Raw genomic sequence first — 69543 nt, forward strand, 5'->3', positions numbered from 1 at the left:
ACAGGTCTTGGCTTTTGCCTCCCTCGTGCAAGATTCGTGGCTCAGAGTGGAAATCCAGGTCTGATTACACGGAGTACGATGCAAGAACCAGCTGAAGGTAAGTTAACAGTGTGAGAAGGTAAAAGGACTGGCAGCAGAACACCACAGTCTTACCAATGCTGCTCTTCAATTCTTGTGAATATGCTGATGAGCATGGCCTGCTGGTGCTGATAGCAGGAGTTCAGAGCCTTATGCCATGGCATGGATTAAAGCTGAGAATTGCTTCACTGCAGTATTGTGAGAAGAGGAGAGAGCAGAGCAGAGGAGGAGATACTGAGCTTAAAGAGTTAAAAGACTTTTAGTAATGCAGTGCAGGCTGCAATATGCACAATACTTATTTTTTCAAAGCTGGGTTATGAGCATCCAGGGCTAACATGCTCCCCAGTAACCTGAGATAGTTCTTTGCAGCTTGATCTGTCTTACAATTTCCATTGCAGAAGCAGACACGAAAGAAGTATCTGCTAAGTGCCTTTGTTCTTCCTGCAGGCTACGGTGGGTACAGGCTGGCAAATGGCAGTACTTCATGTTCAGGGAGAGTGGAGCTGCTTCATGGAGGCACGTGGGGAGCCCTGTGTGACTATCTGTGGGATCTGCAAACTGCCAATGCCCTCTGCCAGCAGCTGGACTGTGGACTTGCCCTACTGATACCAGGTGGACAGTCCTTTGGGAAAGGAAATGGGTCTGTCTGGAATGGGACATCCAGCTGCAAGAACAGATCGTGCCTGAGAGACCACCCTGTGAGGCTGCTGGGTCACCATGAGTGCCCTCCTGGAAAACATGCTCATGTGGTATGCTCAGGTGGGCAACAGAAGGGTCTGAGAGCACTGAAAAACTAATTTGAGGAAAAATATGGGCCCAAAATCCAGAGGGTGTCTGTGGAGCCAAGCTCTGCCTTTTGTCTGCAGCTACAGGCATTTCCAGGGGGCAAGGCTGCACTTCAGCTGTACCACAAGGCTGCTTTCTGTGAATGCTCCCAGTGTCAGGCAACAGCAAGAACAGGGCTGCTCCACAAGGTATGATGAGCTGGGGGCAGAGACTGAGGACAGTGCAGGCACTGACTTTGCCCACCACAACAAAGCATCTGTATAGAGGTCCTAAACAAGGTCAGTCTGAGACAAAGCAAAGTAGTGGCTCAGATGTAGGGGCCAACTGGAGACAAGAGTCAGGAGCAGCAGAAGACAAGGCTGGAGACAGTTACACTGGTCACAGAGCTGAGGCAAAGACTGAAGACCTGGTCTAGGCTTAAGTGAAGCCTTGGAGCACAGGCTTAAATGAAGCTTGAGTGTGCCCAGCAGAAGTCCCTAGGTGAGACTGGCCAGAAAATTAAGGTCTGTTGGTTATTCCAGAGCCCTGAAACCTAGTGCACTGAGGTTAAAAATTGCAAAGGGACCAGATCCTGATTTCACAGAATCACAGAGTGGTAGGGATTGGAAGGGACCTCAGAAGACGATTGAGTCCAACCCCCCAGATAGAGTGGGATCACGGAGAGTAAATCACACAGGAACATATCCAGCAGGTTATGAACACCTCTAGAGATGGAGACTCGATTCATTCTCCTCAGCAGAATAAGGTGGATGGAAGCACGGTTATGAGTACAGAAGTTCCAGCAGCCCAGTGGAGAAATTTTTACTACTGAATGCTTCCTAACCACTCTCAGGTGATGCCCAGGAGTAGTTATGAACGTGACATCTCAGTACTTTCTCTTGTATTCAGGGTGCTCAGGGGGCAGGCTGGTGAATGGCACCACCTGCTCTGGCAGAGTGGAGATTCGCCATGGAAACACATGGGGAAGACTCTGCCACTCCCACTGGAATGTGCAAGCTGCCAGCGTCCTCTGTCACCAGCTGAATTGTGGCTACGCAAAGTCCATCCAGACAGGAGAGCGTTTTGTGGATGGGGATGGGCCTGTATGGAGAGATGCTTTTCACTGTGAAGGGACAGAGTCCTGCCTGTGGGACTGCGCTCAAGTGACTTTGGGCAATCCAAGCTGTTCAGCCAGAGAAGCAGCCACTGTTATTTGTTCAGGTAAGTCAGGACTGGCCTTTTATGTCTAGTGCGACTTCAGACCAAGGTAGCCTTGGCCATCTCTCTGCCAAGCAAGTCCAGTATGTCAGCTTGTCTTGAATGCCCTTTCCTTTCCCCACCTCTCCAACCTTGGTTTGAGCACAGCAACTTCATTTAGTAGAGAGGTTCACGTTGTTTAGATGTACCTGACTCCTCACAGGAGCTGGGGAAGCCTTTATGGCTTCCTGTTACAGACCTCTGTGTTCAGGGAAGCAAACAAAGCCTTAACAGAGGCTGTCCTGTTAACCACTGGTTATTTTTACCAATGCAGAAATTTCTCTTCCTTCTCTCTTGCATGTTATTTCTACTGCAGTAAGAGTAACAGATGTTATTCACTACATTTTCCTACTCTCTTGAGCCCAGGTCCCTCAGAGTCACTCAGATTCTCCGGTGGTGAGAGCCGCTGTGATGGGCGAGTGGAGATCTTCCTCCACGGCACGTGGAGCAGAGTCCTGGATGATGACTGGGACATGCAGGATGCTCATGTGGCATGCAGACAGCTCCAGTGTGGAACTGCTGAAAAAACCTATTACCTCCCAAGGTCTGAGCGAGGCATGGGTCTGGTTGGCTTGAGAAGTGTCCAGTGTGGTGGAAATGAGACTCAGCTGCTGCACTGTAAGACCTCTCCTTCTTGGACAGCACCAGCGGGAGTTGCTGAAGACATTGGTGTGGTTTGCTCTGGTGAGTTACTGTGTGACAGATACAGAATGCTTCCTGTGGTTGCCTCTTGTTTGCCTTACTCTGTGTTCTCAGCAGATGTGAAATAGGCAAGGCGCTGGGACTGTGATAGCCCTCTGCTTGTGTACTTTATGTAGGAAGATAGCAAATTTTGAACAACTTTTGAGAAGGCTATGTTTTGTCTTTGAGTTGGAAAGAATGTAAACACCTTGTAACTGAAGAGAAAGACTAGGCAGAAGCTGACTGGATATGGTGAGAAGCTTGTTTGTCAGTATTAACCTATTGTATGCTTTGCTTGGACCCATGTCAGTGAAAGGAGAGCCAATTGGGATGTGACAGATCTGTATTAGAAAAGTATATAAGTTGACTGTGTAATAGAGTAGTAGGCTTTGGCTTATGCTTAAGCTCTTGCTTTGCTTTTGCTTGTGCTTAGTGTTTTGCTTAGTTACATAGGCAATAAATGCTTTTGCCTTTCACAATAAGAGTCTTCTCATCTTGGCATCACCTGGAAACACCATAACATGCAGCCTGCGAGAAGAACACTACTGCTACAATTATAAATGGTGACCCACCCCGACTGCTACAATTATAACTTTAAGGGACAGATGATAGTTAATGAAAAAGTGGGATTCCCATAATGCTTTCATCTGAACTTCTTCAAACGAGTATCTCGCAGAATAAATTTTTAAAATAAATAGAATACATTAGTCACAAGAACACCAATTTGACCATGACTGCCACACATCCTGACTGCCCTTTGGGAACAAAATTTGGTTTCTTTTGTGACATTTCTATATTTATAGATACCTGCAGCCTTCCTAAAGTAAATCAGAACTATTTCAACTCTTATTTTGTAATGTCTGCAACAGGAGCAGTGCCTGTCTCTAACTAAATGAGTTTATATAGGAAACAGGTGCTCCAGCTTCCTAAGACAAGGTGATCTATGTAGACACTGAGCATGACTGGAAACCGCTTCAGGAGTGCAACACCTCACAGGAATTAGTCAAACCTGACGCAGGAGTTTTATGAGGGTTTAGCACAACAGGAGTTCTGCCCAAGAAACCGTAACTGGACTATAACAAGAACTTGAGGCCTCCAAAGTGTTTTAAACATAGTGTCAGGATGCCGTCTGTGCATTACCTTTCTACTGCATGTTGACAGCTGGGTTTTCTCCCTGCAGGGAGCAGGCAGGTCAGGCTGGTGAACGGAACAAACCGCTGTGCTGGGAGAGTAGAGCTTTACCACCATGGTGTCTGGGGCACCGTCTGTGATGATAACTGGGATCTGTCAGATGCTAACGTGGTTTGCAAACAGCTGGGATGTGGACATGCCATCAAGGCATTTGTGTCTGCTCATTATGGTGAAGGCACAGGACAGATCTGGCTGGATGATGTGAACTGCACTGGGGCTGAATCTGATCTCTGGGCATGTCGCTCTAGGGCATGGGGCCAGCACAACTGCCAACACAAAGAGGATGCTGGAGTTCTGTGCTCAGGTATGTTTGGAAACATACTTTTCTGAGCCTGAGTTGAAAGGGGAGAGTTACATGAAGGGGAAGCAGAGAACAGAGGAGACTTGCTTGGACAGCCTCTTGCTGTCTTGACTACATGCATAGATGGTCAGCACCTTGTCCTATCAAGATGCAAAGGGTGAAATCTCTCATCTACAACTAATAGTGTTTTAGTTACCAGCAGCTTCAGAGGTGCCCTGTGCTCCTGCAGAGGAGCCACTCCAGCTGGCTCTGAAATGTCTGCAAACAAGTCATTGCACAGCAGAACTTCAACAAAGCAGACAACCACATGGCACCCACACTTCAACATACCAAAGAAACATGCCTGAAGTTCTGGGGGGTAGCCATCACTGTTGTTGGCTGAGATAGGTCCTGGTGACTGTGCTGGCTAACCAGGGAGGATCACTGGATGTCTTTTGCTTTGAAGTGTTTGCCATTTTGAGAGTCGTTTCCTCTGACACTTTCATACCGAGTGATGAACAGCTTGTTAGCAGGTTCTGGATTCACTCACCACAGCCAAGATCCTAGCAGAATGCAGCCCCTCTAATTCCGCTGTCATGTCTTTACTTCCAGAGTTCCTGGCTCTGAGGCTGGCGAATGGCAGTGAGTGTGCTGGGCGCCTAGAGGTGTTCTACAACGGGACGTGGGGCAGCGTCTGCTCCAACCGCATGTCTCAGCTGGCTGCAGGGACTGCCTGCAAGCAGCTGGGCTGCGGCCACGGCGGTGAGATCACCAGTGACTTCAAATATGGCAGAGGTTCTGGGCCCACGTGGCTGGACCACATTGAGTGTACCAAGGAGCACAGCTCTCTCTGGCAGTGCCAGTCAGACCCCTGGAACCCTCAGTCATGCGATAACCGAGCAGAGGAGACCCACATTTCTTGCTACGGTAATTAGAAATCACAGCTTCACAGAGTAGCAGGGGTTGGGAGGGGCCTCTGGAGATCATCCAGTCCAACCCTCCTGCTAGAGTAGGATCACCTAGAGCAGAGCACTACAGGACTGCCCACACCTGTATATAGACCTAGATATAAACCCATGCATGCACATATGGACATGGTAGCAATTACCTCATCAAATGTTTGTTATCTGTTATATATTGTTTCTAGTTCCATACAAACGTCTCATTTACCTTTGTCTACATCCCTGGTGTAAATGATGGCACTAAAACGACATGAGTATTACTGACTGCAATTACCCAGTGGAAATGCCCAGGCAGTCCCTGATGGGATAGTGCCACTGCACACTTTCAAAGCAAAAATATATGATACACAGGCAGTCTGTGAGATCTGAGTTAGGGTCAGGCTTCCCAAGAAGCCTGCAGGCACAGATATGGACACACATCAGGGCCCATGCACACCTACATGCAAGCATGCACATAGCCATGGACAAGGGCTCTAAAGGTCAATTTCTAAGGCCTTCTCTTATGACACTATTTCATACCTGTGGACTTCCATTGTAATGCAGACAAATTCTTGATGGCATTCAGATCTCCTGAAAGGGACTGCAGCTGCCTCACATAAGAACAAAGCAAGCACAGCCATCAGGAGGGTTATTTAATTCACAGCAGCAGGCAAGTAAGGGTCCACCAAGTACCAAATAGGCCATACATATATCATAGGAAAAAAATGACTTGATGACTGATTTTCGAGCCTTTTATACTCCTGAGCTTTCTTCAGCAAATAATCAAATTATTTACTTCAGTATTTAAATTCTACAGGAAGAAAAGAGGGAATATCTCCAGCCACATTTGCTGAGTGCCCAAACTCTTCAAGCTGTTCAGGTACCTCTAGCTCTTGGTTTCTGCTCACTGGTCCCTTCGGACCTTCCGGCTGCTTCAGCAGTACAGAAGGCTTCTGTGTTTCGCAGACAGGGAGAAGTTACGAGTCACAGGAGGAGAGGATGGATGTTCAGGCAGAGTGGAGATTTGGCACCAAGGCTCCTGGGGAACAGTCTGTGATGATTCCTGGGATATGGCAGATGCTAATGTTGTATGCAAGCAGCTGGGTTGTGGATTTGCTGTGTCTGCTCTGAGTGAAGCTGCCTTTGGGGAAGGGACTGGTCCCATCTGGTTGGAGAAGGTGCACTGCAAAGGAACAGAGCTGTCTCTCTGGGACTGCTCTGCCCAGCCCTTGTTCAGCAAAAACTGTGATCACAAGGAAGATGCTGCTGTGAATTGTTCTGGTTAGTAACTGGTCCTTAGATTTAGCACAGAGGTCTTGGAAGGATGCCAGTAAGTCTGACTTGCAGAAACCTCATAAATGCTATGAAGATGTTCTCCCTATTTTTCACATTCACCTCTTCCTTAATCTGGACTCACCTTCCCTTTGCAGGCATGACAGAAACAACAGCATCACCCACTAGAGCAGGTAAAACCGTTTTGTCTTCCTCCTTTCTTTCTCCCATCAAATGAGGATTTAATGTCCCTCCTTCTGCATAGCAGGTAAATCAGCAGCATATTCTAGCTCATCAGAAAGCATCTCCTACAGCCTTTTGTAAAGCAGATCGAGTTGCACTGTCCCCAGCTGCTTTGTTCTAGCTGCTTGAACAGGACCCACAACTGGGCAGCAGGTGGCCTGCCTCACCTTGCTAACATGGGCAAAGCAGAAGGCTCCAGAGGAGCAGCCCTTTGGGTCACCCAAAGGTTGCTTCTTCATTTCCATTCAGATCCTCCCCAACACCGAGCAGCAGACAGCACAAGAATTTCAACACCTGTCATCATCTGCATTATCCTGGGAGGCCTTCTCTGCCTGGTCCTTGCCATTCTTGCTGGACAGATCCAAAGAGCCAGGGCACAGCAGAGAGGTGTGTCCCTCAGAACTGGTATGAAATAGCTGTTGGACATGGCTGGCAACTGTTCAGTTGGCTGGGAATGCTGGGGTTGGGGGTGACTGAGTGAATGGCATCTGCTGTCACACTCATATTGTCTGACAGAAAAAGAGCCCAGCAGTGCTAATCCTCAGTCACCACCTTACAGTTACTTTCTGGGTACCAAACAGGCCCCCCAGGGTCACTTGTCCTTTTCATGACCCCAGCCTGAGTATGAGTAGACATTGTGAGTGACCACTCCCTTTGACTTCCAGGCTCCAGACTATCCTATGACCCCTTCTCTGAGGCTGTCTATGAAGAGATCGACTACAACCTAAGGAGGGAAAAGCAAGGTATGCCTGGCCTCTCACCTCTGTCTTGCTCTTATCAAGGGCAAATTCCTCCTGGTAGCCCAGATCCTGATCTGATACTTGGCAGCTCCCAAACCTACTGGAAAACTGAAAATTCCTGGGTTTGGGGAGAGAAGGTTCCTGCCCACTGGACTCTGCCAATTCCTCTCCTAGGAACAATTGACTTTGTGCTGCCCTCACTACAGCTATACAGCATAGATGAGTATAATTCAAACAAAAAAACAAACAAACAAACCAACCACAAACACAAGACTCTTGCTGCAATTATTTAAAGCAGGAACAAATGAAGGAATCATTTTTCTCTTTCTCCCAAAAGCTAGGTATCTCTGTAGGCTTCCTCCTGTTGATTCTTTTTCTCCTTTTGTGGCTTGCCCCCCACCATGAGCCATCAGAGGTGTTATGGGGCCCCTGAAGGATTTTTGGCTATTCCACTGTAATCCCTCTACCATGCAGGAGTATCATTGATTGTCCAAGATTCTGTTAGATTTGGAAGGTGTTACTGTAGCCTTCTGGTTTTGTCATGGTGATTCTTAGCAGCTAAGGAGAGGTTAATCTGATATTACACTCTTTCTCATCTGCCTAGATTCTTATTCAGAGTACTCAAATGCAAAGGCACAGTTTTATAGTGGGGACAGTGATGAAGAAAATGGCCCTGGAGCAACTCAAGGTAATGGAAGATGGGGATTCTAAAAAGAAAGAGACCCCAAATCAGGGGGTTTCACTTCCAAACATTATTGGTGATTAAAACTTTTTCCTTGATGCACTTCATGTCTACTAGTGATGTTTTGATGTGGACCAAAGATTCCTGTTTAACTCTTGTGGTGGAAGAGTGTCATACAATCTCACATGCAAGTGCTAGTCTTCTAGATGAGCAGCTGAAGATAAATGTTTGCTGGTAGTTCTGCACTCTTCCCAGGGTTCAGTCACACAAATCCAACAATCTGACAACTGCTCCTTCCAGAAACTGCAGCTGTAACAGCTTGCAAGTTGTTACTCCAGTTCTAGATAAATGGGGAGGGTTAAGACAAAGGAAAACCACGCTCCAAAAAAGAACATTGGTATCCAGTGGGGGTGGATTAGGAAATGCTCATCTGAGTGCTGTGAAGAAAATGGAGCTTGCCAGATGTGGTGGGTTTATTTGCAAAAGCTGAGGGACAGCAAGTGCTCAGAAAAGACCTGTATCTTCCTGAAGATGACCCAAAAGCTCACTTAGCCATTGTCTGGTTTCTGAGAGGCACAACCAATTTTGGACTTCAGCTGCCCATATCCCAGACTCTCTGCTGTGATATATCTGCAACTATATTTTCTCTTGTTTCTCTTACATTAAGGGTTAACAGTTGATAAGCTTGAAGGAAGGGACACCATCCAGAGGCATCATTGTTGTCTAAAATACCTCAGAGTCCTCAGGAGGATTCTTGGTGTATTATTCTTCATTATTATCACAACAATGTTGGTATTACTGGCCCTTAGCAGCAGCTGAATCATCAGCTACTGCTTTCTCTAGTGGAAAACGTTTCCCTCTTATAGTTAACATCTGTATCATTCCAGAGGTCTCTCCACTACCTAGAAATGCCCTGGAAGATGGTTATGATGATGTGACAGAAGCTCCTGGACTTAAAGATGCTTCCCTTTCTGGGCAGAGAGAACAGAAAATCATTGAGATCCCTGAAGAAAGCAACATAAACAAGGATTCACAGAGAGGTGAGACCAGAAGAGCAGTGCTGTACATTTTCACAATCTTTTAGATAAGCAAAAAGAAAAATTAGAATTATTTTCTGTGATTTACTTTTTGATAAATCCACTCTATCTGATATCTATCTGCTGGTCTTCTTCTGTCTCCTTACAAGTAGTTTATTTTCCTCCTATCTTCTGGGTTGGACAAGGAGAGATCTACTAAATTTGCAATAAAAAGGAGTTGGGTCATTGTAGGGATTTTGCTGTATTCTAAGAGTTTAAATTAGATCAGTAATCTATGTTCTGAGAAGGGCAAATCTGATTTTGGATGTATGTGCATGTAGCAAGAGGCAGGATGGGACAAGCATTTTCCAGGTCTTTTCACAGCTCTGCCTACATAAGGTTCATTTCTGGGGAAGACAACTGCCACTTCACACCACCGGTGGCACACCATGTGAAGGTCATGCACACAGGATGAGCACTTAACCCAGTGTTTTCCCTTTGTGTTCTCAGACTGGAGTTCAAACGTGTCAGGAAACAGGACCTCTGAGGCTGACAGATGTTCATCACCTGCTCTTGAAGACACAGGCTATGATGACATTGAAGAGTTAGGACAGCAATGACCTGCTGAGTTGTACTGACCACCTCTGCAAACACATCTCTCCTTCTGAAATGCTAATGGGGTACCAGTAGGACCAGAACAGCCTGTACTCAGTGTTAATTTACCCACATTAGAGTGCTTTGCAGAGAAGCCAGCACATACTTAGCAGATAAACAAGAATGGCTGTTAAGAATATAATTTCAGTATCCCTTACAATTTCTTGTTGACAAAACTGCCTGGAAGCATTTTGCTTTTTATCTCTAAATATTTTCATTGAGAGATCAGGATAGATTGGATCAACGCGCTTAGGTCACTTGCAAGATGTTTAATAAGGCCATGTGTGGGTCCTGCATTTTGATTACAACAACCCCATGGAACACTAAAGGCTTGGGGACAAGCAGCTGGAAAGCAGCCTGGCAGAAAAGCACCTGCAGGTGCTAGCTGACAGGAGATGAAGATGAGCCAGCAGTGTGCCAGGTTCTGTATCAGAATTTGTATGGCCAGCAGGAGTAAGGAAGGGATCGTGCCCTTGTACTCAGCACTGGTGAGACCACATCTCAAGTGCTGTGTCCAGTTTTGGACAATGTCATTTTAGAAAGCCGTGTGAAATGGCACATTTCCTTTCTGAGGGGAGATGTATGATCAGTCAACATAGTTTCATAGATGAAAAATATTAAAGACAAACAATTCTACTATAACGAGCACCTATTGTTCTAGCACACAGAAGTTTGAAAACAACCATAGTTCTATGCTGGAATCATAATTCCAACATTTAAAATCTGTTGTTTGAAGTTAGATGCACTCATGTTTTAACTTCTGAAGAGGAACAGGCCTTTGCTTATAGACTTATAAAACACAGTGGGAAATGCCTATCCAAGAGCTGAATTTGGCCCAGCATATTCAATACGATTTGTTGATATGAGGGAGGAAATAAAGGTCAAAGAGCTGCACCTGGAGATGCAGCTACTGCATAGAGCAAATACTCAATGGTGGCAGGAGGTTGTAAGGAAGCACACTACATGTCCAGATCAGGCAGCATGAGGGATGAAATTAACTTCCTCAAGGGCATATCTCAATGGTTTCTGAACACAAGGAGTCATCTAGGAAAGAGATGATGGAATTAGTGTGGGCTGTGTGCTTTTGGGAGAGCAGACTTGGTGCTGTTGCTCATGGTAGATAAAAGCCACACTTAAAGCAGTGAGTTTATGGAGTGTATCAAACAGGAGAGGGGAGGCAACGTGCTTCAGGGGGATATTGGAATATACCTGACAAAACTTTTAAATATCATGAGAAGGTAACAGATTTACAGATGATTTGACTGATGTCAGCCACATAATAAAAAGGATAATATATATTAAAAAGAATAGTGAATGTTTCTTTGCTTTAGACTGTAGAATAAGAAAATTCTTTAAAATATTGTGTGTTTAGAAAGAATTGTTCATAACTGGATGATTTTTCCAGCTGGTATGAACTTTAATTTGTTACCCAAACTGATTAGTTTCCAAGGGAGATTTTTCTTGATTTTTATTATTATTTTGCATCCCCTCCGCTGGCTCCACCAGGGGAGCCGTGCTGCCGGGAGAACATATTGGACTACTGGACTGCTTTGCCGAGTCGGCTGTCGGGTTTCCTTCTCCGGAGCCTCCTCTCCCCTTGCCTCGCATTACAAAAGACTCGAGCTCGCGCCCCGCTCCCCTGCAAACCCCGACGGCTGCCCCCCACCCCTCCTCTTCCTGCTAAGCCAAAGACAGCAAAGGGCACTCCACAGCTGTGCATGCGCCCCAGCCACGCCGGGGCGGGCCGCGGCGCAGGGATGGGCGGAGAGTCCGAGTCAGGCGGGACCAAGCGGGCCGAGCCCCACGGCGTGCCTGCTTCCACCGCCCCTCGCCTACCCTGGGGGAGGAGCTCCGGCGGCGGTGGAAGAAGGCGAAAGTAGGGGGCAGGATGGGGCGGACGGTGGTGGAGCTCTTTTACGATGTAGTGTCCCCTTACTCCTGGCTGGGATTTGAGGTGAGGGCTGAGACGTGCGGGGAGGACGTTCGTGGGCGCCCCGCCGTTCTCCCGCGGCGTGGCCTCTGCGACGGCCCCAACCTGGCCCGGCCCGGGCGCTCGCTCCCTCTCGCCGCTGCCTACCCTTGAGGAGGCGGCTAAAGGGCAACTCGTCCGGGCGGGCCGCGCTGCCTTCCCGGGCTGCTTCTCTGCCCCTCATGTTTAGATTTGTTTTTTATCCCACTTAGTGATTCTTAACTCCTCACGTGTTGAAAAGCTGCGGCACTATGAAGCCGCTAAGGAAGCGTGGCTCTGCCCGTCGGCAGCTTGGTCTGTGCGTGTTTGGGAGTTAACTGCTGAACGTTTTGCTTTAGAAATAGCTTTGATAGTTTTAACAGGTGCAGGTATCCACTCATGAGCTTCATCTACCCCTTGCTTACCCCTGCCTATAGTCATAAAAGAATGCAGACTGTTCAGTTTTTCTGAGATCAGAGTTCTCTGGTAGCATCCAGAAAGGCCTTTCAAAGACTATCACTAATACAATAGAAAAGGACTTAACCTGCAGTGTCTGCGTGATGCCTTAGCTGCACCCATCTCCAGTGGACATCTCCGGCTGTTAATCCATCACTACTACTTTCCATTGCAGGTGCTCTGCCGGTACCAGCATGTCTGGAACATTGACCTGCGCCTTCGCCCAGCTTTCCTTGGTGGCATAATGCAAGCAACAGGTAGGCAGCATGGAGTTCTGTAGTGAAGCACCTTCTTCACTAGTGGGACGCTAGTGGGCAAGCTCATAGCATAGAGACCACGAAGTCAGCTTTAAACTAAGTTTTGGCACCAGTAGCATAAGCTCCATGATGGTGGAGCTCAGTAGTGACTGAGAAATCAGCCACAAGGAATTTAATCCTTTTGCAACTACATGACCACAGTTTGTGGCATGTAGAGTCTATGCCAAAGGTCATCAGTGCTATAACACAGGATAACTAATTTGATGTGTAATGTTTTCCAGAAGTTACCTGTTGAATTCAAAGCAGAATTGATTTGTGGAGCACTTGCAACTCGTAATATGCGTGAAGGATTCAAGTATGCCATAAAATGGTACTTATGGCCTTGCTAGAACAAATTAATCACCAAGACTTACAGATAATGACATTAGAAAGGCTCTACCTTTGCCTACCTATGCATTAGCAATTGTTTAGCTTAAAAGTCATCTGTCTGAATCAACACAAATCCCTGCTAGGGTATTTCTGCCTTGGTTTAAAACTGCTTCTGCTAACTGAAAGGCCATGACCCAAAGTCAATCATATTTACATCACAGGTTCACAGATTGCATTGGGTTGGCAGGGACCCTCAAAGGTCATCCTAGTAGTATCTTTGGAAAAGCTGTGTATGTTTCACTGAGCCAGTATGAAATCACACTTTTCTGGAGGCACAAGTATGCATGAGGTCTAATTTTTTCAGGTTTTTTGTTCATTGTTATTACAACACAGTCCAAAACCTCAACAAAACTTTCTCCTGAAAGGTAACAAACCCCCAGCAATGTTGCCAAAGCGTGGAGAATACATGCTGAAGGATATCAAAAGGATGGCAAAGTACTACGAAGTGCCTCTACGGACATCAAAAAATGACTTGCAACGTATCATTAGTATAAGTAAGTAAGAGACAGCTTTCAATTCCAGCACTTGTGGTTCAGGTTCTCCCTAGCAGTAAGACGAATTCTCCATCGACAGCCTCATCCGTTACCTGTGAGCAGTACTGAGTCTGTGCATTGTGAACCATTAAAGGAATCTCTGAAGAAAGATGGTGGTGAATGATACTAGTGTGGGAGATAGAATCATAGAATTGCTCAGGTTGGAGAAGACCTTTCCACTGGTGATGGAATACAATGTTAGATCTTGTATGGCATGCTTCAGCCAGTTCCAGAAATCCTTCATTGCATTATCATAGCTGAAGCAGTGCAGAAGAATTGTTTTCCCCTGCTACAGGTGAGAGATTCTGCAGGTCCACAGTACTCCACATAAGGGTGAAGCTAGGTTTTTTTGCACTCCTTTTTTGGGGGGGCTAAGGAAGCAAAAAAAAGGGTGGAAGGCTGGGGAGTCAGGGAAACAAAAGCAGTATCTGTTGAAGTCCTTGGAGTTGAGACTAGAAACCATGACAGAACTTTCCAATTAGGATTAATGACTATAGAATCCTAGAATCATTCAGGTTGGAAAAGACCCTTGAGATCATCAGGTCCAACCATTAACCCTATTCTACCAAGTTCAACGCTGAGCCAAATCCCCAAGCACCACATCTAAATAACCTTTAAACACCTCCAGGGATGGTGACTCCACCTCATCCCTGGACAGCCTGTTCCAATGTCTGACCACACTTGGAGTGATTTTTTTTTTTTTTTTCTCCTAATATTCAGCCTCAACCTCCTCCAGTGCAGCCTGAGGGTGTCCTCTCTTGTTTTGTCACTAATGACTTGTGAGATACTGTGGATCACTGTAAGCTTTGCAGTTTGGGGACTGTTGCAGAGGAGATGGAGCTGTTCTCAGGCAGTGTTGGTGCAGACTGTGCCTGCCTCAACCCTGGGCCTTGTTGCAGTGTTTCTCTGTCTCCCCACTGATCACAGGCAGTCTTGGGGCCATGCGATTTATCACAGCCGTGGGCATGACACAGCCACAATACTTGGAGCCACTCTCTAGGGAGTTCTGGATAAGTTTTTGGTCACAGGTCAGTATTTCATAAAGCCAACTTTCTGATCCTTTCTGTGTCACCCTTCCTGTCCCACTTTGTTCAGCTGTGGAATTAGAGCAAGAGAAAGGCAGTGTCTTCAAGTGAGAAGTCAGAGCAGGAAGCTTCAGGGAACAGCAGTTCAGGAGCCTTGCTAAGAAAAGGCCTAGTTTATAAGTCAGCTTAACTTGCTGCCTTTTAGGCCTGTGTGGTGCATCCTAGGGGCTGAAGGCATTGGGAGCTCATAGCAGAAAGCACTTCCTGTAAACTCCTAGATAGATGACTTAAAATTGTGGAGGAAATTTATCTAGCATCTACCATTGTTTTTATTTCTATTTCCTTAACACTCTCAAGTCTAAAGCTGACCTTTTGTTCTTAAGTACTGAATTACTTATTTTATTCTTTTATCAGCACGAAGATATCAGTCAGATAGAGACTATGCAGGCTGTAAGTATCTCTCTTTCGCCGTGTTTCTGTTTCTGATAGTTTCAAATTGATGGCTTGTATCAGTAACAGGCATGAAGACAGTTCAGTCACATCATCACCTGGCGTTTTGAAAACTTTTAGCTAGACACTCAGAACAAGAATGTTCTTTTTTGTTGATTCACCCAGGATAGGCAATGAATTACCTGTTAATACTGGTTTATTCACAGTAGTTAAGTATGAACTTTGTTTCCAGAATGAACTGAGAATTCCCTGCTGTTTCCCCAGAGTCTAGTCCTTGCACTTCAGCTTCATCTTAGTGCACTTTTTTTAACCAGAATTTCAGCAGAGGTTTGCATTTCACTTTTTTGAGAGGCAAGATCTGAGGCATATAATTAAAAGGTGGTGCATTAACCGTGGTAGCCAGCTAAGCACGATGCAGGTGCTTCCTCTCTTCCCCTCCCAACCCAGTGGGACAGGGGAATGGAAAAAGAAGAATAAAAGCAAGAAAACATTTGGGTTGAAATAAAATTGCTTAATAAGCAAAAAAAAAAAAAAAAAAAAGAGGGGAAGAAGAGAGGGAAGAAAACAAAGTGACGCAAAGGCAATCGCTCACCATCTCCCATGGGTAGACTGATGCCCATCCAGTTCCCAAGCAGAGGGTAACTAACCTTCCTACCCCTGCCTCCTCACTTCTTACTGCTTAGTGCATGACATTACATGCAAAGAGTATCTCTGGTTAGTTTGTCTGCCCACCCTCTTGTGCACCCCCAGTCTATTCACTGGAGGCAGGGAGTGAGAAACAGAGAAGGCTTTGACAATGTGTCACCACCCTTCACCAGTAATTAAAACACCAGGGTGTTATCAGCTTGGGTTTGGTCCCAGAATGTAGGAGCTGCTGTGAAAAAAATACCCAGACCTAAATATATACAGAAAGTTCTCAGATGGTCTGAATCCATCATTATTTAAAGCAAAGACATGCAGAACTTCAGAGAAACAAACCTCATACTTTAAAGGTCTCTGTGTATACTACTCACTGGTGGCCTGTGAGCATCACACCACGTTCAGCAAGGCAGAGGTTGGTACATCCTTGTTGTTTGCTTAGGTCCATCATTGAAGGTCTTTTCCAACCCAAACGATTCTGTGATTCACCCCTGCAGCCAGTACTAAACCTTCCTCTCTTCTGGAAATAGGCAATCCAAAGGTGGATGTGGGATCCCAAGACTTTGTTCTGAGTCTTTACAGGGGAATTCATTTCACACATAAGTTAGAAGAAATGGAATGTTGTTTACTTGATAAAGCTCCTTAGTGGGTTTTGCATTTCTTTTCTCCCCATCAGCACTACCTTTACACAAATTGCTACAGAGTCTTTTAACACTGCACCACTCCACTCAAACATGCTGTGTGCAGAGAATGGTGAGGAGCAGATACTGCAGGCTAAACACTGTGGCTACCAAGTGTACACAGTGTTCTGTTCTACTTCAGTGCTACATTTAACCTCCTGTTCAAGTAGAGTCAGCAGGAGCTTCCAGTCTCCTTGATGTGGAAGTAAGAGAAGGTGCAAGAAAATGATATTCAGAGAAGAAAGAAAAGTCCTGAGCACTACACATGTAGGGTTGCTGGTCTGTGTGTAATACTGTAAGCACTGCTTCACTTTTTACTCTGAAAGGAAAAGGCTGCTCAGGTAGATGGAAGGTAGCAGCTTGTGTGAAATCCTTCATGAGCACAGCACACTGCTGGCTCATACCCAGCCAGCTGTTGACCAGTACCCCCCAGTCTTTCTCTTCTGGGCAGCTTTCCAGCTATGCTTCCCCAGGCCTGGAGTGTTTATGGGGTTGTTGTGCCCCAAGTGCAGGACCCTATTCTGGGCCTTGGCCCATTGATCCAGCCTGGCCAGGTCCTTCTGTCAAGACTTCTTACCCTCAAGCAGATCAACACTCCTTACCAGCTTAGTGGCACCTGCAGAGGGGTTCCCTCACTCCCCTCATCCACATTATTGATAAAGATATTAAGTTATCTGATAAGTCATTGGAATAGAGGTTAAACTTAGTATGTATCTTTTTCTTTTTTCCTCCTGTTTAGGAAATTTTTTTTTTTGTTAAAGTGTATAGTTGAAGCTTGGAAGTTTAAAATCCCCCTTTTAATTTGTGTTTGAGAAGTGATAAATTATGAAAAAGACAGTCATGCAAGAAGTGCTTCAAGGGTATTTTGTAAAATTTATGGGTAGTAACACTGACAATTCATTTAATCAGGCCACAGTAGGAATGTGTATAATTCACTTCATTCTATCATCTTTTTGCAGATTGCCAGGCAGGCTGGGCTGTCACCAGAGCTTGCCCAGAAGGCACTTGAAATGATTTCATCCCCTGCAGTGAAGAACCAACTGAAAGAGACAACAGAGGAAGCAATAAAATACGGGGTGAGATGCTTCCAGTGCTATCTGGCATCACATCTATGCATCACTCCCCTGTTAAGAACACTGGGAAGCAAGGAACAATGAGAATGATGATTAGAAGGCATTGTGCAGACAATGTCTCTTGGGTGGTCTTTGCTTTTTTAACATGTGAAAGCTAACTCACCCCTTGTTAGTTTATCCCTTTGTCATCTGGGAGACCAAGGCTGACCCATGCACCTCGTTCCAGCCAGACAGCAAGGAGTTAAGTGATGCCATTTATCACTACTTCACATAAAACTGTGGACTAATCAGGTTGGGTTCCTTTTGCTGCTTCAAAAGGGGTGCACAAACTCTGGAGAGTCTCCTACTTTCTGATGGCTCCATTAGGCTCCTGTTTAAGAATGAAGGTGAAAAGAAGGGAAGGAAAGAAGTCGAAGTTACGACTTTTTAGTGGATATCTGCAAACATTTCTCTCTTAACACTCTCCATTTCCTCTCCATGGTGTCAATAGGCATTTGGGATGCCTGCTGTTGTGACACATGTTAATGGGGAACCTCAACTCTTTTTTGGCTCTGACCGTCTAGAACTGCTGGGCAGCATCATAGGTGAGTGGACCTAAACCCAGCACTTTGGGTTTCACACTGTCACTCTCTTCTAATGGAATATGTAACACGGCCCAATAAAACACTCTCCAGGTCTTTCAAATATTAGTGTTGGGATGAAGCTGCTGACTGGAATGTGTCTCACTGCAGTCAGAGTGATCACAGTAGTCACTTCCTAGACAAGAAGTAACTTGAGCTCTCCCTCCTCTCTTGGTGTTTGAAGGCTTTGTGCTCCACCTGCTATTCTCAGGTTACTGCTGAAACTCGTTAGTCTCCAAAATGTGACAGGATGATCACCTTGGTGTATTTCACTGTAACTTTTTTTCCCTGCTGGTTTGTCTTGCAGGTGAAAAATGGATGGGACCAGTTCCATCAGTTCCAAGCCCTAAGATGTGAAAAGTCCTGGGGAAACACATAAGAATGAAGTATAAGTACATGGCCAATCTGGAGTGATTATCTGAATATAGTCAATGTGATGGGCAGGTGGCTTTCTCCTCCTTAAACAGCTAACATTACAGCTCAGTCTCACCTCCAGTCAGGAAGTTCAGTGGTTGCCTGTATTCCTAGTCTGGTGAGGTCTTTTACCAATACAAATGTGCTGCTTTTCTTTCACCAGATCAATGATTAACATTAAAATCAAACACTAAAAATTTAATGTCTTGCATTCTTTCTTTCCCAATTCGTTCTTTTTTCTAACCCTAAAAGCATGAGGATTAAATTGTTACAGGACTGTAATATCTGGATTTCTGTCTTCCTGCTTGTTCCCCTAGAAACACAGACACATACAGCCTGAGGTGATGGCCACTTTCTCCTTTGAAGTCCAAGGTACTACATAAACACTGGAAGCACAGGACACTTCCTTTTACTCTGCAGCAAGGTGACTGGAAGAGACAAGAGAGAGCAGCCAGCAAGAGAGATGAAGTGCTTGAAAACATTAAGAAACCCAAAAAAGGCAGGAAAGATAAGACACCTTTAACATACTAAATATATTTATTCCTTCAGAAAAGCTGAAAAATGTGGCCAGTCTTGATCTACAAGCAGTAATGTAACCTGAAGTCCCAGGCATATTACATGCCAGCATGCAACAGGGAGAACAGTAAAGAATGAGCCAATACAGGCCAAAAATAATTCCTAAGGAGTCTAGGAAATGCATTTTGGAGGAAATTAAGGCCAACATGCTTCTCCCTTGGCACAGCAAATAAAAAACTAATGTAAGTAAGCAGGGACATAGATTTCCACAAAGTACCTCCTCAGCAAGTTTCTCTGGCCTCACTCTCTGCACTGTGCTTCCTGACCTGTGTCATCCAAAGGTACTAGAGAAAGAGGTGGAGATGTGTTCTTCTGTTCCTGCCTTCTGCAGGCCAAGCTGTTTTCTTCTTGTTCAGATGATGGGAGAAGAGAAAGGGAGGTAGAGGCTGGTTCAGTGGCTGCCAGTTGGGCAATGGGAAGGGCATAGAGCCAAAATGTTCCAATAGGAGCTATCTGTCCATTACCCCTTCCAAGGGTCCCTGTTCCAGGAACTGCCAGTGGAGCATTAACTTGGTGCCACTTGGTCTTCTAACAGTCCTTGAGGTCTTTTAAGTAAGTTCATGCTCCTCTTGGCCAGGACTTTTCATTTCACCCCAAAAGTCTTGCCAGTAATCTTCAGTGAGGTAACCAATGACTGAGCAGCATCTGATCCACTTCTGATCAGGTTATGTCCCCAATCAGATGTGTCTGAGGAGGGAAAACAAAACAGCCATGTACTCTTTTTAGGGTTTGAACATACACAGCACAGTGTTTTTTAAATTCAACCCAGAAAGCCATCTGGCTCTGATCCTCAGGAATTTTGCTACTTGGGCTTGGCTCACTCCTTTTGAGTCTGTCCCTTGGGAAGAAGGATTATTTGGAAGGCTACATGGACAGTAGAGCAGAAAAATAAGGACAAATGTCCAAATGTCTGCATGTGGAAGAGAAGGCAGTTAGTGCAAGGAAACTATGTGGCTGATCTCTGCCTAAAGGTGTGCTGGAAATCGGCAGGTGAGGACAGCCAGTGCTGGCTCATCTCTGCTGTAAAGAATTAATACATTATTTGTGTATTCCCTTGGCATTTATTTCCAGGTTGGCTCTGGCAGAACAAGAGTTTGATCATTCAAGTCTGGAATCTGAACTGATTGTTTCAGAGTAGCAGCAACACACTGGACATTTTTGCGATCAGTTTCCTGTGACACTGCTCCATGGAGAGAACAAAGAGGGGGTTGACAACCTACTGTTTTAATATCAGCTGCATAAATTACTCTAGGACCAGCTGGAACTCTTTGCACTAGAAATACACCTGTATCATGACCCTGACTTGTGGTTCCACCATTAATGAACATTAAATAGACTTCAGCAAAACTGAAGTACTTCTATTAGACTCCTAGCCTATTCCTGCAGTACTGTGCTAACCCTGTCAGGGTGAAAGTGGTGGGCTTTACATGGTAGAATGCTGTGTCCCTGAATCCCTGCCCCAGATAGGACTCAAAATGTGTGATTGTACCTGGGTTGGTCCCTAATTCTGAAACCACAACTCTAGCTAATGCAAAACTCCATGCTACAGCCCATCTCCAAACAAACTAAACTCCAGGAACAGACTAAACCACCACCACCGTGAAAAGCCTTTTCCTGGTGATCATACAAGGGGTTTTGAGTGCTTGACTGGGAAAAGACAAGCACAAGAGAACCCAGGGAACAGAAGCAGACAGGCTGTCAAATCATATAGGTTATGCCTTATGTGGATAAGCAATATTCATGCAAATATTTTTAGTGCAATTCCATGCTCTTTTTGCTCTCTGAATTCAGGTAGCACCAATTTGAAACAGACACTGCAGCTGGCTCACCCCTCAGCTGGTGAATGGAGAATGAGGGTTAGCAAGTGGGGGAAACCCACAATCAAATGCAGACATCAGGAGCAGATGTCAAGAAAGCTTTATCACTTTTTTTCCAGGACATGTCCACATTTGGAAGCAGGGTGTAACCAAGACTAGCCAAGCTAGGAGAGATTTTATTACCAGGCGAAGTTCTTGCTGATTATGCAAGGTTACTTTAGCCACCTCATCAGACCACTTGCCCCTCACACATGCCTAGCCAGGAGCTTCTACTTCACTAACAAGGTCCCAGGCAGGATGAGGAAGGGGAGGTGGGACGAAACAGGAATGCCAGAAGAGGGGGGTTGCTGACCAATTGGCAGTTCCATGTACCGCATTCTCTCTTGTCCTTGGTTGCCAGAGCTAGCATCTTAAACGGTCCATACCTCCAGCTGTGCTACCATCCTTCTCCCTACCAACATTCTGGATATTCACACAATAGAAAAATAATTGTCAGAAAAAGATACTTGCCATAACTCTGCCCCTTGGTTGTGAGAAATTATGGGCAGTCCTAAAGCATACAATTGGGCAACTGAACTACTGCAGGTAGTCACAGCACATAGTTCATAAGGAGCACTGAGTCAGGCTGGAAAGAAGGTCCCTCCTTGTCAGACTTGGACCTGCAGCAACTAAGCCATAGAGGCTTGAATTTTCTTAAAGCAGCCCCAGCCTTATGCAAGGGGCATGCCTTGCTCCACAGCACTCAGTGCCCTTTTGGCCACAGGTCTCATCCAAGAGTCCTCATAAACCATCCCCCCCATCCCCCATCAGAAAAAAACCCAAACCAAACCAAAAACCCCCAATAAGGATGACAAGCTGTTCCTGAAAGTCAGCTGCAGCCTGGAAGCGAGAGACAGGATGCTCTGGAGCTTTGGAAATCTCAATGTGTGGCTTCCCTGAAGTATCCTATACAGGATCATATTCCAGCATACCACAGCTCAGCAAGAGCAAAGCTGCACCGCCAGGAAAATACATTTCTCCAATCTTTGCTCACCAGAAACTGGGGAACTCTTTTGCAGCCTATTAGGGAAAGTGTTCAGTAGGAGAGCACGGGGTGTGGTATGGCATCCTTGTGCAATGAGACACAGGTGCAACAAATCAGATCCTGCTCTAACACCTGCTGTAACTCTGGGGGAGGATGGAAGGCAGGCTGAGTTCACCCTGGTTGGGAGCAGCAGGATGAATCCTGCTTAAAGGGGCAGAACTTGAGTATAACCCAACATACCCTTGTCCAAGCTTCTCCATAAAGCTCCAAAATCATGCCAGAGCAAGCTACAGAGGAAACACACACATCAGTAAGCATGGATAACTGGACTGCTAGGGCTTTGTGTACCCTGTTGGATACAAGCTAACATTAAAGATACAGCCAACATTACCTTTCAGTGATCTAGTCTTTTTCCACATTAAGAAAGCTCCAGTTTAAGAAAGCTGAGTTCCTTACATGCTCTGAATTACTGTGCCACAGCCACACATCTATCATTTAAAATGATGCAATGCCTGACGTGGACAACCTCAGTAAAGCGTCCAAAAGAGCAAGATATGCACCACACTTAACCCAGCACCAGACACAGTGAGCATCTTTCAGACAGTCATTATTTTCCACTCACTTGTTCTTTCTGATGGGGAACTCTGGGGAGCCGGGACTTGATGCATCAGACTTCAGGTCAGAGAAAGTTCCTGGAGTGTCCAGCACCTTCTGTATCCTCTCTGAAGTGTTTCTGCTGGGACAAAAGAGAAACCAGATGGATCACAGGGCCAGAGTTAAACTCTATCTATGCTTACAGAATCAGAGAATTTATCTGGTTGGAAGAAATCTCCAAGATCATCCAGTACAACCTTTGACTCAGCACTGAATGGTCAACACTAAACCTTGTCCCTAAATGCCAGGTCCACACAGCACTCAAACACCCCCACAAATGGTAACTCCACCACTGCCCTGGGCAGACCATTCCAATGCTTGAGAACTCCTTCCTGAACCTCCCTTGGTGTAGCTTGAAACCATTTCCTCTGGCCCTGTCACTTGCCACCAAGGAGAAGAAGGTGGGCCCCTCCTCACTCCAACTTCCCTTCAGGTAGTTGTAGAGAACAACTAGGTCTCCCCTCAGCCTCCTCTTCTCCAGACTGAACAACCCCAGCTCCCTCAGCCCCTCCTCGTAGGCCAGGTGCTCCAGGCCCTTCACCAGCCTCACTGCCCTTCTCTGGACACACTTCCAGCCCCTCAATGTCCTTCCTGTAGTGAGGGGCCCAGAACTGAAAACAGCAGTCGAGGTGTGGCCTCACCAGTGCTGAGCACAGAGGATATGCTGAGGAACACTTCCTCACAAGCCACAATCCAAAGCTGAGTCTCCCCTGTACACATGAAAGGGAAGCTTCAGGGAGAAGCCACACATGACATGCTGAGCTCACTGCTGCCAGAGGGAGAGCCTGTTCAGCCTTCACCCCGATGAGTATAGTTTCCATCAGTCTTTGTGCCCATCAGCCTTCTCTGTGAGCCAGTTCAGGGTAGAATCTGGCAGATGAAAGGAAGTTGATCCTTTTCCTGGGAAATGGGCTGAATCAGTCCCATGAACGCTCCACTAAGCATCTGAGAAGTCAGAAGGCATGGGACAGGATTGGGTAGTTGACAGAGACACTAGGAAAGTATGGTGTCTGCTTTTTAGTAGCAATGAACTGTTAGAAGAGATCAGTTGCTAGTGAAACTGCAACTTCAAGAATCACCCAAAAGGTCTGTCACAAAATACAAGGTCAGGCTCACTGCTCCTCATAGCTCAGATCACAAACAAGCAATAGGGGAGCTAAATAAACCTGAGAGCTTCCCAATTTCCTCCCAACAAAAAGAACTAAAAAAACACCAAACAAACCCATCCTCCTCAAATGCTGACTCGCTTTCAAATAGCTTTTTTTTTTTTACTGCCATTTGTCCATTTCTCCATGAGCTAATAATCAGGCTTTTCTTCCCATTCCAACCATTCCCATTTCAGGTCTCATTCCTGCCTTCCAGCTCCCTTCTCTCACCTTCCCATGGCTCATACCTCTTTTCTTCCTGTATGTTCTCAATGCCAATGGCACTGCTTCGTCGCCCATGGAAGTGGCTGGCTCGAGATCGTGATGGACTCCTACCAGGCAAGGCAAAAGACTAGAAAAAAGGAAAGAATGACAGAAAGAAGGGAAGAGAATAAGGCAGGAAAAACTGGAGAACTGGAAGCATGGGAGAAGGAGTCTGTGACGTGGATCAAGATCTTCTCCTTTACTCTGCAATACAATAGCATGGCCCAGCTCCAGCAGTGCAAGGAGCACCTTCTGTCAGTGAGAAAGAGAAGGTCTTACAAAGGTGGTAGGAGAGAGATAGAGATAGTGACCAAGGCAGAACAAGATACAACATGGCTGGTGTACAGCCAAAGAGGCTCAGGAAGGGAAGTATCCTCACATGAGGAGAGAAGTAGAGGCAGAATCAGAAAGGCAGAGTTAAAGGAGGGAGGCAGCAAACCCAGGTCATTACCACCCTGTGACTTTGCTGTGCTGACATAAAGAATGCCCACAGCTGAGCAAACTGCCACTAAGAAACTTCCACACTGAAAGACACCTTCCTGGTTTTCTCAGATGGCTTTTTGTAGTTTGCCTGACATCACAACTGCAGAAACCACAATCAGCTGGATGCACTTCAGCCAAGCCAACAGAAACATGGATCTGCTTTTGGCCACATCTGTCATGAATGCTTCCACTGATCACGTGTAGTGTCACTATCAAGAAAGGCTTTGAGAGTGAGCAGGAATAGTCACCCTTTTTCTCACCCCAAACTTCATTAATTATGTTATTTTTTTCCAAAATGCAAATTCTATGTACAGGAAAACAGAACCTTGAATAAACATCAGGCACCTGTTTATATTACAGAAAATAGGCTGACTGGTGAAGCTAAAGAAATTAAGAGATCTACTGTCCTTGTGTTTTCAGCTCCTGCTGCATGACAGCACAGCACCGCTCTGGCCAAACCACAGTGCATGCCTTTCTGAAGGTATGACAATATATAGCATCTAACCCAGGACAGCAGAGACAGATGTCTGCTGGACAGTCATGTTTGGCTTCCTTCTCCCAGTCTGCACCAATCTCAGCTCTATTTTACAGAAGCACTGGGGCTAGAGACAGGTACAGACAACACAAGACTACAACATGCAGTGTCACAGCTTGTGAAACAGGATGATGCAACAAAAAGAGACTGACAGAAGGACAAGAGGATTAACCACTTGGGAAAGAGGAGTAAAGGCTATGAGTGGGTCATAAAGGGCTGCCAGGTCTCCTCCAGCCCACCCCAGTGCCTTACCGCAGCAACAGCCTTAGGGCCCTCGGCGACGCTCTGGCTGAGGGCAAGGCCAGCTGGAGCTGTGCGGCCGGGCAGCGTGGCTGGCTGCTGCTTCCTCAGGGATATCCCCACGGCATCCAGGCTCTGGCTGCGGCCTCTGATCACCCGCTGAACAGGGGCAGGCAGGGAAACAGACAAACACAGACACACCTGTAGGCACGCACATGGCAGGGGAGTATGGAAAGCACCACTGAGCAGGTGGAAAACTGTGACAGACCAACACCAGATCCTAACTCTGGCTTTTGCAAGGCTAAGTAAAGCATCACAGATCTTCAAGACAGCGCACTCACAAGTGTGTCAGAAACTGTTGCAGTGGTTCCTGCAACTCTTTTAAGTTATAATGAAAATGAATCAAAAGAGGTCTGCTGTAGGAGCTAAAAGCTGCTTGCTACAAGCAATTACAATTCCTCTTACAAACACTCACTACTTTTTCTGCAAATTATGGAGAGAAACTCCACCTGACATTAGACACTAGCCTGAAGCATAAAGAGTTTGATTTCACAGAGACAGTACAGATTTCCACCCTGGGTCAGGCTGTAACTGCGTAGGAAGGAGCACAGAAAAGGGAAGAATGTTTTGTGAGAGATATGGCAAAGCACAGCTGAAGATGCTCTAAAGGAAGGCTGCTGGATGGAGAGATCTGTTTTCTGTCTGACTCTATGCACAGCTGATCAGCAGGGCAAATATTCCTTGGAGGGACACTCAATGAGCTTGAGAAAAGTATGAGCAGGTGGGTAGGAGGTCAATCCACTCCTGCTCACCTTGAAATTCTCAAGGAAGCCCCCACTGCCATTCTCTATCTTGTCATCCTCTGCCGTGGGTAACCCCATCATCCTGCGGCTGCGAAGCTGCAACTCCTCAAAAAGGCTCTCCAGGAGGGCACTTCGGGTTCTTTCCTGCACCAAGATTGGGAATGAAAACACAGCTGTTACTGGGAGTGGAGGGATGTCCTCCACCCACCCTGCTTTGGTAATGTCCCACAACCTCCTTAAAAAAACCCAACAAATCAAAAATCAAACAACCCCAAAACAAAAATATTACAAAGTGGTTTTAGCGGCAGAGTTCTGGAACATTTCACAGCCCTGTTAAACTCTTTCTAAAGCAAATCACAAACACATCATTACTTTTTATACAGGTGATGAAACAGAGTCTGGAACAGAATTTTGGTACCCTGGACTGAAAGTATCAGTGATTCCAAGACTGCATCATGTTGGGAGGGACCCTCAAAGGTCATCTTGTCCAACCCCACTGGTCTCAGCAAGGACACCTCCAACTAGATCAGGCTGCCAAGGGTCACATCCAGTCTGATTTTGAATGTCTCCAGCAATGGGGCCTCAACCACATCCCTGGGCAAGCTGTTTCAGTATTTCAGCATCCTCATAATAATGAACTTCCTCCTCATATCCAACCTAAATCTCCCCTGCTCCAGTTTCAAACCATTCCTCCTCATCACCACAAGCCTTTCTACACAGTCCCTCCCCCAGCCTTCTTGTAGGCCCCCCGCAGATACTGAAATGCAGCTCTAAGGTCTCCTCAGAGCCTTCTCTTCTCAAGGCTGAGCAGCTCCAGTTCTTTCAGTCTGTTTTCATAGGGGAGGTTCTCCAGCCCTCTGATCATCTTGGTGGCCTCCAGATCCACTCCAGCAGGTCCACAATACTAAGTTTTAGCTAATGCAGAATCTCCTCCAGCAAAACCTATGCACCACATCCCCATTCTTACCCAAGGATTAGATCTTTACCTCAGAAGGTACCTGCTCATGTTTTCTCACTCCTGCTGTGAAATACAAAGGAAGCATCTCACAGCTGAGGATTTTGTCTTTCTTTTATAAGCAACACAAATGAGAAGCAAAATAAAGTCAAAGATGGTAGAGGATTTTTTTAATCTGCAATAATAGAGGTTTACAGTTCTAACTGGAAGTAACTACGTGAGAGACTCACCTCTAATTTAGCAAATTTCTCAGCTCGGTAGCAGCTGTACTCAGCATTGATGAGCTTGACCAGGAGGAATTCACGGAACTCTGCACTCTGCAAAGCAAGATGAAGGCTGCACTGGAGAAGAAACCTCTGCCTTACTGCTTTTCAGACTTCCAGAATCATCTAAGACTGACTGACAATACTGCCTCAGCACACAACGGTGTGTGTGATATCCCCCTGCCAGCTAAAACTGGACCAGAGAAACAAACCTTTCTAAATATGGCTGGATTTGGCAAAGGGGGTCCAAAGAAGGGGACATCATCCCGGGCTGTGACTGAAACCTGTAAGGGGAAAGAAAAGAAAAGAAAAGAAAAGAAAACAAAACAAAACAAAAGAAAAAAAAAAAGGGAAGAAAAAAGAAAGTATCACAACCCAAGTGAGATTATCAAAACCTTGAAACTATTATGGTACATCTGATCCCTCCTGGCCCATAACCAAAAGAAATCAATATGCTGGCCTGTGCAGCTGTTTCTGAACTCAGTGAATGGATGTGCTGATTGATATCCCTGAATTTCAGTCAGCCAAATGTGTGCACAGTAAGAGAAACAAAAAACAGATGAAAAATAGCTTAAACAAAAAAAATGAGCAAAAACAGCTGAAGTAAAAAAATAGCTGAAATTGCATATTAAAAAAAAATCAGTATTTTTGGTACCAACCAACATCTTTAGATCAAGAAAAATGTTCATCCTACATCTTTTTATTTCATCTAGACAAACCTTTGCCCATCTAGTTGTCCTGACAGTGAATCCTCCGTGGTGGGACACTGAGGGGATTGTCTCAGTACCAGCACCTCTCCCAGTCCAATGTGGCACTTTGCCACTAAGAGATAAAGAAATGCAGGGGGATTGTTTCTAGTTTTTTTTAACAGGCTCCACCTGCTACAGCAATGCCAAGAAAGTAACTGTAGCGCAGTCTGGTTTTGACCTGCTGGCACTTGGCACTCACCCATAATTCTATGCAGCTATTTTACCATCACTTTCACCATTACTTTTGAATATCTCACAGTCATTTTTTGGTCATGTCTGAGATGGAGCAATATCATCATTTGCCATTTCATACAACAGAGAACAATGTCATGACAGCTTAACAGCACCTGCCTCAAAGTAACACTGCAGTGTAAGTGTCAATCAGTGAGAGGCATGAACTTACTGAGAGGAAATGGGGAAGGGCTTTTCTATTTAATTCAGGTTTCTCACATTGCAGGTCAGCTCCTCTAGTTACAATGCCTCCTTCTTCCTCCCAGTAGATATCAAACTGTTAAAAATCCTACTTTGCATTCTAGTTCTGATTGCAAAAACTGATTCAAAGAAATAAATGCAATTAATCATCCAATTTAACTACCAGGCACTAAAGCCTGAGCAAAGGGAACAAGGGAAGGAAAAAGAACTTCCCAAACTGCAGTCTCTCAGGTCCTAGAATGCTCCTGAGGCAGAATGACTGGAAAAGCCCTGACTGGGACTATTTCTTTTTCATGAAATAACACGAGCAACCTTATTACTGTGACAAGAACAATGGCAGTGCAGACAGGGCAAGATTAAAACAGTAGTAGGAAGAGACAAGAAAAATGGCAAACTTTCTCAGCTTCTTCTCATTATAAAAACCCAGTGAACCTCTGCATCCTACCAAAGAGAGAGCAAGAGAACTGGAATTCCATGCCCCTGATCAACATGAGGCCATCTTGTCACTAGGAACATGGCTGCTCAGAGGACAAAAAACAATTGAAGGTGGTTGTTCTACCTCCAGCACTCTTTTTGGTGGGAGACAAGATGGAGAACCTGTCCTAATTTTCATATTCTCGGTGTTCTTGTAGAACTCATCATCACCAAATGAGACATCCTTCCAGAGTCATGTGACAGAGAAAGAGCTGTATCCAAAGTCTGCAGATGGGGAATTTGAGTTATAGCAAGGCCTCTTTCAAATGCAGCACCTTAACAGGCAGCTCTTTCTTGCCAGATGGGCATCAGCTCTGGGATTCCCAAAAGCCAATGCAGCTGCTTTGGAGAGAGACTTTTCATGAGGGTGTCTAGAGACAGGACAAGGGGGAATAGTTTGAAGCTGCAGGAGAGCAGGTTCACACTGGATCTTAGGAAGAAGTTCTTCAGTATGTGGTTGGTGATACTCTGGAACAGGTTGCCCAGGGAGGTTGTGGATGCCTGTTCCCTAGGGGTCTTCAAGGCCAAGCTGGATGAGGCCTTGAGCAGCTGAGTCTAGTTGAGAGGCATCCCTGCTCACGGCAGGAGGCTGCAGTAGATGATCTCTGAGGTCCCTTCAACCTAAGCCATTCTGTGATTCTATGATTCCAGACATTAGGCCAAGAAGCTGTATCTGATCTGCAGTCTCAAGTCATGTAAGCTCTCAGCACTGTGCTGTGCAGCATGAGCAATGCAGACATGGCTGTTAGCCAGGTGAAGTAGTTTCACCTGACTCATGTCTTGCTTGCATTACATCCTCCAAACAGGATCAGTGGTACCTCATGCTCTTTGATGCAAACAATAATGTTTTATCCAAATTCATCCTGCTTGAACTCTTTAGGCTTCAGAAATTCAAGTCAGGATGATAGCTAGCTGAACCTGTACCTCTCCCAGAAGCCCAAGAACAGGTTTCCACTTCAAGGATCAAGATCAGTGGATCAGTGCAGAGGAATCTATTGGCTCTCTTTACCTTGTAAAAAGTGTCCCCACTGGCACCATGAGTCAGCTGAACTACCACATAGGCATGCAGGAAATTAGAGGCAATCATATCAGGGACAAAAGGTGTGCTTTCATCTTGGAAGATGATGGCCACAATATCATTCCCAATGTGACGCTTCCGCTGAAGCTGGAGAGAAGGGAAAAAGGAAAGAAAGTGAGAGGGCAGCATAAAAAAAATCCAAAACAGCAGAACTGTACAATGGGGTCTCAAACACCAGCCTGCCTATTACCTCCAACCCATCTGCTGAACCACACCTCTCAGCACTACTTTCAGCATTCCTCCAGCCACAATTCCCAACATTAAGCAGTTCGGCATTTCCCCCTTTCTGCAGTCCCTCCTCATGTATCCCTCCTCTCTTAGCCATACTCTTGCATTCTTCAATTCTCTTCAGAATACCTGCTGGGAATCTCCCTCTGTGAAGGGCAGCTTTGTAGACACATGAAACATTATCTCCTTGCCCTGGAAATTTGTATAGACTGACTCAGTGCCCGTTTGACCTCTGGTAACATCCAAGCCTCCCCGGAATCTGAGTAAATCCATACCATGCACAGGTCAGGCAAGACAGAGGTGAGAAAGTGGAGAGAAGAAAGACAAGATCAGTAACAGTAGCTTGGTATATCAACAGCATCAAAGAAATAAGTGATAGTGAGGCACCAAATCTTCCCAAAGCAAACACACTAACTGAAGCTGCACAAAGTTTCTGCTGCTGAACATGCTTGCTAACAGCTATAAAGCTAAACCAGGGCCCCTCAAAGGGGCTTTGTGATTTTTCCATCACTTAGAGCTACAGAAAGGAAAGGCTGCTCCACAGACAGAGAGAGACTAAAACAACACTGACCCCAGACACTGAAAAACAACTTGCATCTGCACAAAGAAAATCATTCTTGATGCTGTGGGTCAGACTGAGATACAGGAGGTCTTTAAATGAAAATACCAACAAAGCCCTAAGCTGCAACTTGTTGGCAGCCAGGATGCCTGACAGAATCATTCTGGGCTTCTTCACCTGCACTGGGATTCAGTGGCCACAGCCCTTTCCCAGAAGCAAGGCCCTAACAGAGTAACAGCCTCTGAATACACAGGGTGCTGAGTACACACCCACGGAAATCCTGCAGCAGAACCTTGTCACCAAGGAAATCCAGGAACTCCAGGAACCCCAGACTCTCTTCTGTGTTACTGAAGACTTCCTCTTCAGTCGTCTTCAAAAGGAAAGGAGAAGTCACAAGAAGCACAAGAAGCAAAGAACAGGCAGCAATTCCTACACACAGTTCAACCAGCTCTGAGGACCTGTACCCACAGATCAACCACCATGAGGCAAGCTTCTCCCTTTTCTCTGTATAGCACCTACATTTTGTACAGGGTAGTGCAGACCCTGTATTATATATATATATATATATAAGAGAACCGACTCTTTATGCTTTGCCTCAAGAACTATAGGATCTGAGGGAGCTTACCTGTCCAGGTTTCTGGTAGATGACCCCAAATTTGAAGTTATTGCTTATGACATGCTCATCAAAAGCAACAATAAGCTGCGAAGCCTAGAGTAATCAAAACACAAACTGTCAGTTGACTGTCATTAGCCAGATCCTGGTGGAAAAGGGACAGACAGACACATCATAACACTGTACCTTGGGGTAGAGGACAGGAAAGAAGCGTTCCACATTCACATCCTCACACAGAAGCTGTTGAGTGAGAGAGAGGCAAACAAAGTGAGATTATCATATACCCCAGCTTGCTAAATGCATGAAAGCACAGACACTCTATAATTACCTGACAGGAGTCCCATCAAGCAAAAATTCTGAGGTGAAATGAGAAGAGAAAGAAGAGAAACTAAATGGAAGTATAAAAAGGTAGTAGAAAAGGGGAAAATAGGAGGACAGAGGTGAAAACAACTTGAAGAAGGAAGGATTTAGAGCAAACCGGCAAGCACAAATCTCACCTTTGCCATCTGGACAGCATTGGGAAACTCATTCAGACAGGAAATGGGGATCAGGTCATGTTTGGTGCCAGTCCGAGTCCTGAGACAAACCAAAAATTCATTAGAGCAAAGGCTGAAGGGAGACTCAAGAAACAAACACTGTCCCTTTAAAGGCAGAGTGGCCATTTCTTCAGGTTACCCTAACAGCAGTTCAGTGGGGGACTTGGCAGTCCTGGCTTACCAATTGGCTTGATGATTTTGAAGATCTTTTCCAAACTAAACAATCTATGGTTCTATGACTGCTAAAGCTCTGTTAGAGACAGCCTAGGAAAGCAGATCCATGCAAAGTAGAGGAGGCAGACACTGGTGCAGGATTGCTCCAGCAGGCTGATGCAGTAAAGTTTGCTTTCCTCTATATATGTTTATTAAAGGAGAGATGTCTAAGGGAGAAGAAACTTTGGACTGTCAGAGTCCCCTTCAAACAAGCTATTGAGAGAAAGGTGCTGCAAGTAGTATGAAAACTGAAAAGAAGAATGACTCCACTTCTGTCCTTCATCCACGTAAGGAAGCGTTACCTCAGCAGGAGACGCAGACTCTCCTGCTTCTCGATCTGTTCATACTTGACAGAAAGCACCAGGCAGCCCAGGGACACGTCACTGGAGTAGAAGTTCTGGTGCTCCTGAAAAAAGGAAGCCAAGATGCATGATCACCAGCACTGTGTTTGTCATGCTTATCTTCAAGAGAGGAGAGAGATAAACCACCATTCCCCTGCAATAATGAATGGGCTGGGCTGTTCCACCACCAGAGGAGCAGACACCTCACATCAAAGGCAAAGTCACCTGCAAACTGAGAAGACAGACGGAGTGAATGAAGTCAGTAACCAGGACTGCAAGACTTCACAGAATCACTGGATGGCAGGGGTTGGAAGGGAGCTCTCAAGACCACCTAGTCCAACCCCCTCCTAGAGCAGGATCACCCAGAAGAGTAAATCACATAGGAACATGTCCGGATAGGTTTGAAATGCCTCCAGAGATGGAGACTCCACAACCTCTCTGGGCAGCCTGGTTCAGTGCTCTGCCCAGAGGGAGGAAGCGTCATGGGAAGCACTGTGTCAGATCATTCCTGTGCATGACACTAAAGTCAGTGTCCAGCTACACAGTCAGAACTCGGACAATTTGGAACATGTTACATGAAAGGAACGCTCCAGGCACAATAAATTAGCAATAATGACTCTTCTGTTAATGCACAGGGGATGATGGTGCACATACCACAAGGGCACGGGGCCAGCTTAACACACTATGGGATAGTGGGTGGTATGACCCTTCTTTACGTTAGTTCCCAGCACCATGAGGAACTGGAGGGACTAGACAGCTGTTACTAAGTCTATCAGAAAAGCTCTGAGATCCATTTCAGCCTTCAGATCAGGCTTTGAAGGTCACCCTTACCTTGCCCAGGAAATGTTTGCGGTACAGCTTGGCTGTGGGGTCACTTTCCAGTTTCACTTTACCACTCCAGGGAAAGGGTACATCAGGCAAAGCTGGACTCAGGCTGGAGAGGTTGTGACTGGTCCCTTCAATCCAGTAGCCCCCAAACTGGGGTAAGATAATGAGGGGATATGGCCACCCTTTCTGTAATACCTATTCAGAAGGACAGAGAACACAAAAGCTGAAAGGCCAATAAAGTCCAAGGGAAAACAGAGAGCAGTGCTGACTCACCTCATGGATGCTGGGGTAAGGAATATATTCCTCTTCTGTCTGAAACCAGAAGAGACCATTAGCAAAAATGAATAACATCCTTTAAAGTATTATGTTCTCATGATAGTGCAAGCTGTGCCCTCAGCTTCCATTCTGCCCTAGTCTATCTTTAGAGTTTCACTCTAGGATTTATGGTTAGATTCCATTTCCTAGACCTCAGCATTACAGTAGAAAACTTTGAGAACTAGAAATGCAGGAGTCAGATTTCACCCAACTTTCTCTCATGAGCATGCAAAATGAGGAGGGAGTCACACTATTGGCAAATTGGATGAGGTTAGGAGTGACAATATCTCTGCTTTCCAGTGTCAGACAGCTGCAGTTCTGCAGACAGAGCTGACAGTAGAAATGGTGCTGAGATCAAGGTTGTGTCATCTCCATAGCTAGAGGTGTGGCACACAACTGAGCAGTGCTGAGGCATGCCTATAAGAACAGAAACAGTATTAGAGCCTGGGAATGAAGGAATGGATCAGAAGAGCTGAGAATTTAGAGATGGGAACATGTCTCATATTAAGGGAAACAGCAGCTTTCCAGCAGCACCTGCATGAGTACTCAAGAATACTGAAATTAATGCACTGTGGCTGCAGAAATACTACAGCTCTTATACTGAATACCACTTAAGAGATTACTTAGTCAAGACTAAGACTGTTAATAATGACAAACATTTCTTGGAACTAATGAAACCTGAAACAAGGAAGAACTGATTCTATTTCAGCTGCACAGCTTCACCCTCTTGCGCAGCAACTGTTGTTCCTAGTATGCTCCCTGTCAGTTCCAAGATGAGCACTGCAAGCCTGGTCAATAATTATCTGCCATTCTCAGCAACTTAGGAGAAAGCAATGACTTAGCCTGACCTTGAGAGGAGCTGGAAGGGAACATCTTTGTTCATCCAGACGACTCCCCTGGAAACAAAGGCACAGACAGTGAATCCTGTGGTCTAGCATGTCTGTCTCACTTACTGTGCCATTCTCAGTAACCCAAATAAATATATTCTCTATACATATAATCTTCTGGTTTATGCAAGTTTGAAGTTCAGAAGAAACAGGAGGAATAAAGCTAGAACTTGGCCAGTCCCTTAGTTTGGTACTAAAACTGAAAAGCTCCTTCCCACCTAACATCTTTTAAAAAGCAGAAAGTTGGCAGAAATAAAATATCTTTTTTTTTTTCTTATTTAACTCTCCAACCTCTTCAAGTCACTTTATTTCTTATCCCAAGCAATAAATTAAAAAAGAGCTAAAGACATAACACAAAAGAACAGTAATTCAGACACTTCATTTCTGTTCTACTTTTCCTGGTTTGAGCTAGTCCAGAACTAACCCTGTTCAGTGATTTGACTTCCCAGGTCAGTCTCTGCTCAGTGCTGGCACCTTCTGCAGTTAATAGCATATCTGCACAGACAGGAACTGCTTCGGGCTGTGACAGCTCTGATGTTTAGAGTCACTGCCAAGGCTTGGGGTGCAGAAAGGCTTTGTTTATACTTGCCTCTGAAGACCTAGGGCACCGCTATATCTTTGTGTCACGCTGGGGATGCAGAAAGTAAGACTACACATACAGGGAGCAGCAGACAGGACAGGTGACCCTAAACTGACCAACAATGGCCTCCATCCCGTGGATGTCATTATTCAGTATAAAGTTGAGAGATCATGAGGGTAAAGCCTCTTCTTCAATGGCCTGCATCCAAGCAGGACTCTCTACATGTTGCCTTCAGTCTGGGTTTGTGTATTCCTGAGTCCAGATTTGGAATCCAGCTCCCGAATTCAGTTCCCATCTGCGACAGAGTCTAGTCCGGGACTTACCCAGTGCCTGCCCACAACATCAGTGGTGACAGTGACATAACTGCCACCAGGGGCTTGGGTTCAATCTTGGTCTTGTATACATTTGCATACATTTCATTTTATTGTTATTATATTCATTGAAGCTCTTTTAGTTTTCTTTTCCAATCCGTAAGTCTCTCACCTTATTCCCGTTTTCTTCCCCTTTGGGAAGGGAGAAGAGTTAATAGGGAGTGTCTTTTTCCTTTGTATTTTCAACAGTGGAGCCTGTACAAACACTAGCTTGGAACACTGGAAACAGCAAAAGATCTGTTTCAGTTGCAATGTCAGTACACAGCACTGACAAAACAACCAACCACCAGAACACAGGAGAGTGAAATTAGGAGGAAGCAGAGGCTGACAGGTGATCTTTACATTCTGCAGAGGTGGTAGCAATCATTCGGTATTTGGAGAAGTTATAAAGCTGAGCAACTGGAGTGCATGAAATATAAAGTACAAATGGATGTTTTGTTGATGTGATCTGGAGTTGATGGATGTCAGCCTCACATGCTGGGGCTCCTGAGAAAGGCTAGGTTCTCAAAACAGGGATCTCAGGAAAGTCCTATGCTCTATAAAACCAGGATTAGGACAGGAGGGACACGTAGGTACAAAGCAGATTCAGCCTCCTGGAACAAACTGTGGAAAAGTACCAGTGCAAACCTGTCATGCACCAGGGGATTTCCACACATGGAAACGAAGGCCGGGAAACTGCCATTTTGTAAGGCCTCTCTCCCCTTCCTTGGCATTTCTGGCAGATCTGATAACTGCAAAAACTTCACAGTTTCAAAGGAGGTCCTGCTGGGAGCTGAGTATCTCAGAGGCCTGAGGGCAGATTTTGTGGGCTGCTGTAAAGCAGATGGTGTTTGGGGATGTGGTGATTAAAGATATAGTTTAGTCCTAGCCTTGGCAGCGTTATTTAATGGTTGGACTTGACGATCTTAAAGGTCTTATCCAACCACAACAAATCTATGATTCTACACATTAATACATAGAATCGGGCCTTCCCTTCCCCAGCTTCTCATTTCTAGTCTGTCCAATAGCACTTCAGCCTCTTAACTCTATACTCAGCGTTTTGTTGCTGCCTTCCACCTCCTCACCTTTATAGTTCCACCAAAGTTTTGTATTTTCTTCATATCCACAATTTAATTATCCAAATTCCAGAAAAGAAGTTAATTGTTTGCTATAAATTTAATTGTTGTAGATAGCAAGAGGCAGAAGTTCTGTGCTACGTTCTATGTTATGGCAGGTTAATCACAGCATCACTCAGAAAATACTGGTAGTGTGTAAAGACATTCCGAGAACACATGAAAAATTTAGTTCTAGGATTTTGTTGTTAGATATGACATATATAACATGTTATTATATTACTGTTGCTTTATTGGGTAGGGCAGGGTTGTGGTGGAGTTGTTTTTTTCCCCCTTTTACTCTAATTTTATGATGTAATATATGCAACTAAATGCATGGATTGCCCTAAGAGAATTACAGCAAAGCCCTTTCTCGTGCCAGTTACAGATGGCACTACAGCAGTCACTTGACATGTCTGACATTGCTAAATGCAGTTACCTTAACGTCCCATTCATCATCTGTCATTAGCAGCTGCTACCCAGCAGAAACAGTTTCTTGAAGACAGCAGAGGTACCTTAATGCAACTTTGAATTTCTCTCAGAATGACACTCCTGCAAAGCAGAGAATTCTAATTGTTTGTGTCTATTCCTTCCATCATGCTGGCTGGAGAAACCAACATAGGAAAACACGTTGGAAACTCCCTTTAAGAGTAGGTACAGGAGCTTGGGCCTAGAAAAGCTAAATATTCTGAAGTCCAAATTAAAGGGCACTGGGAGTTAAGTGACAAGACAAATGGCAGCCAAGTACTTGTTTGGCTATGAAAAATCCAGAGCTTCTAAAGTCTGAAAGAATTTCTCCTTACCTGCATTTTTTCAATCATCTCAAACAAGTCCACAGTCTGTGAAAAGAAAAAGACAACAGTGAAAATAATTTACCATTTGCAGAAGGTAATGTTATCCTTTGTGGTCACTCAGATCTTGAAGGAGACAACAGCTCCTTCCGTGTTTTGGCACAGGAACTACTTGCTTGCTGAAGGCAAGATGGAGTCGTTCTTCCTTAGCTAAACATGGACAATACAACTGGTCAAATTTTCTTCAGTTTGTGTTGCAAAAGCTTGACCTGGAACCTGATAGGCCAGGTGTCAGGAATTTCTCTCTTTCAATGGGTCAGAGAACCAACTTGCTAGAGTCCCAAGAAATAATGACATGATCTGGTTTTGAATTCTCACAGAAGTGAGCAATTACAGCTATGTATGCATGCACATGAGCTTGCTTTCAGCCACTTCTGCTCAGTGCAGAAGCACATCCCAACGCTGAATCAGAGAAATGTGGACTGTCTTTACCTTGTTGGGAACAGCAGGGGTGAGAGGACATGGAAGGCCTTTGGTGAAAGAGTCTACAACGTCATTGAAGTGGCTCACTCCCTCCTCCAACCTCCTGCAAGAGACAGATGAGGAAAAAGAAAAACCAAAACCTTCTAACTCTGTGAGAACTCACAGACGCCAGTGCTTGCCTGCAGTGCCTCCTCTGCCTTCTGCTTACTCTTCCTGTCTCCACACCATTGTCATTCCCTCTGAGATTCCTTGAGCTGCCTTAACTCACCACTTATCACCTGCAAACATCCTGGATGTAACAGCCAGTATCTTCTGGCTCCGTGCACTTGCACTATTTTCCTCACAATTGTTGTGTAAGTGCTGACTGCTCTATTTCACCAAGTCCCTCCCCTACCACATATTTGCAGCAGCAGAAAAACAGATCTCACAGAAAGCTTTGGGATCGGATCTCAAAACGGAACCAAATTAAAAGAGCTGGAAGCCCTGAAATGTCACTGAAATCAACACTTCAAGTACAGCTTCAGTTGCCACAGCCTGGGTGTTAGTCCCCAAGACAGGAACATAACATGGTTCTACAACAGAACTGGACAGATGCAGGCTATATTACCACTGTTGGTAAAACCAGCATGCACATTTGATGAGCTTCTGTCTGCACATCTCCTGAAGACATCCTCATGTTGGGCCCTGCTGCAGCAGCAGTGCATAAAAGAAGTGCTGCTGCTGTTTTGTCTCAGAGAAACAAAAAAAGTAATGTGGACAATACACTGGATTTTAAAACACACTGCATTACCCATTGCACTATAGACAGTCTCACTGCCAGCTGAAGCTCTCCTACTGTTAGCAAGCCCTGAAGACTCTTACTTTGAAACCAGTGGTTTCATTGCCTGTCATATGGAAGAGTAACCTGAAGCCACTCTATTTCTGTGACCACAAATCTTCTGACAATTCTTGGAAGGGTTTAGTTTGTAAAAGACCTTAGACATCATCTAGTTCCAAACCCCTGTCACGGGCAGGGACACCTCCTAATAAAGCAGGTTCCTCAAGGCCCCACCCAACCTGGCTTTGAACACTTCCAGGACTGGAGCATCCACAACTCCACACAATTTGTTTCAGCAGCCCAGTGGCACAATGGGACTTGTATACAGGCTGATTCACACAAAGTAACACAATGCTTCCATCCTACAATTTTCTCATACAATTCACATGAGATCTTTAATCTGGAGATAAAAGCTATGGAAAGTTAGTCTTGACAGCCTCAACTAACTATCAGAATAGTTAGAGGTAAATGTGTTTTAAATTAGTATTATACTAACACATCCTTTATTTATAATTTTATTCATTTACTTGAAGCAGGTTAGGCACTAACAAAATTTACATCCAAGCCAGTAATGAAAGATTTGCCTTGTTTCTTTTAGAAACCCAAAGTTTCTGTCCTGTACACCCAGAAAAGGTAAGAACTTGGTTTGATTTCAGAAACCAGCCATCCTCAGAGAGGTATTAACAGTACAGCATTTGTGCAATTGGATGTCCCGGGGCCTTGCTGTGTTCTCTTCTCTTTGGCCTGTCACTGGTTTGAATCCTGAATCATTCAGCAGAAAATAAAGCACACACTTGCACCATGGAAAAGTAGGAGCTCCTACATGATGTTGGTGTGGCCAGTCCTGTCCTGCTCCCTCAGCATAAATTCACCTCTATGCTTTGGACTGATTGGAGCACTTCATGCTGCAACTGCTCCCTGCCGTTCAATCCCAGCACAGCTCTGCTGTCAAAATGACTTCAACAGATGCCAAACTCACCAGCATTATCGTACGTTTAGAGGTGTTCTCAGTTCTGTATTTACCCTGGATTAAGAATGTGGGACTTCCAGAATCCAGGAGCATGCCTTAGGTTTTATGTTATCTGTTACAAAATATCACAAAAATGTGAAGCCATTGTAAGCATTCTTTGAAAGTCCATTTGTTAATTCCAAACTGCTGGAATGAAAGCACTGAGCTTTATTTATAGAAAGAGAACAAAGTTCTTTTCAAATTGGAACTTCAAATGCTTTGACCATAGAAAAGCAGAGTATTAGCCTTCTGAAAAAGCAAAGCAATTCTGCAGCCTGGAGAGGAATCTATATGTGCAAATGTGTACTTGCTGAAGCTTTGTTTTTAGGAAGTGGCAACAAGGGGAAGCAGCGGGCCTGGAAAATGCTGAAGACTAAACTAGGATTTTACTAGTGACAGAAACCTGCACATTAATTTCAAGCAAGTAGCCAAACTAAAAGCAGGCACCACTGATCCACTAGTAAACGCTCCACTCTTCCAAAATGGAGTGAGACATACCTTTGGAGACCTCTGAGCCACTGTCTCCACATACACAACCCTGTTCGCATTCCTGGCTTGCAGCATGCTCTGCTATTTCAATCCTGGGATCTCTCTATACAGCTGTCTCAAAACCATTTCCACCTACTATAGCTGAGCCAGGTCAATAACCAAGTCAATGCAAGTATTTGTTATGAGAAAAACACAAACTGGCCTGGACAGATTCCACACATCCTTTCATCCATCTCTCCTAAGTATTCCATAGGTAAAGAAGGTTTCTTGCACTCTGAAATGTCACAAATAATCTGGCAACTATTTTCCTGCAAGTTCACAGGGAAGCAGGTGTATTGCCAGTGTAAAAAGTCTTTGCTAAGCTGGAAGCCTTCCAGTGGGACAAAAAATTATGGGACGGTTTGTAGCTCATTATGGAATGGCAGCCAGTCTAATAAAAGGTGTCCCAACCTGATGAGTGATTCTTGCAATGAGACACTGGTAAGTTAAACTCCTCACCAGAAGAGACAGGCAATCTAGAGGAACTGAGAGTAATTTCAAACAGAAACATGCCTGAAATGCTCATAAGGAAAATTCTGGGCAACTGCTTCCCTAGAGCAACAGCTTCTGATCCTTCACTCCCTTGTTTCTACCTTAGAGAAATATATTTTCTCTGGCAAACACAATTTTTAGGTATTCAGTGAAATCAGCTGCAAACATGATATGGATAGTCTCACTCTGCTACGGCTTTGAATGTTGCTCACACACAGAATCCTAAAATCCAACAGAAGGAATTAGCAAGAGAAAACTAGGAAAAGGAAGCAACTACTACAGGTAAGATGCTCTCAGCTGGTCACAGAGTTTTCTACTCACAGACTGTGACTTCCAGTTGGGAACCTCATTTCCAGCCGTGCTCCACTTTCTGGTTGTTGGGGAGCTGCTGCCTGACACTTCTCCGCCATGTGGGCAATCCCTGCTCAGGTCTCTTCTTGCACCGACATAAAAAGGAGGCAGGAGACCGAACAGGCCCGGAGAACCCAGCTAACTCTCAGTCCCCATCAGGTACTACCCTGCAGAAAAGGAGAAAGGAGAGCTCCCGAGGGAAACGAATCCGCGCTCTCACCTCCTGGGCAGTGCGAACTGCAGAGCCCATTGGCTCCCGAGGATAGAGGCAGACGAGCCCCAGGCGCGCCCTCTCTTCCCCTCAGCAAGAGGCGCGCCCACTGGCCGCGCTCGCCCGCCTGCTCCCGACCAGAGCCAGGCCCAGGCAGCGAGGGGGAAAGCGGGCAGAGAGAGAGGGACGGCAGCGCGGCCGGCTCTGAAGCCAGCTCCGAACTTGCCAGGCTGGGGCACCGGCATCGCCTTCCCCCTCCTTAGCTCCCCGATCTTTCAGACAAGCCACGATGGCTCTGTCTCCCGCTCCCACAATACAGCCGCCGCCGGCTGCAGGGCCCGTTCCGGTAATCGCTTCCCTGCCTCCGGGTTGCCGAGGGAGAGGCAGGGCGGCCGGTGCCCCAGGCGAGATGAGGCCTGCCGGTGCAAGTACCGGTACCAGTACGTACCCTCCGCTGGCTCCGGCAGGGCAGCCGTGCTGCCGGGAGAACATGCTGGACTGCTCCGCCGAGTCAGCTCCCGGGGTCTCTCCTCGGGAGCCTCCTCTCCCCTTGCCTCGCCATAGAGAAGGACACAGGCTCCCTCCCGGTCCCCTGCAAAGCCTCGGCTCCCGCCCCCACCCCTCCTCTTCCTGCTAAGCCAGAGACAGCAAAGGGCACCTCACAGCTGGGAGCGGACCCCAGCCACGCCGGGGCGGGCCGCGGCGCCGGGAGAGGCAGAGGAGGCGAGATGGAGGAAGATGTGACAACAGGGAATGATGACTTCTGCTCCTCCTCCGTGGTGAAAGATCAGTTCCCCCTCGATCCCCCCTTTCCGGGGAATCCATGGATGATGCACAGCCCGCAGGAACGGTTTGCTGGGACAGCTGAGCCGAGGAAGCTGTACTCTGGGTTGCCAGTGGTAGGACAAGGACAGTAGAACGGTCCCTTGTTCAGCTCTGCTATAGTGCAAGATCTCTCCCCGAGCTCTCAATATACAGTGGGAAAAGTAAGCATCAAGCAATTCTCCACAATTTATCCTCCTCAACTTCCCATTCCCTCCAAGGGAAGACCAAGAAGACAGCAAACCCACTAGCCTTTGGTACGTGAGGCTGATTATGTATCAAGTACTACAGAGGCTGGGCTTTACATCCTCCTTATCAAATGTAAGCTGTTCTCTAGGGGAGCTCAAATTTTGAGGAGTTAGAAAACCCTTAGCCACATGTATTTGCATTCACTCATCAACAGATCATCATTCCTGATCCCAGCACAATCTTCCATTGCAGGGGTATGCATATGCTTGTGTTTAAATAAGAACACAGAGCTTTTCTTGACATTATTTTTTCTCCCTGTGATTCCCAGTATCATTCTTCACTCCATCAAGACATATAAAGGCAGAAGCTACAACCTTCTGCCAAGGGTCAGCCTCATGCAGGGTTTGTACAAACTCATAAAGGGGACATTAGGAAAGAAAATGAGGGACAGAATTTGACAGAGGAACCAGTGAACTAGTTAAAATAGAGAAAGAAAGCAGCAATATAAAATTTAGAAATTAATGCAGCAATTTAATCCTAGTGTTTCTTATAAATTTTACTCATCAAAGACCTGGGTAGAAACCATTATAGGGGTTTCAAGGGTCTGTGGCTGGGAAAAGAGACTGAAAGGGGTATGGTATCCATCAAGGTAGGTAACAATGTTGAATGGACAGAGAAAGGATCCACTTGCTGTTTTAGGAACTTGCATGGAGGCCATTTCCTCGTTTACCTCTTTTTTTCCCCAGCAGATCTAATGCTGGACTATAGGCTAACTCAGACTGTCTCCTCACCTGACCCCAAATGTCCTCCCAGGCAGGGCCAGGCCACTGAATACAGCACTTCTCCCTACACAAGCAGTTCTGACTCATTCACCTGAATCTCTGAGCAGAGATGTGACTAGGGCAAGGCAAAGAGCCAAGCTTGCCGCTTCTGCTGCATCCCGGAAGGAGGAGAAGACAGTATTTTCTGCTGCTAGAGAATGCTGTTTAATATTTTTATCAATTATATAGACAGTGGGATCGAGGGCACCATCAGCAGGTTTGCAGATGACACCAAGCTGAGTGGTGCTGTTGATGTGCCAGAGGGACCTGGACAAGCTGGAGAGGTGGGCCCAGGTGAACTTCATGAGGTTCAACAAAACCAAGTGTAAAGTCCTGCAGCTGGGCAGGAATAATCCTTGTTATCAATACAGGCTGGGGGATGATAGAAAGCAGCCCTGCAGAAAAGGACTTGGGAGTTCTGGTGGATGAGAAGCCGGACATGAGCCAGAAATGGGCACTTGCAGCCCTAGAAGGCCAAAGGCATCCTGGGCTGCATCAAAAGCAGCATGGCCAGAGAGATGGAGAGAGGTGATTCTGCCTCTCTGCTCTGCTTTGGTGAGACCTCACCTGCAGTGCTGTGTTCAATTCTGGTGCCATCAACACAGGAAGGACATGGCCCTGATGGAGTGGGTCCAGAGGAGGCCACAAGGATGATTGGGGGATGGAGCACCTCTGCTATGAGAACACTTCTGATACTGAGGGAGCTGGGGTTGTTGAGCCTGGAGAAGACAAGGCTCCAGGGAGACCCTAGAGCAGGCTTCCAGTTCCTGAAGAGGGTTACAAGAAGGCTGCAGAGGGATTGTTTGCAAATGCCTGCAGTGATAGGATGAGGGACAGTGGTTTGAAATGAGAGCAGAGCAGATTTAGATTGGATGTTAGGAACAAGCTCTGCACCATGAGGGTGCTGCAACACTGCAACAGGTTGCCCAGGGAGGTAGTTGAGGCTCCATCCCTGGAGATATTCAAGGTCAGGCTTGAAAGGACTCTGGGCAACCTGACCTAGTGGAGCATGTCCTGGCTGACTGCAGGGGGGTTGGACTGAATGACCTTTGGAGGTTCCTTCCAATCCAAACCATTCTATGATGCCAGCAATAGCTATTGCCCTCTAGCCACAACTCTCCATTCCAGGGTCTTTATCAACAACAATAACAAGCTGGCTGTGATGAAAACAAAGTCTACATGGAGGCCCAGGTTTTTCTGCCATTCTTCAGCAGCTTGCCACTACCTACAAGAGCCAGCTTTGTTCACACACAAAGCCACGTTCTGCTCAGCTTTCATTTAACTCACATCTTTATCTCACCTCCTGTGCAACTTCATCTTCATACAAGGCACTCGAGTCCCACAGGCAACTAATTAGTCTCATTTAGCAGTGATCATATGAATAAACCACTTCCATATGTAAGAAATCACAGGTTCCCTTTCCCCTTACTGTTCCTCAACTTCTAATCAAGCTAAGAATTACTGTTTACACACCTGATGTAACAGTATCACCTAATATAAGCCCTTAGTTCTACTAAGTTGATTCAGCTTCCATTGATACTTACTGATCTAACTCTGTATCCTTCTAGTCTCACACTGTAATCCACAGATTTGTCTATATTTGCATAGATCATTGTGTGTTTTGTAGTGTTTGTGTGTTTTAGGGACTAGCACACAAGCTTCTGCTCTCCCAGGTATCCTTGTAGGCTGCTAATACCTGTATTGGAGTAATTGATACCCATCCCTTTTGCTACGTGATCTCCCAGTTTTCGTTAGCAAGTTTTCATTCCTGTGACTGCTTTAGCATTTGATCTTGCTTACATAGGAGAACTCTATTTTAGCTGTAACACCAAAACTGATCTCTGCAATTTTATTAATTGTCTGAGTCATTCTAAGAACATCAGGAGCTCTGCAGAAGCTGCACAATGCCTCATAACCACAGAAGCATATCCTCCAATGGTAAAGTCTTCAGGGTACAAACTGTGTTTTTCTCTCTTCTGCTATATTACACTTAGTCATCACAAACTCAGGTGCACCCACAGATAGAAACATGCATGTTTGCACACGAGCTGTTGCCACAGATCTATGCACACAGCTTCTAAATACAGTGTGCACAGACAGCACCTCCCACTGCCCACCCAGACTCATCATTTCATGTCAGGTGTTGACAGAACCAGAGTGGGATTCCTTTGGGTCTGGACAGACCCTCTCTCATGCCCCTCCATTTCCCCATGTCATCTCATTTCTTAAACAGACATCACTCTCCCCACCTCCACTCTCCCTCTCTCTCTCCAGTATTTCTCCACACAATGCAGCATAGCACAATGTCTTTTAGAAATCATACAGCCACTTTCCCTGCTGAGACTGAAACTGCCCCAAGGTCCAGTCATTGCATGACACCACACAAGCAGCAGAGGAGATCTGGATCAACTCTCCTCCAGTTATCTTCGCTCCCATTCCTTCTAAATGCAAGACATTTAATTGGCATTGCAGGCAAGATGAGAATAAAAGCAGCTAAGCTGTTCATCCCCTACCTGAGCAAGGCTCTCTCATCCCCAGCTGGTGAGCGGATGAAGCCTGGCACCCAGCTGCTCTCCCTTCCTTGCACTATCAATTATTCACGGAGATTGCGGTGTCCTCCCTCTCCCTCCTTCCCGCTCCCTTCCGCTGCCCCCCAGCTGCAGATGAATGGATAGCTGGCAGGGCAGCGCTGTCACACTTGAAACTGGAGATCATTGTCGATTCTTCAGCTAGCCCGGCAAGCAGCAGTGCTCTTAAGCAGTCCAGATTGGTCCTAGGGGAAGGGGCCAGACCCTTCAGGTGGAGCATAGGCAGCTTTGTATCAACGTCCCTGCACTTCTCATCCCAGACCTGCAGGGATGACCTTTAAAACTGAGGTTTGTTGTCTGGTTTTGTTTGGGTTCAATTTTTTCCACAGCAAAGCAGATTATTTTAGTCTTTTCAATTCTAATGACAGTTACATAGTGCCAGTGAACTGGGTCGTGTGGATTCATGTGCGTAAATGGGAACAGGAAAGGAAAGTAGCAGACTGGGAAAACCTGGAAAATGCTTATTTCAAACTAACTTAGTCCCACAGCAAAAGCACAGATATTCAAGGTCAGGTTCAACAAGACTTGTAAAAAGTACCTTTCTGACTTTCTTATAGGTCCCTTTCAGGTACTGGAAGGCTGCTCTAAGGTCTCCACAGAGCCTTCTCTTCTCCAGGCTGAACAGCTCCAATTCTCTCACAGCCAGTCTCCACAGGGGAGGTTCTCCAGCCCTCTGATCATCTTCATAGCCTCCTTGGGACCTGCTCCAGCAGTTCCATGTCCCTCTGTTGCGGTGGGCACCAGAACTAGATGCAGTGCTCCAGGTGGGATCTCAGCAGAGCAGAGGGGGAGAATCACAGTATAGTGCTGGGTTTAGTTTTGGGGCCCTCACTACAAGAAAAGACATTGAGGTGCTGGAGCAGGTCCAGAGAAGCTGGTGAAGTGTCTAGTGCAGAAGTCTTCTGAGGAGTGGCTGAGGGAGCTGGGGTGTTCAGCCTGCAGAAAAGGAAGCTGAAGGGAAACCTTCTTGCTCTCAACAACTGCCTGAGAGGAGGTTGGTGCCAGGTGGGAGTTGATCTCTTCTTTCTATTAACAAGTGACAGCATGAGAGGAAATGGCCTGAAGCTGCAGCAGGGGAGGTTTAGGTTGGCTATTAGAAGAAACTTCCTGACTGAAACGGTTCTCAAATACTTGAACAGGCTGCCCAGGGAGGTGGTTGAATTTTTATCTGTGGAGGTATTTAAAAGAGGCAGAGATGTGGTGTTAAGGGACATGGTTTAGCACCAGACTTGTAGAATTAGATAATGGTTAGACCTGATGATCTTAAAGGTCTTTCCCATCCAAACCAATTCCATGATTCTATGATATTGGTTCCCATTATTACTGCTATTCCACATGGAGATAAACTGGCACAGAGAGACTAACCCTCACTGTCATCCAGGGCCAGGGAAATGAGGCAGATGGGAGTCCATCAAGTGCAGTTGCATAAACAGCTTGAGATGCCTGCATACCACACTGACACCAGGACAGTCCCATTTGGATCAGCCAGCTGATCCAGGCAACACCCCGAATGCTAGTGCTGCCGCAATGAAGGGAACTGGAAGTGGGATATGGCAGGACTCCTTTACTTTGCTAGCATCAGTATTTTAAACTGGCCATGAAATTGCACCATCAGTCTCCTGGCAAAGACCCTAGATATGAAATCAGTTTATTTTCCAGCTTTAAGTAAAGTTGCCTGCTAGTAGAACTTGATTATTTGAGAAGTAGTTAATTAATCTATCTGACTACTGTATGAATTGGGAAAGATTTTGGCAGTATAACTCTGGATGGATATTTGTCAACAGGAAAGATCCACATGGAATTACTTGAGAGTTTAGAGATGACTAGAGTGGCCACAATTCAGAAAAGACAAAACACCTCCTGCACAAAAGTGACTCCTATATTCTCACACAGCACAGCAGAAGGACAAGAGGTAACATCCAGGTTGCACCAATGAAAATTTCTGCTCTATGTATGGAAAACCTGAATTTTCCCTCATGGAAGAAATCAGGTTTTCCCCAGTTCTTGGCATGTGTGATAGTACTCTGAGAATCAGAGTTTGTAGCGTCTGCCCTTGAAAACATATCGCAGGTGCTCAACAAGAGCAGATGGGAAACATGAGATGTGAGGCCAGCTCTAAGAGAGGAAGGCACTCCAATAAGCCCACATTTTGCAAACCACAGTGCATTATCAATACAGCAATCATGCCTAGGAGCAAGGGTGTAGTTCCTGGGCTTTACTGCACAAGTAACATCATCATTGGCTTGAACAATTTTAGCAAAGTTTCTTTATGATATTAGTCAGCCTAGGCCTGCAAAAGCAGGAATAGATGGATATGAGAAGCCAGATCAAGTCCAGGAATTACTGTGAAATCAAGGCAGAGATGTGAAAGGATTGCCAGGGTCATGTTAAAATTGATGGACAGGCAGTTTTTTGACAGCAGTCAGGCAAATCATCAGAATGAGGAAAGGCTGAAGAGCACACAGGAGAAGATATGGGAGCTTGCCTGCACTGAGTCAACAACTTTAACAGTTCACATCAACGAGAACAAGACAGATGGAGGGGATTAACAGAAATTCAGACAGCAATCTCACCTGGACAGAAAGACAGGGTGCACATGTGAAGTTTTCGTGCTGTATGTAGCCACAAGATTCCAAACCCACAGAGACTGCTGCAATAATACAGGGCATGGGGAAGAGGGGAGCTCAGGCCTAGAGAGCTGTGGTGCAGGTGAGGACAACAGAGGAATGCCTAGATGGAAATACAATCAGAGAAGTGCACTTCTTTTGCAGGTATAAAGCTGCTCTCAATTTCTCTCTGTCCAGAGATAACCAGGTGGGATTATTCCCCACAAACATCTGCTAGAGGGAGCAGAAGGGGTTATACCATCCCGCAGCAGAAGCAGGTGGCAGGCCCTGTCAGGCTATCTACAGTTGGGGAACCCCGAACAGTAAGACACCATCAGCCCAGACCCCGCTTCCTTTAGCAACAGTCCTGTCCTCTTGGAGGCATCCCGGGAAATGCCGAGGCGGCCGCGGCCCCTCCGAGAGCGGGAGCCGATTAGCATGGACGGCACGACCCGCTGCGAGCAGGCGGCCCCGCACGCCGCTGTGCCCCAGCCCCGTCAGAGAAACCCCACCGACCGATACCTCCAGGCAACAAAGCTCACTTCTAAACACGTTGGCCGGGGTGCTGGAGTTCGTGCTGATAATTTCTTACACCTGACCACCACCTGACGTGTTGTGACGTTGTGCACTTCAGGAAAACATCTATTTTACTCTTTTTTTTTTTTTTTTTTTTTTTTTTGAAGTAGGCTGTGTGGATAGCTCAGTAAAACCTCTGTCCTGTTTCCAAGGCACAACGTGAAAGTCACCCTCCTCTAAAAAATTTGTTCTCCAGGAGACCTGCAATGAACCAAAAAACTTGCTGAAAGTCACAGCTGAAAGGTTTGGAGCAACTGGAAATTAACTGAGATTAGGTGAACCAGACCCAGTCCTCAATCACAAGGACAGGCTCCTTGCTTCCCCTTTCCTTGCTGGGGCTGTTCAGTCTGGAGAAGAGAAGGCTCCGAGGTGACCTTATTATGGCTTTTCAATATCTGAAGGGGGCCTACAAGAAAGCTGGGGAGGGACTTTTTAGGATATCAGGTAGTGACAGGACTAGGGGGAATGGAATAAAGCTGGAGGTGGAGAGGTTCAGGCTGGATGTGAGGAGGAAGTTCTTCACCATGAGAGTGGTGAGAGCCTGGAATGGGTTGTCCAGGGAGGTGGTTGAGGTCCCATCCCTGGAGGTGTTTAAAGCCAGGCTGGATGAGGCTCTGGCCAGCCTGATCTAGTGTGAGGTGTCCCTGCCCATGGCAGGGGGGTTGCAACTAGATGATCCTTGTGGTCCCTTCCAACCCTGACTGATTCTATGATTCCATGATTATCCCTCAAAAGAGTAAGAGCTTACAGGAAGGGCAGGACATTGTCACTTACTTGAATCAGAACAGTAAATAAAAATATGCAGACCATTCACAATTACTCCAGATAATTCCATCTAAAAGCACCTACAAATTATTCCACATTAGGCCACCTGGAAAGTAGCAAAGATGGCTTATGCAGAACATTAGGAGAAGAAACAGTGATCATTTATTTGTTAACCAGTAAGGATCTGTAACAAGGAAGGGCTGGTAAAACAAATGATGCACAACAGCAGAGAACAGCCACTATTGGCTGTGACAAAGACTTGGCATAGATAATGTCTTAGAAAGAGTCACTTCATGATATTCAGTAAGAAAATGTCCATCACTTAGGAGCTATGCAACAATTCTAAATACCCATAAAAACCTATTAATGAAGAATGTGGTAGGTTTTTTGCCTGTGTGGATGGCTAAATATGTGAACATGATACTGCCAAAGAAGCAAAGGAGTCAGCTCTCATCATGAGGGGGTTTTATCTTACCTTCAGATGGCCAAATGTACATCTCAGAGCAGGGACTGAAGTAGAAATTTAGATAGTCTTGATGATGGTCAATGTTGTTGCTGAATAGCTTGATGAGCAGGAGAATCAGGATAAAAGTAGCTCCACTATGTATTGGAAGCTTCATCAATGTCAATATTTGAGGCTTCGTCAATAGCAATGGATCTATGATCAGGTGCACACTGGAAACTTGTGAGACATCTGGGTGTCACACTGCCACGCTTTGTGAGAAGTAAAGGGTCATAGAACAGTGACTCTGACAGAGGCCATTGTCCCTCTTTTTTAAAGAAAACAGACAAAGTTTGGAGAAAGCAGGGAGGAGCAGAGGAGGCAGAAGACATGAATGCATACCTCACCAGTGAGCAATCTGTACCTCATCAATCAGCAGTCCATGCCAGAACTGGATAAAACATGTATGGGACAGCTCACATGCTGTGGAATGATGGCAAGGTAAGAGCTGTGTTATTTTCAGCTCATGTGTCTCACTGCTTTCATAAAGAAACAAAGCAAAGGCTCTTTCACTGCCCCCCGTAAACATCTGTTTGCACAGATTTAACCAGAGTGTTACTCCTGTTTTTCCTGACACTGAACCCTCTCTGGGGTGTGCTGCCTTTATGGCACATGGCTGGAGCAAAGTGCAGTGGAAACCAGTGCTAAAGGTAGCACTGAAACCAAATGTTGCCTTTGAATGGAGAATTTGGAGATCCTTTCCCCCTTTCTATAACTATCTAATAAAGCACAAAAAGGATCACTGTTACAGATCTGGATTTTGAGCAAAACCTGCCTGTATTCAAAATATATTTTTTTTCTTACTTCATTTCTTACCAAATTTTCTACCTCTGGCCTTCCATGCTTCAACTGTTGTTCTGTGACTTTGTCACACTTGCTTTAGACTGTGAGCACCTTATAGGCTGGGAACATGCACCAAGGAGCACATGGGATTGTGTGCTGCAGTTACTCCAAAGCACAAAGCTCTCGGTGAGCAGCACCACTAGCTTTGGCAGACTCCTCCAAAGCACAATGCTCTGGGTGAGCAGCACCACTAGCTCTGGTGGACTCCTCCAAAGCACAGCTCCTCAATAAAACAGTTAAGTGAGCTCTGTCTGGCAATGCCTCCCTATCTCTGACCTCACTATTTACTGAAAGAGTTGGAAGAAAGTGGAACATTATAGGATAGGAACAAAAGAGGAACCTCAAGGAGAGGCACTGTGGGTCTCACCAATGACAGCAAACAATGCCAAATTCCTGCTCAGGCAGCTCTGTTCTGTGGCACTGATTTCAACCTCCTTCTCCTCCTCTCATGCCTACTACTTTTTTGTCCAGCTATTTAATGTTACAGTTTGTTGTACAGTCACTGAATTCCAACCCAAAGAGTCTGTTTATCACTGTTGGGTGATAACACTCAAACATTTAAAATGTGGTTCCTTAGAACCATCACTGAAAGGGAACGGACATCTCCTATTCAACATGGAAAGCCAGAGGTCCCTTCTCCTCTCCCATGGCCATACTGGCCCTTCCTGACATGCTCCATGACTCAACAGAAAACAGCACTTTTTCCCCCCTTTTACATGGCTAGTATTATGCCTTGTTAACAATTCAGAACATGACAAGGAGGGCTCCAATGCATAACAGGTTTGGCAACATAAGCAGCAAGAATGAGTTGCTAGGACCAGGGAGGAAGACAGCGAACAGGATGTGGGAATTACACGTTAACTTTTCTCACTGCATCTCATTTCCCTTGGCCAAAAACTTCCCCTTTTGGAATGGTGAAATTATGTCTGGAGAAGAGGAATGCAAACACTGTTCTATAGCAAACAGCTCAGCATATGCAGGTATTATTTTCTCTTATTTCCAGAAACACCTGGTACTGTCTAGGATGACAGCAAATTATATCCCTGTGTTCTCTCACTGATTCCTTAATTTAATCTTGCAATTACTTCTTTCTGCCCACTTGCCCTGTACACACTAGGTATTCCACTTGATTCTTTCACCATATTCTGTCAAGTAAGATCTTAACTGCCCTCCTTCTCCTTTCGTCACAGCCAAGTTCTCTCCCTCACTGATCCCCACTGAGCTCTCAATTAGCATACAGGGAAAAGTCACTGCAGTGTTCCATTTAGTAGCATTACAGACAGGGCAGAACCCTTTGTGAGTGCAGCCTGTCCATCTACATCCTGCATACAGCAGCATCTGATTTTTATCCATGGGAGTACAGCAATGTACAGAGATTCTACACCAGCATGCAGAAAGTCCTCCAATAAATAGTAAATAATACAGGCCAGACTAGATTTTGTCATTAAACTAAAGCAGCTGCAGAAAGTTTTACCCATGCTGATGAAACCTCACAGTCTTAAAGCCCCTGCTAGAAGAAGGACTCTGAATAAAGAGACAAGAAAGTTTCTAGCCTTCACTTTTTTTTTTTTTTTTTTGTCAGAGGAAAAGCAAAACACATGCCATAACTCAATGTAAAAGGCTGTTACAGGAGATAAACAACCTTGTCTATGATAGTATTGGTGAATCCTTTCCTGTCCTGGCAGAAGAGTAGGTGCTGCTTTGTTAAATACTTCAGAACATCAGATGTCCAGGCAGCCCTGGAAGCTATTAATTTTGCCCAACATAACAAGTGTCTCAGACTCCAGACCTCTAGATTTATGCTTTTCAGGTATTCCTGAGACAGCTCAGGAACTGGTAGCAGCAGTAGAAGCTCTCCTTGCAATATCAGTCCTTCTGTAACCAGATCTCAGCCATGACTGACCGAGCAAAGCCATTGCAGGTAGAAGACAGCCATGACAAAAGCCTCTCCACACACAATGACTTCCAGAGACCATCCTGTAAGAACTGGAATCATCTGGCAGACAAAAGAGCCAGCTGCTGAGGAATGCGTGAGCACTCAGCTATGGCAGGTCAGGCACCTCTGCATTTCTCACAGTTACACATTTGTTTGGACATCCAAGCACAGGCACAACTTCCTCAGGGTTTTGCTTTCTCCTCCTCAAGACATCAGTTCACAGCTGCCCCATATCCTCTGCAAATACAACACAGTCATGCTCCTGAACAGAGAAACCAAAGTTATACTCCAGAAATGTCACTAGGCAGAACCTGGGAGATAAAAGGAAAGGTAGACAAGACAGGTTGAGGTGGTTCAGTAGTACTTTGCCCCTAGTATTTTCTCAGGCTCTCAGAAATTGCTTCAGGATAAGGTTCTGGGAAAGAACAGACTCGGTGATTAGAGAGAGAATAATCTTGCCATGGTAGGTATGTCACTGGCCCTTGGGAGCAAAGCAGGCTTCTCTGCATACCGAGCTGATAAGTGAGCTTACTGTAGGTACTGAGTTAATTAGTAGCAGCCTGGGCAGGCGGTAGATAGTGAGATGAAACAGGGGAAAGGTGAAATGCTTCTTAGAGACTAAATGAAGAAAGAAAATTAACAGTGAGATACTGGAAGAAAGAAGTTTGGTGGTTTGGTTTTTTTGTTTTTGTTTTTAAATCTGTCTTCCTAACTAATGAAATCTGCTGTTAAATGAAGTCTGGTCCCCACAGAACAACTGAAAATACACAACAGAAAGATTTCCATAAAAAAAAGGTCTCTATTGCACCTGAAAGAGAGACAGTTTAGGAAGGCAGGATAATTTTTTGTTTCACAGACACTGCTTAGTAATACTTCTCTGGCCTTCTCCAAGCCTCTCTGCTTTTCTAAATCTTGTCATTACCCAAGAACTTTTCTGCACCTAGGATAGAGTACCATCAGGCATAAGTATAAACTGGGAGAGGAGTGGCTGGAGGGCAGCCCTGCAGGCAGGGATCTGGGGGAATGGTTGACAGCAGGGTCAGTAGGAGTCAGCAGTGTGCTCCAGCACTGCAAACCACAGTCTGGGGTGCATACACAGTATAACCAGGTTAAAAGAGGTGACTATCCTGCTGTATACAGCACTGATGTCAACCTCACCTCACTGTGTGCAGCTCTGGGCCTCACGATTTAAGAAGGCTGTGAAAGTCCTTGAATGTATCCAGAGGAGGGCAACAAAGCTGGTGACGTGTCTGGAAGGAATGTCTAGTAAGGAGCAGCTGAGGATTTTGCGCTTGTCTGGTTTGGAGAAAAGGAGGCTGAGGGGCACCTCATTGATCTCTGTACCTTCTTGAGGAGGGAAAGTGGAGAAGTGCTGATCTCTTCTCACTTCCATTCAGTGACATGATGTGTGGGAATGGTTGAATGCGGTGCAAGGGGAGGTTTAGACTGGACATTAGACAATCATTTCTTTACCAAGAGGGAGATCAAACACTGGACTTCCTAGAGATGTGCTCAGTGCCCTGTGTCCGTAAGTGTTCTCCAATTGAAATATTCTGTTCTATTCTATTCTATCCTAATTTTCAGACACACAACAAAGATTCAGATGATGACAGACCTCTGTAGTAATTCAGTACCTGTTCTTTTGCTTATTAGTACTCCTCATTCCCAGATCCATCAGGGAGCAGAAAGATTTTAGCTCAGCCCTCTGTGAAATTATAATTCATTGCCTCCTTTTTCCTCTTGTTTGAAAAATCAAAGAGGGCATAAAACAACATGTGATGAGCAGCACCCAATCAGGACAGACAAACATACAGATTTACATTTTACAGAACTCATAAAGAGGTTTCTGTGTGCCATGTGATGTGGGCTGAGCCAGCAGCCCTTCCTGCTCTGTGAGGCAGAGATCAGGACTCCAGTGCTATGCGGGCAGGACATACATTTCAGGGCAGTTTCTCTTGTTCAAGTAAAGCAGACCAAAACCAGGTAAGCACTCCCCCACTGCTTACTCCGCCCTCCTTCCCAACGAGTTTCCTGCTTTTGTGGGACAGCCCTAGAAGAGCTGACAAAAGGTAGAAGGTGTGTGATCATCTAGAAACTGCTTTGGATTCAGAACCTGGAGAAATGAGGCTCTAGTTTCCCACACAGAACTTGTACAATGGGATCTTCCCATCATTTGCTACCTTCCTGTACTCATGGTTCCTGGCTTTTAATTTCCAAAGAAATCTCTGTCCCCTTTCTGCAAGAAAACTCAAAAGGAGGAGGGGAGAGTTTTTACTGGTGTCCCATCCTCAGGTCAGAAGGGAAAGGAGCAGCAACAAAAGAGCTCACATGTACTTCCTTGTGATGAAGAAAGAAGTTGAAACATGACTGCTTCTGCCTCCCAAGAGCTCTCTCTGGTAAGTGTGTGCTGCTAAAGAACTTGTGTGTGTGTTTAGCTGGGTTTGCTGTAGGAAGTGTGCACACTGGGCACAGGTGTATTTGTCTGGAGATGTTTAGGCCTTTTTCCTTCAGAGGGGTTTAACCAAAGCAGTGGGATATATGTAGGTCAAGACAACACATGTATCATGACTCCTTAACTGTGGTGCTCTGGAATAGCACAGATCCCTGGTATTCCTTCAATATCACCTGCACACAGTGGCAACTGCTGTCTCTTTCACAGAGATGGGATCTGGAATGGGGTACAGGAGGGGCTCTGGTGTTTGAGAATGGTGCAAAGCAGCACATCAGCAGAAAAAGAACTGAGGATATGGGCAAATATTCAAGCACAGCCTAGCTGTATATAGAACCTTAAGTAACATTGCTGCTATAATGCTACAATGAAGTGAGGTGATGAATTTGCTGGGGCAGACAGCCACATTAATAAGGCTACTCTTCTTCTGGGATCTGAACTAGTATCTGAATATTCATTATGCACAAATCTCCTGGAAATAACCTTTAAAGTTATTCCACATTTTGCTTCCATACTAACCTCAAATCTGCCACCTAGACTGCTCTAAGTTCTGTTAAGGAGCTAGACGTTTTTAGGTAAGCCTGGCAATAAGTGTTGATGCTCTGTTTATGTATTTCATGTCTTGCACCTGTGTGTCCAAGCATTCCCATTATTCAGTAGGCATTCCCATGGGAAGTTCTAGTACATTTACATGCATTCAGGCACAGATTTCCTAGTCATGGCTTATGTGCAGGTGTGTTCTCCTGATGGCATATGCTCAGGCATGTGTGTTCCTCTTTTGGTCATGACACTGGTAATGTCTTTGTTTCTATAGTCATCTTTCATGCTGAAAAATCAATTCTGTCTTCCACAGACATTTGTCCCCTTAGCTGCTCATCTGTGCTGTGTCTGCTCCCACCACCTCTACAGCCATGTGGTTAGAAACCCACTGCAAGAACATTCGCCAAGCCTTGTTGCTTCTTTTCACTGCTGCTCTTCTCATTGGGGTCACCATGCTGGCTGTCTCATCTAACATCAACCCAGTAGGCTATTTCTTCCTAGGAGCAGGGGGAGTGTGCCTGATGGGCTATTTACTCAGCGTGTTTGTCGACTGCTACCTGAGGAATAGGCACCGACGTGACTCAAACGAGATAACTCCAAGCAGGCAGAGCCAAGCAGGGTAAGCAGTAACCTGGTCCTTCTTCTCCTCACTCATGGCCATTTTACACATCATTTTGCTGCCCTTTCCCTAGGGAACCAAATACATCCTCCATTTCAGAAGACAGAAGTTCTTTTTCAATTTCTTCCTTACCTTTTCAGGTGAAGGTTGTAAATGCCTACGCCACACGTCCCATATCTTGTCGTCTTTCCCCCGGGAACGAATCCACTAATATTTTCCAAGGTTAAACAGATCCAGGCTGAGTTTTATTTTTTTGTTGAGTAACTGAGTCTTGCCAAACAATGACTCAGACAAGGAAAAAAAAAATGCTGAAGCAATACCAAATCTTAGCTGCGTTTCGTTACATAAACCTTATCTCCAGAGCAACCATTCCTCAGCAAACTTTGAAAAAGGAATGTGCAGCTGGGTGTGTTTCCAGTCCTAAAACCCCAGCCTGACACTAACAAACCCTGATTGTGATAGCCCCTCAATACTCCCACATCTTCTTGGCTTTGTGTACATTACCAGGTTCTCTGCTCACCTATTTTAACCCCAATTTGCCTGCTGCAGTTGAAGAGTTTAACTTTGTTTCTTTGCTTCCTTGTCTGTATAATCCAGATAATCATTACCCACATGTGTAAATGACTCGACACTCTCAAATACAGGGTTTAAAGTGGAGAAAAAACCCAACATTATTTTGTGTTTATTTTTAGAAAGAGTACACAAAGAGAAGTCTGTACTGGGCTTCGCTAGCCTGAGGGCATACTAGAAGAAAATTACCTGTTTACTGAAAAAAAATTACATAAAAGCAAAGATGTTTCTGAAGTAACATTTTTCTCTGCAGATAGTATTTTTAACACAGAATAATTAGTCCTTGTTTAAACTAGATGAAAAGACTTCATTTTCTCTGCTTAAAGACAGATGAACATTGAGCATTAACAAAGCGAGGTCCTGGTTTGTTCCAATATAAAACGAGTAATTAGTAATTCTTAAGAATTAATTTTAGATAATTAAGCCTGTCATCTAATTAAGCCTGTGTGTGGGTTTCTTCACTTACTCTGGGAGTTGGAGGGAAATGTTCAGATGGACCTTTCTCTGGACCAGGAAGCAAGATACTCAGTTGGCTGGACAAGTGACCTGATCCAGTGGTGGAATATCACACAGAGGAATGCTGCATGAGATATCCTCTCTTAGACCATCTATTCCCCCCTGTACTCAGCACTGGTCAAGCCACATCTTGAGTACTGGGTTCAGTTTTGGGGCCTTAACTACAAGAAGGACTTTGAGGTGCTGGAGTAGGTCCAGAGAAGGGCAAGGAAGCTGGTGAAGGGTCTGGAGAACAGGTCTGGTGAGGAGTGGCTGAGAGAATCAGGGTTGTTTAGTATGGAGAAAAGGAGGCTGAGGGGAGACCTCGTTGCTCTCTACAACTCCTTGAAAGGAGGTTGTAGTGAAGTGGGTGTTGGTCTCCCTAGTAATGAACAATAGGACAAGAGGAAATGGCCTCAAGGTGATGTTTAGATTAGATATTAGAAAAAACTTCTTCATTGAAAAGGTTCTCAAAGCCTGTAACAGGCTGCTCAGGGAGATGGCTGCATTCCCATCCCTGGAGGTGTTTAAAGAGGCAGAGATGTGGTGCTGAAGGTTTAAGTAGAGTAAGAGAATGGTTGGACTCAATGATCTTAAAGGTCTTTCCCAACCAAAATGATTCTGTGATTCTATGACTGATTGTGGTACATCATTTGAACTAGCCTGCCTCTCCTGAACTGTGCAGTGAAATAATCAATCTAACTGCTGTTCCTCTTCATGGACAGGGTGAATGCTACCTATGAAGTGCCCCCCTATGAGGAGGTGATGACCATGTCAGCTCCAGCAATATGGACAATTGCATCCAATCCAGGCTCAGTGCCCTCACCACTGAATGAGCCTCCTCCTTACAACGTAGTTATGGAATCATCTGCTCAGGAAGAGATTACAGTGGAGGGTCTGAGGTTGTCAGTGGCAGCAGACCCCAGGCGTTCCTCTGAGCCAGCCACAGGCTCCAGGGCACAGTCACAGCTGGCACTGCCCCCGAGGTGGCAGCGCTTTGTTTCGGACATCCATGAAGTGAAAGGGATTGAAGACAGATTTGAGCCACTGGAGCCACTCACTCCACCACCTGCTTATGAGACTGCCATCAATGATGAAGTGTTTGAAGATGCTTTCCAGCCCGCTGTATTATGATTAATTGCACCTTCCATGAATACAGAGCCAAATCCTCACCCCAGCACACGATGTTCCTACAAGGAAGGTGAAAGAGCTGAGATTTTTTACACCTCAAACTGTAGAGGTTCATCTCACCACTCTTTGAACCACAGCTGAAACAGATTCTGATGTCACTAGAATCTTTTTGCACAAGCTATCAATCAGCGCAATACCACATTACTTTCTTTTGACAGATGCATAAAACCACTGTGAGGAAAGGTGTGTTACATACAGCAACAACTCTCAGAGGGGGAGAAGAGTGAATCATGAGAAGAGACAAGGTTGCCAGAGGACGTCCGCAGAAGACTATAGGATGCAGCCAGGAGAAGCTGCCTGAGAAAGGGAAGGAATAGAAACAGCACTAGCGAGTGCTGCTTGTGATGTTACAGACAGCAGTACTGCTGAGAGCTGTGCAGTCATAAGCCACCCTAAAACCCCTGCTGAGAGACAGAGGCTATAGTTCCCTGAGTTGGTGTTTTGCAGCAACAAAAACTTCTGGCCTGTACTGTTTGTTGTTATACTTGCTCCACATCCTCCCGTCTGCTGCACTTGGTCCACCTTCTCAGCTGTGCTACACTGGAATGTGGCTGAGGGAAGGGTGGCTGTCTTCATCTGGAAGCTGGTACAAGTTGATACCTGTCACTTGAGGTTGAAAAGCTGATGGCAAGCATGGCACCATGAAATTACTTGTGTTTTTCACGAGGTTCTCATTCCACACAGCCTGCAGAGGTGGACAAGAGAGAGGCAACAGCAGTTTTCCTCCTGCAAGAGGGGCCAGAAACAGGACACATACACACAGGTATCCTGTGCCTGGAACACCCAGTTCTGCAGCTCTACAGGAGGGTGTAATTCTCTGCTGTACTACAGCCCCAGACAGGGGGCTTACAGCTCTACAGGAACGTGTATTTCTCTGCTATAACACAGCCCCAAACAGGTGGTTGGAAATACTTCATTGTATCACAGCAAGCATTTGCACTGAAAGATCAATGCTCAAGCTCTCCCTAAGGATGCTGTGTGCAGAGGCTTCTCTCTGAGCTCTGCAAAGAACCAGTCTGTCTGCTGAGGCCACAGCTTGCAGTGAAGAATACCTGAGAGGAGCAGAAACCTGCAGTCTTCATTGAGAGACCTCTAGGCTGAAGCCAGGTTCTAGCTTGCACTGCTAAGTAATCCTGTGTGGGTGAGTTAAACTGAACCGAATATTCTGCAGTGTTAAAGTGGTCTGCAGTATGCAGAGAGCTTCATGTCTGGTGGATTTAAAAATAAAGAAATCAAAGACAGACAATAGTCTGAATGTCCTTATCTCCTTGCTTCATTAAGAAGAGCAGTGACTATCACAGCCTTGTCTCATACATTTGCATCATCTTGAATTCACAAGGAACCATCAAAACATAGCTTAGAAACAAATCAATTATTTCCTGTTGATTCTTTAGAGCTCTGAGAAAAAAAAAGGCCTTTAATGTTATTTATGGAGACCCATTAAAAATATCTATTGGCATTGCTGGTTTTTCCTCCTCAAATACTCCACAAGGCGATGCTTTTGCTTACATTTTGGTTATTTCATAATCTTGACTTAGAAAAAGGAGAGGAGCTCTAAATCTACAGCTGAATCACTTCAATATTAATGATGAAGGCGCTAGGATACCTCTACCATAAAAATATTACGAGATAAATTTGCTGATAGAGGCAGTGTGGTTTAAAAGAAACCAAGTCTTGCATTTCCTTCCTCCATCTGCAAGCACACAAACACAAGCCACAATAAAAAGCAGGACCTTAATTGCAAGTGACACCCTTGGTGTAAAACCTGCACTTTGCGAACCCTGTGTGCTCCCTTTCCCTTGTCACGACCGATGCCAGCTGATTTCAGCCGACACGTCAGCAAAGCGCTAAAAAAGAGAAAACTCGCCAGAATCGGCACGTGTTCAACGGCAGCCCTGTATCTGCTAATTCTGCGGGCAGGAAGAATCCCTCTGGTCACCCTGTTGTGCCAGTCGAGGTTAACCCGACCGCCTTGCCCCAGCCCCGCGCCGCACGAACCAGCCCGGCCGCCGCCCCGAGCCTCCGGAAGTGACGCAAACAACGCTTCCGCGCGGCGATCCCAGCGGGAGGGGGCGTTACGCGCGCGTGCGTGTAGGGGCTTCGCGGCTGAGGCGTGCCTGGACTCACGGAGCCGCGGAGGCGCCTGGATTAGGAAAGCCCTTTAAGATGATCCAGTCCAAACGTTTTCTAACTCCACCGGGTCTGGTGCTAAAGCACGTCTCTCAGCAACACATCTCTGCCTCTTTTAAACGCCTTCAAGGGACGGGGAGTCAACCACCTCCCTGGTTCCAGTGTTTGAGAAATGGTGTTTCCCCCTCAGCTTCTTCTTCTCCAGGCTAAACAACCCCAATTCCTCAGCTACTCCTCAGAAGCCTCCTCCAGACCTTTCATCAACTTTGTTGCCCTTCTCTGAACCTGCTCCAACACTTCAGTGTCTTTCTTGTAGTGAGGGCCCCAAAACTGAACCCCGTACTCAAGGTGTGGCCTCTCCAGTGCTGAGTACCGGGACACGATCACTGCCCTGTACGAACACCACTGTTCATTCTCACCCTTGGGCTTTCACTGCCGGCAGCTTTCCAAAGGGAGGGTCTGTGGCGCGGGGCCCCTCCCCGGGCACGCCACTGGAGGAAGCGGGTTTGAATCGCTGGGGCCGCCGGGAAGGACGGACGGAAGGCGGGAGTTGTGCGGCGGGAGCGGCGTTTGGTGGGGGCTGGTCCCGGGAGAGCGGGAAGCGCCTTGCACCGGCCCGCGGCGCGGTTTATCGCTGCCAGGATCCGGCGGCTTCGAGAGTCGGAGGTGGTGCGGAGCGCGTCCATCTCCGCCGATCCCCGTGGGGCCGCCGGTCCAGGCCTGTTCTGCACGCTGTCAGGCGACGGCTGCCCGCGGAGTTTCTGCATCCTCCCGAGGTTGGGGAGGGTCAGAGTGGCTCTGGCCGTTGATTTTTGGCTTTGGTCTCCCTGCTACCAGGATGCTGGTTGCATGCGGCATGCAGCGATGCCACCAGGAAGCGCTGAAGAAGAACCGTGTGACTCTGGCAAAAGAGCTAGTTTTAAAAGAGTTGATGGAGCATATGATAGAGAAGGACATCATCACCATGGAGATGATGGAAATGATACAGGTATGCGGGTTCTACTCGAGTGTTCTCAAAGTTTTCTTTCCTAGTTAAGCTCAGCCTCATTCTTGGCAGCGTTAGCAAATTCAGCTGCATGTTACCTGCAGATGTTAATGTGATTGCATTTGGAGAACAGGAAGAGCAGTCTGGGTTTTGCTTGCATTACGCAGGAGAACTGTGAGATGGTTTTGGCAATGAGGATTTTATCGGAGGTTTACTGAACGTTTGGCTTCTCTGCTGGCATGTAGTTAACAGCAGGTCGTGTTTTGTGAGTCAAGTGGCATCTGCCGGTCCTCTGTTATGATTTTTTGCCTCTCTTTTTCGATTCGTAGAAGTAGGAGCAATACCTATTTCCAGAAGAATACTGTGGAAGTAAGTAAAAGAATATATTATAAGCCAGCGTCTTGTGGCACCTTTCACTTAAAGAGTTTGTACCTACATGTGTTTTTGTAAGCTGCGTGAAGCCCCTGGCATGATCCAAGACACTCAGATGAGAAACGCTGTTTGCAGGTAGTAGGTACTATGAAAGTGATGGGAATAGCTTGGCATTGCTCTCAGAGTTGTGGTAATGCACTGAAAACTGTGCAGCGTAGAGGACAGGTCTTCAAAGAGGAAGTGAACTGGAAAGGAAGTGGGAACTTCTTAGTCCCTTGGTAAGGTTGGTGGTCCTGTCATAAGAACAACTACTGGAAGAAAGGATTATCTGCAGGGCCTAGTGCAACATCAATTGCAGAAATAAGAGCTTAAATATATACAAATAGCAATAACCTGATCAAGAGATGAGAGTGACTTGAACTACCATTGCAGGCTATGAATGTGGAAATCACAGCAAAAATAGATGTCTGACAGAGGTTAGGAGGAAAGCATTCACATCTGGACCAGCAGGACTGGGAAATGTGTTGTACTAGAAGGACGATATGAAAGAAACTTTTGCACTATTGTTCTAATCATACCAGTGCTATATAGAACAAAAAGTAAATTGCTTGAAAAAATAACTGGAGTCAAACCTACTCGGTCTTACCTTTAATTTTTCTATAGTAGGTCTGTGAATTTGCAGTAGTCTTCCACTCTCTGGATCAGATTTGCAAAAAAGTCTTGGGAGTGCTGTAGGTTACCTGTCCTTGACTGTGATGCTAATCATGAACCTTAGTGAAAACAGGAGGCAAACCCCTCTGTGTCTGTTGATGGAGGGTAGATTTTCCTGGATATTGTCGCTGACTGGTTCTGTACATCCACCTACTGCTCCAAGAATCCAGAAAATCAAGATCTGGATAAATAATTCTGTTTGAAAGTGTGTTTCATAACAGATAACTTTGAAGTTCTGTGTTAAAAACACAACAGTTTTACTGTTCCTGTTGGTGTGATTTAAACTAAACAGAGGAATAAAAAAATGGTTCTGGAAATAGGGCACTTTATTTAAATGAACTTTTGTAATCTGCTCACAGTTAAATAAATCAAGGAGCTCAGGCAGATGAAGGGGGAATGAAATTTCAAGTGTGGGGTGCTAAGTCAGTACTGAAACTTTACTACAACTAAGAAGAAGGTGGAAGTGAAGGACGTTATAGGACAAGACACTGAGGACAAAGGTGGTTGATCTGTGTGAAGAGCTCACAAGGAATGTGAAGAATGAGTAAGGAGTTTGTAGGTGTACACTGGAGAGAAATTAATAGGAGCAGATTCCTTTGATGTTTAAAATGAGGAAAAATAGTAGGAACCAACAGGAATTAATTTAAATTGGATCGTTCAAAGAGATACTAAAGAATCAGATGTGTTTCAATTATAGACACTTTCAAGAAAGAATAAAGGAAAAATGTGTTTACTATGTAGTGAAGCTGGTGTCTGTGTAATTAGCTAGGTGAAAGCCCAGAAGAAAGGGATTTCAAACACAGCAAAAATGACAGTGGAAATTAAGTGTGACAGTGGAAACAGCGTTTTTTTCAGGTGAACTCCAAAACCCACTGCATTAATGCCTTCTTGACAGCATCATCTCTCTTCTTTTAACACTGAGAGATGATGTGAAATCTTTTGCTAGCAAAGCTTTACACTCAAGACTTTTTTTTTTTTTATTTTCCTGTGATTGAATATGTAGTATTAGGCTCTTAGTAGAAATTAAAGAACCATAGAATTAATTCAGTGGCATTAATTTGGATACCAGATGTTTTAGCATGAGCTGTTTTGCTCTGTTTTAGTTCCAAAGGGAAGGCTATTACAGTGTAAATGATGTAATTTATTGGCAGATGCCCAGTTGATATTCTAGCCATTGGAACTTTTTGAGAACGCCTTACAGATACCTAAATTACATTTTTTTTATTGTTACCTTTTCTCATGTAGTGCTGCTATATATTACTCTGTTGGTCTAGATGCTACAGTCTGTGTATGTAGAATCTTTTCAGAACTGGCTTTTACTTAACATTTCCTGAGGGGTTTGTGTGAGACCATAAACTATTGGGCAGCAGTAGAAGAATGTTCTGGACTTCACATATTCATTGTAGGAAAATAGATGCTGTTCCAACAGTAGCTGGAAGTAAAGGTTTAGAGAGAGGTACTTTACTCTGTGTGTTGATGTGTGAATTGTTTGCTTGCCCTGTTGTTCTGTACTATCCCCCTGACCTAACAGGAGCAGAGGAATGGGAGTGAAATCAGCTAGGAAGAGCTATAAAAGTGAGTCTAGCACAGCTAAGAGTAGTCCTGAAACATTTGCATGAAGTAAAACAAAATTAGTTGTTCTGAAGATTCATTGAAAATGAATTGTGTTAAGGTGTTAAAACTTTGAGTGTGGGTTTTGTTTTTTTTCCCTTGGATGCAGGCCAAGTCTGGAAGCTTCAGCCAGAATACAGAATTCCTCAATTTGCTGCCCAAGAGAGGCCCCAACGCCTTCGCAGCCTTCTGTGAAGCTCTGCGAGAAACCAAACAGCAACATCTGGAGGCAGTGATCCTGAGGACGTTATCCAGCCTGAGCCATGGGATTGTAAGGGTACAAGAGTTTTTAAAAACTCCTGTGGGTGGACTGCGTTTCAGATTGCATTTGGGTCACAAGGTGGTCTTACTCAAAAGGGAAAAGCCAAAAGACAGGATAAGGTTTTGTTGGAAATGGAAACATGCTAGCCTTAGTAAAAAACAATGGGGAAGACTTTTGTAAGAAGATCATTTTCACACAGGTTTACAAGGTGGTAAGGGTTAAGCCCCTGCTCAAGCAGTATCATCTTGAGCAAGTTGCCTAGAAGCTGCCTGGATGTGGCTTTTTAATATCTCCAAGGATGGAGACTCCACAGGCTCTCTAGACAACCTCCTCCAGCACTTTGTCACTCACAGTAATAAAATGTCCTGATGTTAAGAGGACATACATGTGTTCCAGTTTGCCATGTAACTGGGCACCATTGAAAGAGCCTGGTTCTCTCCCCTTTGCACTCTCTCTGCAGGTGTTTATACTGGCAAGATTCCCTGGAGTCTTTTTCTTCTCCAGGCTGAACAGTCCCAGCTCTCTCAGCCTTTTCTCATATGTGAGGTGCTTCAGTCCCTTCACCATCTTTGTGGGCTGTTAGAATCTCTCTAGTATGTCCGTATCTGGACACAAGACTCCAGGTACAGCCTTGCCAGAGCTGAGGAGGGGAGAAGGATCATCTCCCTTGATCTGTTCTGCAGGCCAGGATTTGGCTTTCTTTGTGGCAAGGACACCTTGCTAGGTCCTATTTAACTTGGTGTCCTTTGGGTCCCCCAGGCCGTTTTTTGCCCAGCTGCTTTCCGGCTGGGTGGGCCCCAGCACACATTGGTGCATGTGGTTGCTCCTCCCCAGCTGCAGCGCTTTGCATGTCTCCTTAGTGAGCTTCTGGACATTTTTACATCCAACGTGTTCTTCATGAATGTTTCATCAAGAACCCAAAAGCTGCAAAGAAAGTATTTTCTCTGAAGTATTTTCATCTAGTGTTCAACAATGCTCTGAGTAGAAAGCTACTTCAAGAGAAGCACTTTAATTTTTTGTTATTTTTCTGTTCACCTTTTCACTCTTCACAGTTGTTAGCATTGGACTAAAGGAAGAGTTTAGCAGAGATTCTGTATTCTTGATGTGATGAGGCTGGAAGATCACAGTAAACATCTTGTACACAAAGAAGGAAGAGCAGATGTTTGTGAAGAGTGATCTTCCTTATTAAAATGTAGGATTTATTAGACTACCTTTTTCAGTCATGCTTTACTATACAATGAAATCTTGAAAAGCAAACAAAAAGATGGGAATCAGTGGACAGAGCAGTCTCTGGCAAAAATAAGTATATGATGAGCTCACTATAAAGTTTCCCAACTGGAGATTGGGGTATAAGGACAGATGATCCAAAGAAGGGAAAAAATTTTTCATGGACAAAAACTGCTGCTGCTGTCTTGTCCCGAGGTTTCATTTGCATGTGAACCGTGACAGTATTGTTTTAAATAGATGTCTGCAAAAGCAGGTGCCTTATTTCATGACACCTACAGGTCTGTACCGTAGAGAAAAAAAACAGCTGGTTTATGCTACTCTTTTTCATGGATGTCTTGTAGATTGAACACTGTTATGGATCAGACCTTCCCTTCCCTGCCAGTGAGTCGTGCCATTCGAAGAGGCCGCGCTGGATCGGTGAGTCACTCGGGACAGCGTGAACGCTTGCTTGGCTGGCTGGCTGCCTCTTGTTCTTTAATATCCCCTTAATTCTAGCAATAAGCTTGTCACAGGAATGACAGTGCACTGACTGTCATTCTGTTAGTAGGCTAGAAAATGAAAGTGAAGTAGTGTATTGGACAAGAGAATCCAATCAGGCTTAGTCAGTTTCATTTATTCTCACAGGAACCTTTGTTGCTTAAACAGCACCTGTCAGTAAATTGTAGATTTTTTCAAATACTTTCTTTAAGGTTTATAATAATAGAGTTTAATATCTAGAGCTGTGAAAAGATTCTGATTCGGGGCAGCATTCCTTACCTTTGTCTTCCTTCTTGGCAAAGAAGTTTAAGTACAAGGCCATATATATGTTCCATGGGCGCAGCACCAATTGCTGTAGCTTCTGTGGAGTGCAGCAAACCAGCTTTTCTTTAGCAAGCATTGATGGGTACAAAGCATTGCTGGAACGAATCTCCATGCTAATTTATGTCACCTCTGGTAATGTTTTAAGTCCTCCTGGTCCTTAACGACAACTTTAACTGTGCTGGTTGCTAGCAGCTCTCTCTAGTGTCAAAGAACACTAGCGAGATGCCTTCAGCATCTTTGTGGCTCTCTGCTGGACTCTTTCAAGCAGGTTTCTGAGATCCTTCTTGAACTGAGGGGCCCAGAACTGGACACAATATTCCAGATGTGGCCTCACCAGGGCAGAGTAGAGGGGGAGGAGAACCTCTCTGGACCTACTCACCACACTCCTTCTAATCCACCCCAGGATGCCCTTGGCCTTCTTGGCCACCAGGGCCCATTGCTGGCTCAAGGGCATCCTTCTGTCTACCAGGACCCCGAGGTCCCTTTCCCCAGAGCTGCTCTCCAGCAGGTTAGTCCCCAGCCTATCCAGGTCCATGGGATTGTTCTTTCCCAGAAGCCAGACTCTACACTTGACCTTGTTGGATTTCATTCAGCCTCTCCCCACATTTACCAGGTCTTGCATAAGGCATGTAAGAAAAAAAAAAAGTCGCCAATTAAAATTATATAAAAAGAAAACTATCCCATTCCAGTACTTTTTTGTTGTTTGTTTTTTTTTTTTCTGCTCTATTTCGGTTTGTGTTTCTAGTTCCTGATCAAATAAAATTCTTAGAGATCTGAATAGGACAATACAGGAATGTGCCTAAAACCATAGTGTTCAGCACTTGCAATTACTGGCTAGCTACAGAGGCTTTGTAATTAAAATTTCTGTTATTGGTGTGTTTGTTGTGCACAGAACAACTGGAATGTTCCTTGAATGATGGAGGTGATCCCTCAGTTCCTCCAGTGAAACACTGCACTCCTGAATTTTATAAGGATCATCAGCACTTGGTAAGTAGTTGACAGAAAATTCCCTTAAGATGGGAAAGATGTGAGGTGTTTGGATATGTAAAGTGAACATGTGTGTCCTTGTGGTTGTGGAACTACAAGGCCTACCAAGTCTCATTGGGTTTGTAGTTCTTATTCACAAGTGTCAAGACACTCTCAGAACTTCTGTAACTCTACAGAAATGTGTGCTTCTGGTTCTTGTTCATGAAGAACTTTGTGCAGTGCTATCTGTTCTGTTGCTCTGTGTCAGCTGTCAGTGTTACTACCTCCTAGTTCTTTGTCTCCTGTGTGGTGACACACTTGCAAATGACACTTAAGACACTACAGCTGTGTTCAAGTACTAGTTCCAGTCTCGGTGCTTTTAATTCCTAACTGTACCCAAAAGATCTCTCCTTAGGCTCAATAACCAGCTTAGGATTCTGTGTTGGATAGTATTGGGTAGAACACCTTGAATTTCTCCTTCTGCAGCAACTGAAGTTCTGTGGGGAGTCTGATTACTCTTTGCTTGTTTTGTTTGTAAAGCAGAGGCTGTGGTGAGGTGAGCTTCAAGGAAGAAATTAAATCATTGCATAGAATGGAGCATATGCTTCTCTAGGGTAACACAAGGTAGTAACACTTGGGTCACAGGTTCTGTGTACAGCAAAAGGAATTACTCTTGGGGGGTTTAACTGTCTGTTGGAGAGACCTAATTGGACAGCATCTGTGTGAGCTTGGCTTGGCTCTTACCGTGTCTGTGCCTGGATGCACCTTACCTACCTGATGTGCTCCTTTGGTATTCAATTTTATTTCCAATTTACAGTAGCTGATTGACTATTTGATTTGTTGTTGTTAGAGTGGAAGAGGCAGAGAGGAAACTTCATTTGAAGACACCCCTCTAAACTTTAGCTATTTTCCTATTAATCTTTTCTGCCAGCCGTATGACTTCCAGGATCACTGACTGACAGCCTTTGCTATTACAGTTGCCCTCACATTGTATTGTACTGCTCCCAGCAGCAACTGAGAAATGTTAGGTGACTTTTACTGGTGTTGTCCTAAGGCCTTTGATGGGGATGATGGAAGCAGGTGGGGCGAGTTAAAAATTCAGCAGGAACAATTCCCAATTTGAAATGGAAAAGCTGTGTTTGTTGAAATGAGAGGAAAACAAGCTAGTGTAACATCTTAGTGACAGTGTTGTAGGGTCATGACTTGTGGAGACTTTAAGAATTGTCTTTGGGACTCTTTGGAATACAAATATTTGGATTTTTTTGTTGTTGTTAAAAAAGCTAACTTCAGAAATTTGACCTCTAGTGGTTTTGTGCCTTGTTAGTCAATGCATCCTGAACAGGGCATTGATTTGGTGTGTAGGGATTACTGTTCTACTCTTGACGCTACTTCCTTATGTACTCTAAATGTACCCATTTCAAATGTTCTTCCCAGGCATACAAGCTGGTATCAGAGCCTCGAGGCCTGGCACTTATCATCAGCAATGTGCACTTCAGCAGTGAGAAGGAGCTGGAGTACCGTGCAGGGGGGGATGTGGACTGTACTTCCCTGCAGGTGCTTTTCAAGCATCTTGGCTATCAAGTGACAGTCTGTCGTGATCAGACTGCACAGGTAAGAGGCATGGATCCCAGCACTTCACAGTCAATATGGGTGGGAGTGTGTAAAGGTTAATGTGAACATCTCAGGAGGTTCCCTTGAACAGGGATCTGTGGATGGATACTTAGGGGTAGAAAATAAGGTTCAAGGTGATGATATCTGTTCACAGACTGACAAACATGCAGAAGCTTGGAAAGAGAAGGACTTAAAATGGAAAGTAGGATCAGAGAGGATCACAAGTGGTCCTACTCTAGTCTGAGTGTAGTGCAAGGAGTAAGAGTGTCTAGACCATACACGGCATTTGTGGTAA

The 69543-nt window shown here is 45.3% G+C and overlaps 5 protein-coding genes across 10 annotated transcripts in view; 4 read left to right on the plus strand and 1 right to left on the minus strand.

Annotated features, from left to right (window-relative positions):
* Window positions 1-11080, plus strand: part of LOC128971489 (antigen WC1.1-like) — a 14649-nt gene extending 3569 nt beyond the window's left edge. The window contains exons 1-14 of one of the 5 annotated variants that reach the window (XM_054387066.1): window positions 1-97; window positions 526-837; window positions 1753-2064; window positions 2467-2784; window positions 3962-4276; window positions 4865-5179; window positions 6011-6073; window positions 6160-6474; window positions 6624-6659; window positions 6958-7095; window positions 7374-7451; window positions 8053-8136; window positions 9018-9170; window positions 9657-11080. The exon at window positions 1-97 is cut by the window's left edge and continues 47 nt beyond it. In XM_054387066.1, the coding sequence (XP_054243041.1) occupies window positions 79-97; window positions 526-837; window positions 1753-2064; window positions 2467-2784; window positions 3962-4276; window positions 4865-5179; window positions 6011-6073; window positions 6160-6474; window positions 6624-6659; window positions 6958-7095; window positions 7374-7451; window positions 8053-8136; window positions 9018-9170; window positions 9657-9766 (2568 nt within the window). In that variant the 5' untranslated portion in view covers window positions 1-78 and the 3' untranslated portion in view covers window positions 9767-11080. The remainder of the gene's footprint in view (window positions 98-525; window positions 838-1752; window positions 2065-2466; window positions 2785-3961; window positions 4277-4864; window positions 5180-6010; window positions 6074-6159; window positions 6475-6623; window positions 6660-6957; window positions 7096-7373; window positions 7452-8052; window positions 8137-9017; window positions 9171-9656) is intronic. The other 4 variants (XM_054387062.1, XM_054387064.1, XM_054387063.1 and 1 more) reach the window with 4 other exon arrangements.
* Window positions 11081-11669: 589 nt separating this feature from the next.
* On the plus strand, window positions 11670-18507 carry GSTK1 (glutathione S-transferase kappa 1). 2 transcript variants are annotated; one of them, XM_054386600.1, is made up of 8 exons: window positions 11670-11754; window positions 12380-12461; window positions 13256-13384; window positions 14351-14451; window positions 14863-14898; window positions 17177-17293; window positions 17781-17874; window positions 18218-18507. In XM_054386600.1, the coding sequence occupies exons 1-8, from the start codon at window positions 11689-11691 to the stop codon at window positions 18265-18267; spliced, it is 675 nt and encodes a 224-aa protein (XP_054242575.1). In that variant the 5' UTR covers window positions 11670-11688; the 3' UTR covers window positions 18268-18507. The 2 variants fall into 2 exon arrangements, with proteins under 2 accessions (XP_054242575.1, XP_054242576.1); XM_054386601.1 differs by lacking the exon at window positions 13256-13384.
* A 3852-nt stretch (window positions 18508-22359) lies between these two features.
* On the minus strand, window positions 22360-41552 carry LOC128971159 (rap1 GTPase-activating protein 1-like). Its single transcript, XM_054386599.1, has 19 exons — window positions 41509-41552; window positions 37662-37755; window positions 37182-37217; window positions 34298-34345; window positions 33408-33446; window positions 33138-33329; window positions 32268-32371; window positions 31714-31792; window positions 31403-31456; window positions 31229-31312; window positions 30873-30973; window positions 30174-30303; window positions 29748-29903; window positions 27296-27367; window positions 27051-27137; window positions 25875-26009; window positions 25075-25221; window positions 23789-23892; window positions 22360-22477 (listed from the first exon to the last, which is right to left on the minus strand). Exons 1-19 carry the CDS (start codon window positions 41550-41552, stop codon window positions 22360-22362), a joined length of 1824 nt encoding a protein of 607 aa, XP_054242574.1.
* A 14516-nt stretch (window positions 41553-56068) lies between these two features.
* TMEM139 (transmembrane protein 139) lies at window positions 56069-58515 on the plus strand. The gene is made up of 2 exons (XM_054387052.1): window positions 56069-56316; window positions 58107-58515. Exons 1-2 carry the CDS (start codon window positions 56069-56071, stop codon window positions 58513-58515), a joined length of 657 nt encoding a protein of 218 aa, XP_054243027.1.
* A 3025-nt stretch (window positions 58516-61540) lies between these two features.
* Window positions 61541-69543, plus strand: part of CASP2 (caspase 2) — a 16691-nt gene continuing 8688 nt past the window's right edge. The window contains exons 1-5 of the mRNA XM_054386846.1: window positions 61541-61690; window positions 64491-64658; window positions 66212-66287; window positions 67564-67658; window positions 69072-69248. Coding sequence (XP_054242821.1) covers window positions 61541-61690; window positions 64491-64658; window positions 66212-66287; window positions 67564-67658; window positions 69072-69248 — 666 coding nt within the window. The remainder of the gene's footprint in view (window positions 61691-64490; window positions 64659-66211; window positions 66288-67563; window positions 67659-69071; window positions 69249-69543) is intronic.

The sequence above is a fragment of the Indicator indicator genome, chromosome 14 (assembly GCF_027791375.1).
Source record: "Indicator indicator isolate 239-I01 chromosome 14, UM_Iind_1.1, whole genome shotgun sequence".
Taxonomy (NCBI): domain Eukaryota; kingdom Metazoa; phylum Chordata; class Aves; order Piciformes; family Indicatoridae; genus Indicator; species Indicator indicator.

Coding starts and splice junctions, on each gene's coding strand:
- GSTK1 (XM_054386600.1), top strand. CDS start 11,689: ATGGGGCGGACGGTGGTGGAGCTCTTTTACGATGTAGTGTCCCCTTAC. Junction 13,385..14,350: donor GCAACGTATCATTAGTATAA/GTAAGTAAGAGA, acceptor CACTGATCACAG/GCAGTCTTGGGGCCATGCGA. Junction 17,294..17,780: donor AGGAAGCAATAAAATACGGG/GTGAGATGCTTC, acceptor TGGTGTCAATAG/GCATTTGGGATGCCTGCTGT.
- LOC128971159 (XM_054386599.1), bottom strand. CDS start 41,552: ATGTTCTCCCGGCAGCACGGCTGCCCTGCCGGAGCCAGCGGAGG. Junction 33,330..33,407: donor CTTACCCCAGCATCCATGAG/GTGAGTCAGCAC, acceptor CCTTCTGAATAG/GTATTACAGAAAGGGTGGCC. Junction 30,974..31,228: donor TCTACCAGAAACCTGGACAG/GTAAGCTCCCTC, acceptor TTCCTTTTGAAG/ACGACTGAAGAGGAAGTCTT.
- TMEM139 (XM_054387052.1), top strand. CDS start 56,069: ATGTGGTTAGAAACCCACTGCAAGAACATTCGCCAAGCCTTGTTGCTT. Junction 56,317..58,106: donor AGCAGGCAGAGCCAAGCAGG/GTAAGCAGTAAC, acceptor CTTCATGGACAG/GGTGAATGCTACCTATGAAG.